This window comes from Oxyura jamaicensis, chromosome Z, assembly GCF_011077185.1.
Source record: "Oxyura jamaicensis isolate SHBP4307 breed ruddy duck chromosome Z, BPBGC_Ojam_1.0, whole genome shotgun sequence".
Taxonomy (NCBI): domain Eukaryota; kingdom Metazoa; phylum Chordata; class Aves; order Anseriformes; family Anatidae; genus Oxyura; species Oxyura jamaicensis.
The window spans coordinates 40,012,164-40,064,975 of NC_048926.1; the positions used below are offsets into that span (position 1 = coordinate 40,012,164).

A 52,812-nucleotide genomic window follows, 5' to 3' on the forward strand; every position below is an offset into this window, starting at 1 on the left:
TAACTGGTTAAATTGCCTTAACCATAACCACACTGCTAGCATGGGTACACTGAAGAGTCTTTTAATAGCTCCTTCAATTGTGGTTACATGAAAGTTGCACTCTTTTGGTTAGAAAACACAGAATGCATACAGAGATACTGGAAGTGTAGAGTTTCACTTAACAATTCTGATCTAAAATAAGTCATTTTTACAAGTAATTTTCACAAGTCTGTTTTAAACTGAATTGAGCTATTGTGATGCTTTAATTTTTTGGTGCCACATCAGATAAATCTTAGCCAGTATCTAATGATCCCAGAAGACAAAATTCATAATATATGTTTAGGAGCAAAATATGGAATTTCTAAATACACTTTGAAAAAGTTAAAAGCCAATCTTCTTCTTTCTTCTGCGACTCTTTATTTTTCTTAATAACTTAGATGACTTTATTTTGATTTTACGTGTTTGTTTTTTTTTTTGGAAACGTTTTTAAAGGAGAAAAATGTCAGGATATATGCAAAGAAGATTAAAGCAGTGGCTTTAATAATAAGCAAATATCACAGAATTTCATGTCTTGTTTACCTTTTCAAGAGTAAGGAGTCCAAGCACTAATGTGGAGAGTAAAGCAGCATTTAAATTAAAGAATCAAAAAGGATGCCACTGGCAAGGTTTTAGAACTGACTGCCAGGTCTTCGGCTGTGATGCTTGTAACTGTTTGAATTGCAGAAGGATTTATTATGAAGCAGTTCTTGCCTTGTATCCTTACCTTGTGTGTCACACGCCCTTCTTTTTTGCTGGACCTTCACCCTCCCCTTTCAGCTCTTAGTTCCTCCAGGCCCAGATCCTGTGATGTTTCTTCCCAGGCTTATATTTACCTGTATGAACAGGCGCATGACATGCACAAACAAGAAATTTGCTGGTAAGGTCAGTTCTGAAGTTTCAGCTGCAACAAGTTACTAGAGTACAGGACATCTAGATAGGACATCATGGAAGAATTCTTCCCTGTAAGGCCAATGCAAAACCAGAACAGGTTGCACGGACAGGTGGTGGAATATCCCATCTGCAGAGGGTTTTGAGTTCTGGCCAGAGAAAGTGATGGCAAACATAGTCTGGTGTGGGTGTTAGTTCCACTTTGAGGCACAGAGGATCCATCTCCAAGTCCGCTCTGCAATGTGAACTAAAGCGCATGGCAGGTAGGGACCATCAGAAGCTGCCCTTCAGAAGCGTACTTCAGAGTCAGACTCAAACATGAATGTAGGCCCACCCTGAGAAACTCACAGTGACCCGCGTGGGTGCCAATATATGCATTCTTGCAAGATGCAGATTTATTGATTAAATTACTGCCCCTTCTCTCAATTCCCCTTTAACTTTACTGGATACCATGGGCCTTTACGACGTTTGTGGGTATAAAAGCTCTATTTGTGTAGAGATGCCCATGTAACCTAACAGCAGACGTCTGCCTGATTGGTTGCAAACAGAGTCTGTAGTGAAGTGGTGATGTTAACGTACTCCTGTAGCACTCACCCTACAGAGCTGTGGGAAATACCTAATTCTGCGTTACTTTGCTATTTTTTTCTAATCCACTTCCATATTTAAAGTTAATTCAGTGGCATCCTACGTTCATTTTAAAAAGTTCTTTTTTTTTCCTTGAGAGAGGTCATATCTTCAGTACTTGTTCTAACTTTAAGAAGTTAAAAACAAAAGGATGCTGAAGTACAGCAAAGAAAAGTGAAATTAGTGTGTGCATGCTTATAAGGTCACTCAGGCAGAGGTCTGCTATTTGAAGAGAGGTCCAAACTGTTCTGCGTGATGCAGAGCAGAGACCAGACCAGCGCGGTTTTTCATTTTAATGAAATACCACTGGAGAATAGTGGCCTTTAAGCCTGGATATCAGAAGAGAAAGACATCCTATTGTAGGAGGGATGATCTGTCCTTGAAAAGGAATAAAAGGGTAACACGGAATAACTTTAAATCCCCGTTTTTGTAGGATTCCTCTTATCCAGGTCTCATGGAGCATTTAAGAGGCCTCTTATTTTTCTCTTTATTATAAAGAGCATAATAAAGAAAAATAATTAGGACTTCCATTTCCAGAAGAGAACTGGTCTTGAGCATCCATTCAATACCTGGCCTTTGCAATTGCTTATAAGGGTAAGTGAAAGGAGCCATTGACTCTCAGACTGTCTGTGAGCAAAATGGAGAAAAAAAGTTAATAGACGGATACCTAAATATTTTAATTACTTCAAGTATTGAATCATTTTAGACTTGTTCCTCCTGTAATCTTACCCATGTGAAATGCGTTTTAGCTTACAGCTACCCTGTTTGGTTGTTGCTTTTTTCTGCTATAATTTCACTGCTTGGCTGTGTAATTATTTTTTAAAGATAAGGTTAATAATCCATAATAAAAATATTTTCAGTGGAATTTATTCTTCTCCTAAAATCTAAGTGTTGCTATATGAAAAGAGAAGACAAAAGTAACCTACTTTTACAAAAATGTGGATCATCTGAAGTTTGTTTTGAAATAATTTTTATTTGGAATGGGGACAAAAGCACTGGGGGGGGGGAGAAAAAATGATTTTAAAAGTAAGACAACCGGCACTCCACCTGTGCTTAGAACATCCCTTATTCGTGTTCTTATTTGCCATATGACTAACACCATATCATTTGTTTCCCATAGTCTGTACGTATGGCTTGACTTGACTTGTTTGCATGGAAATGGAGGGGTAAAAAGCATGTTTGGGTGTTTCCTCTCATTATTCTTTGTTTTATTCTGAACTCTGCGGTGTGCAGTTTGGTTCTGGTAAGCTTGTTTTCCTAGTGGGTAGAGACTGGCAAAAGCTTTGTGTCTCGGATGCAACGCATCTGGTTTTGATTTTCTTGATCTGGCAGTGCCGTGTGATCTGGGTAACTCGATCAGCAGCGGGTACGTGTATGTTTTTCTCCTCCCGATGGGACCCTGCAGCTGCAGGCAGGCTCTGCCCTCCCTCCCGCCCGCCCTGCACCACCTTTGCCCACCAGGCTGAGCCTTTGAGCGAGCTGCAGCTGCAGGAGACGTGGAGAAAAGCCGGCCTTCATTAAGGGTTAATTGTGTCTGAGCTACAGATTTTGCGTGTAGCCGTGTGGTAGCAGCTAGCCCCGCTAATGGGAACATGCAGGTGCTGAAAGCAGGTATTTGGCTGCCCCTTCTCGCATCAGCTCTGGGCAGGAGCATGGGGCTGCCTGCTTCCTCAGTCACTGGGGATGGAGAAATTGTTAAAACATCAGGCTGGGAGAAAAAGACAGCTAGCCTCCTGAAACTCCGGTGTGCGGTGGTACCACGGGGCGCATCCGCGCCGGTGCTTCCCATCAGGAAGGCTGTGAGAGCGGAAGGTCTGCTTGTGGGGCGTCCGGCTTGGCCATTTCTCCCGCACCACTCAGCGCTACGCTGCGGGAGCAGATGTAGGACATCCTTCCACGTGGCTTTGGCGAGGATGACGGGGCTGCCTGTACGGTATAGCTCTGGAACACGGTTGCAGCTCAGTGAGAGGAGGAAAGCGGCAGATGGGTTTTCCCTCAAGTCCTTGGAGCTGGTCTCTGCAGATACGTGGGTTTTATTTGTGTGTGTGTGTTTGGTTTTGGTGGTTTGGTTGTTTTTGTTTTGTTTTGTTTTTTGTCTTTTTTTTAGGCTTGGTTTGGTTTGGGTTGTTCTTTGTTTTAGCGTGGAGTAAATCAGCAGCTTGTCCTTGTAACAGCAGAAATAAAAGGACCTGCAGGTGCGGTGGGAATGTGATGGGTGGAGATGAGAGTGGGCTTGCTCTGAGGGCTAAAGTGATAACAGAAAATACAGTAGAAGAGAAAGTTGTCTGTGTAGGGGAGATAAAAAAAGTTAATTTTAACCTGCTGCAACCTGTATTATGCATCCCCACTTCCTCCTCCTTTGCATCTGTTTTTTTCTCCATAGTATTTGTTTCTTGTGTTGTTGGTTTTTTTTCCTGAGAAAAGTTGTACATATACAAGCTCTAACCTTCCAATGTAGCATTTAATTCCATGAATATTGCTGCTGAAAATCACTGTTTTGTTTTTTGTTTTTGAGAGGAAGGGAAGTAAATTTGGTTTGTTTTTTGGCTGTGACTATAGCTTTAAATGAAATCTGTTTGTTAGGGGGATTTCACATTTCCTCCATAAGGTTTTGGAAGCGTGCAGCTCCTACATGATCTTTCTTATCTAAGTTTGGTGAGTGGAAGCAGATACAGGCTCTGTCACTTGCTGTCACACTAAAAGAAGAGACGAACCGTCTAATACTTAAAAACTGCATCTTAACAACACAGTCTAAACATACATCAAGTCCCTGAAAAGGAGCCTAAGGTATGAAGGCTAGAAAGTGTTCACTTAGTTGTTCTGAAGGTTGAGATTGGGAAGGAAAAGAGCAGATATACCCACCGTAATCAAACAATTGGGAATTTTAGAGGTACTGCATCTCCCCATCTTCCTCACCCTTCCCCAGTCTGAACATTTCTGCATCTCAAGTACTGCACTTTTCGAGCTTTTCTAGAAAAAGTCTGCCAAAAAAGCGTGGGCTTAAGTCTAATTGAAATAGCAATTGAAAAAAGGAGATGATGATTTTTAGTTTTTTTATTTTGGGGGGATGAAAGAGAGGACAGGGGCTGTAAGATCTGGTGCTTTCAATAGCTCGGTGTTACAGGTTCCAGGCAGTGGTACGTTTTTGACTCCCTGTACCACCTTGAAAGGTAAAGCAAGTTCTGTACCCCACCTGTCCACTGGCTTTTCTAGCCTGGCTCAGATACAGCTCCTTTGGCGCTTGTGAAGTAAAATGAGAAATTAAGGAAGAATCAGGTCTCTTATTTGATGTCTGAGCCCTGGTTGATTTCCAAGAGGGTGTATCCTTAACTGGAAGCCCTCGGGTAGTTATGAGCACCTGAGAACAAATCCTTTTACGGATCAAATGAGACTGGCTGCAGGAAGGGTTTGAGCACAATTGCTGTACCTGTTCAGTGCGTTGATCCTGTACACTTGGATTTGGGAAGACAGGAGATGTTGCTCTGTTGTCTTGGTAACTGCTAGATTTGTCACAGATGCCTTTAAGAAGTAGAAGGGGTTTTGCTGAGCTGTCCTAGGGGCTTTTGTCCCTCTGTATGTGCACTATTCTACTACAGCCTTTTTATTTTTTAAGGTATTCCTGAAAACTGTATTCTTCAACACATTTCTGTCTGCAGAAGGACACCAGTTCGACTAAGGTGCTGACGGGTGGACTTCCCTCTCTGTTTCACTTGGTTTTCTGAGCATATGTATGTATGCTCAGGAGCCTTCTCTCACATTCTAACAGGTCCTTCTTTTGCTGAAATAATCTCAACACTGTCCAAATGTTTCTGTGTACCTGCCACAACCCGTGGCTTGTTCACATTAAAGAATTCAAAAATGCAATGTGTAACTCACTTTAAAACTTTGCTTTCCATAACAAAATTGATGAAACTGACTTTCCTCTCATCGTATCATTTCAAGGTATTAAATCTGAAGGACTAAATGACTCGAATTTTTTCATAGATGCAGAGTGTTTTGAATGTTGATTCTTCTGTGGTATGTTTTCTGTCTCAGTTGCATCAAAGAGTAGTTGCTGCATGGTAGCTATTCGTGTCAAGACTGTAACAGTAACCAAGAATACAGCTGAGTAAGATTGCCTCGACCAGAAAGGTAGGATTAAGTCTTCATTTGTGAGCGGAGGAGGAATATCCAAGGATTTATTGGACATACTAGCTTACTCTCTGTGAGTGAAGACTGGGGTATTCTTACTCACCATGAGGACAGTCGTGCCCTGCAGTTTTCCACATCATATTCATGAGCTCTGGTCACAGTAGTTTGTTATTACACTATTAATGCTACCTAAAAGGAGATGGAAAGCTTATTGGGCTTGTTGGCTTAACTTTATTATTTATTTCTATTTCATTTTGTAGCATAGATCTTATCCCCTATTGTTTAGAGAAAAATATGTGTTTTCATTGCTTATAAAAGTGTCTCTAGTGTGAAGATAACGTTATTTGCATTCAGAATGGATCACTGGAGTGTCACTGTTTTCCACTGTGCCCATTCTTTTTTTACACAGAGGAGGAAACATTGTAGATTACAGATAATTATATGCCCAGGTTCAGTAAAGATTCATTTTTAATAACTATAACCTCTAACAGAGACTGAAATTAGTCTCACGGTGTAATACTGATCTTAGATGTTGTGCTTTGACATTGCTTATCTACCGTTTTAATTTCTCTTTCTCACTTGGAAATCGATTTAATTAATAATTTAGATTATCCAGTTGCAAATTAAAGATGCAATCCGTAATACATCCAGAACTAAGAACAGCAATAACCTGTCAGAGAATCCACGTCTCCTTAGCTTAGCTTTTAGAATACCGCTTTTATTTATGATGCTTTGTCATTCTGGTTGGTGAGAGCAATCAGATTTATTCCTCAGCCAATTTCAAACTGGGATTTGTGATTATTTTTTCTTTTAAGCATCTTTGGTCTAGTGAGTGGAAGTGTTCCACTGCACTGCACAGGTTGCCTGTGGGTCCTTGTCAAGATTTTTCTATAGTGCTTTTGGCTTCTCTCTTCTATTTGGGCTACAGTACCAGATCATGTTTCTCTGGCAGCATGCGGATGGCTTCAGATACTCCCAGAGCCCATTGTGTCTGTTTCTTCAGGACTTCAGTGACAAATGTGATAGAAAGGATCTGTTTTTTTTTGCAATCAGGCTTCTGCAGTGCCCTAAAGCTTTATCAGCCCTGTGCTCAAGAGACCTCAGTCTCTTTGTTCTTGCTCATAGGAACTTGGTCTGTCGGCACCGAAGGTTCCTGAGTAGTGTTCCTTGCTCAAGTTTAAAGCTTAGTTTTGAGTTAGATGGGGATTGCAAGAACGTGGATGGCATGGTCGCAGTACTCTGTTACGTATTATCCAGGGAATAATGACATTTTCAGACTACAAGACAGCTGTGTGACTTGTTCAGGTTCTTTAGTTATGATGTCAATTCAAATTGAGATATTTAGGATCTGTTGTAAACAATTTTTAGATTGAAAGCATAAATTTAAATTTATTCCCTGTAATCATGGGCTAGCCTGAGATGACATGGTTTAGAAAGTCTACCGCTGATGCACATTCATCCTTTCCCCCACAGAATTGTATTCCCTGGATAGAGCCAAAGTAGAATCAGAAACAGTGGGAAACGGAAATCTGACATGATTTGCTTCTGAGTCAATTAGGTGCATACTGCAGATTAATCCCATTTACTTCCATCCCAGCGTGGCTGGAATACTGATCGTTCCACGTGGATTTCTTATGTTAAGAATGTTTATTGTGTTAAATATGGGGAAACTTATAGTTACTAATGTCTACATAACACTTGTAATTATGCCTTCCCAAGAATTTGGGGGTTTTACTTATTTTTCTGCCACAGGATTAAACCTCTTGACATTCCTATTCAAGCAGCTCAGTGTTCCTTTGATCATAAATTCATGGTTTTGCCTTTTTTTCCTCCATTATGCCCAAAGTTCTGCTCCTTTTGTGCTTTCAGCTGTGGGCAAACCTGAAGCCAGGAAGCCACTGAGCCTTGTACCACAGCGGCTAACTCTAGTTCTGTTAGGCACTGCGCTTGTGAGTGTACCACACTGATGCTGCAAGCATGGGTCGGTGTGCAGCTCTCTTTAAGTAAGAGTGTTCCCTGACTTTCTGTTAGAAACTTGCAAACTCTCTTAGGCCGGTTGTGATCAGAAGAAACTTCTGCAGTTAGAAGGTAGCTCCTCTTGAAATTTACATACCTTGTTCTAATTAGTAAACGTGTCAACAAAGAGAAAATTCTGTATTCAGCCTCCCCACTCCTAGGAAGAACAACTTACCTACTTATTTGTTGGCTTAGACTAAGGCATATGAGTAACAAGCACATTTACATGCACGTGTAGTGCAAGTGCCTCTGCATATGGATAATAAACACACCTGCAGTTTTAATTTTGTTCAGTTCAGTGAAATAGTTGATGTTTGGAGGTGGGTGTTTTTTTAGTGCCTTTTCTTGAGCTGGAGATATCCATTCTTAACCGCCTGAACATTCTTGCAGAAAAGGAGCTTGGAAGTCATGAACAACTGATGCAGTCCTTGGAACAGCTGACTTGAGAAACCTGGAATACAAAATAGGTTAAATAACATAACTTTGGAATATTTTGCTTAGTTTATGAGTACTGTGGTGAAAACATTTTTGATTATGGCATTGTGACTAAGTGCAGACGACTCTCTTATACTTTTTTTCCCCCAAAGTTACCCCTGCCGAGAAACATACACATGCTACCAAATAATACAGTTCTTAGAGCTCTGAAGGAATCATGCTGCATTTAAAAATGTTACTTGACTTTCTTTTGAGCCATTCTATGTTCTTGCAAGTTGTTTTTTTTTTTTTTTAAACGACTACTAAATTTTATTTTTCCTTCTCCAAATAATCTGCAATGTTTATGGTTTCCCTTTCCCCTTCCTTTCCCAACACCAAGTAGTGCAAGTTTTAAACTGTGCTCTTTCTGAGTTCATCAGCAGACCTTGTACTTAGAAATGGAAGCATCCAAGATTATTATGAATGAAATTGGACTAAAAGACTTCCCAGCAAATATTCAAGTCATGCTATAGTGATAAAACTAACGTGATTAACTCGTTTAGAATATTGCAGCGTTACTGCAAGGATTCCGTGAGGGCTCGTAGAAAATTTTGTGTGCTGGGTAGGTTAGCATGTGTGGTGTTCCTGCTTTACAGTTACAGTATGGTGAGTGTTGTGGGGTACTACAGCTGTCCATCCTTGTCAGTATGAGACTGTGTGTGTATTCGTGTGCCTGTGATGTGGTGTTAATGACACTTTCCAGGTGCTGCTTTCACTGACTGGCAGGAAACACACATTTCACAACTTCTGTTTGGAGATGTTTTGGGTGTGCTTGCTTAGCATGCGGCAGGGAAAGCAGTCAGGTTTCCCAGGCAGGTTTCAGTTCAGAAAAGAGAGAGTCATCTGTTACGGGAGAGGTGGGGAGTTCTCTCTAAAGAGGCATTGCTTGTGCCATTCAGTCCTCAGCCATTTCATACCAAAGCGTCCCTTAGAAACTGAAAAGACAACGTTTCCTAAAAGAACATACTGGATTTTTTAGAGGTAGCTTTTATCCACGTCTTTTCTAGGTACCTGTACCATACAGGTACACTGGCACATTGCTGAGTCTGGCAAATCTCAGGCGCTTTGTGAAATCCCTTGGAGGGCGTGCCAAGACAATGTGTAGTCGGAGCCTGTGGCCCTTGCAAATTCAGCCTGAGGTTTCTCTGCCTCGAGTGCGGCTTGGAGTTGTGGCTAAACACACCCAAAGAGTACCTGAGACAAAACTATTTTTGCTTAGAAGCTCAGCTGGCACACTAACTTTTCTCTTTTGAAAGTGGTGCGAAATGAGAGGAAATGTTTAGGGCTCTCACACCTGAAAAGACCAATTAAAACGCGTGGGCATGAAGGTCCCCCACAGTGACAGTGGCCAGGAGCTGAGCCCGGGCTGCATGCCCGGTGGTGGCAGGGCAGGGTCTGGCCCCGCTGTGCAGCAGACACCCCCGTAAACCAAGTGATTATACATCTGGACGTGGGGAACGGATAATAAACCAAGCTGGGAGCTCTCACATTTTCACCTTTTCTTACTGCATGCTTTCCTGAGCAATAGTATTGTGGTCTTGCTCCCTGTCGATAGTATGCCCTTGAGTAGTATTTTAAGAACTTCATTTTCAGCATAAAGTAGTGGAGAAAAATCCTCAGACTTGAGCTGTTTCTTACTGTTGCTTGAAACATATGTGGAGAGGTTGTTTTTGTTTTGTTTTTCTTCTTTTTTACAGGCAGAAGCTAGCTTAACCTTCAGCAAACAGCTGGCTGTTCGAGTAATCAGCCTCTGATTTCTCTGTTTTAAAGACAGGCTCATCCATCAAGTCCTGAGTGCAGTGCTAGGAGTGCTTAGAGAGCACTTTCCCATGTATGTGTGATTACTGGAGCACAGCTGCTGTTCTGGGTAATTAATGTGAGAGTATGATGTATTTCAGATGGGTGCTGCGTCTCTATTTCCAAGGTCAGATGACCTTTTTTTGCTTATATTCTCTTCTGTCTATGGCATTTTATTTAGGATATTGATTTTTGTTTCCTTGCTGGAGATAAAGTGCTCTTGGAAGGCCTGGTGAGAAAAACCAGGAAGACCTTGTGTCTGCATGAGGAAAATGCTACTAAGAGTAAATATATATATATATATATAAGTTTTTTAGTAGTCTTCAGTTGCCACATGTGAAAAGGGATATAGTTATTCTAATTCCCTGCCTTAATACATGGTTCTTCAAATTACTGTTTTAAAGACTGGCTGTTAAATAGTCAAATGGATGTACCTGACTTAGATGCTTACTTTTCTTTGAAGGTTATTGGGGCTTAGGTGAGTTAGGGGTGTTTATTCAGATGCCCAGTTCTATATGTAAACTCTGTTGAAAAAAAAACACATTTGTAAATGATAATTTATTATTTGTAAAGTTAAAAAGTTAAATTTAAATGAAATTATTTGACTTCAGTTGTAGGCAGTTTTCATGCAGTTGAGTCTTACCATCTTTTTTAACTTAACATCGTTTGGTTAAAGATGTGCCAGGGTACATGTGGTAAAGATTTCAGAAAGTTGGTCGTCATCCTGTGTTTATTTGTGGCTTCGTTTCTTCCATCTAGTGCCGCCTTTCCGCTGTGAATGACACTTAGATGCAGGCCAGGGGCTGCTTTGAGTGTGACAAATTTAATGCAGAATTTTAAGCAATCCTCCGTTTCAGCCTAATTCTGTTTCCGTGCAAGTTGTTGAAGAGTTTCTAACTGACTTCAGGGAATCTTGTTTGGGATGGACTTTTCAAAGGGCTGTTATGCATTAACATCTTTACTCTTCCCTTTGTGGGATTAAAATTGAAAGCTTTGCAGTGCTGCTTTTCTTGTTGCCTAAAATATTATGTTTCTTGTCACATGCGGGAGGGAGGGGAGTGTTTGGTTGGTTGGTTTTGGCACACACCTGTCCGTTCTTTCCAGATTTCTTGCAAATCTTAGCTGGAAAGGACCTTAGCTTGTCATGGAAATTTTCTTACTTGCATACCTTCTTTAGGGGGAAAAGGCAAACTGTCTTTGCTGGATCTAGCTGTCGTATGCTTCCCTAAGGAGAAGAAACAGCTTACTTCTGATGCACCCTGGGAATCCCTATTTATCTCTGCTGATTTTAAAAGTGCAGAGGGTGACTGCCTCAGCTGAAGCTGCCGTACTGAAGGAGTGCAGTATGCACAGGACCGTGTATCTCAGCGATTGCAGACTGCAGTGTTGGAACCGTCTGTCATTTTACATTACTACATCCTTCCTTTGTGCTGAGGTAGTGAGGTGTAGGGAGGGTGGTGGAATATTTCTGTTATACCTCTATAATGTTTGAGCCTATGGCAAAGTTAATTTTTCTAATGCATACCCGCAAACATCACCTAAGTGCTGCAGCTGTCCGTAGGAGTACATCCAAGGAGCTGCTTGGAAATGTTTTTTTCGATAAATAAAAGTGGGAAGTGCCATCCGCAAGGGATTCATGGTTGGTGCTGTTGGAGGTCATTTGCACAGGTCATGCTGCTGTCCTGGCTGTCCTCTGACTTCAGGGCTGATGAAGTCAAAAGGTTGTCAGCTGGGGAAGGAAGGGTACCTTTTGTTGCTTCTGTTCATTGATTCCACTTTTTCTAAGAGTAACTTCAGAGGTGTTTTTGTTTTTTTCTTCCCAGGTGTGATTGACAAAATGTCAACAGAGTAAGTGGCTTACCCACCAGAACTTGCCATGAACCATTTGGTTGGACCACCTGATGGGGAGGTAAGCGAAGAGCCAGCAAATGGATCAGTGAACGAGTCGGTTGAGGCTGACCTGGAGCATGCGGAGGTGGAAGAGGAGCAGCGGTATGCAAGTCACTACCCAAGGCGTACAAACAGCAGCCAAGGGGGCCTGTCTGGGCAGGAGGAGGAAGGGATGTTAGCTCGGTCAGCCAGCACTGAGAGTGGCTTCCACAATCACACAGATACTGCAGAAGGGGATGTCATAGCCACGGTGGAGGACAGCTACGACACAGAGAGAGTTCAGGAAAATGAGGATGAGAGCGCCTACGCAGTGCAGTACAGGCCTGAGTCTGAGGAGTACACGGAGAATGCAGAGGCTGAGCATGGCGAGGCCGTTCATAACCGAACGCTGCCCAACCACCTTCATTTCCATTCCATCGAACACGAGGAAGCCATGAACGCAGCCTACTCAGGTTACGTCTACACACATCGCCTCTTCCACCGAGGTGAGGATGAGCAGTATGCCGAGCCTTACGCTGACTATGGACTGCAGGAGCATGTGTATGAGGAGATAGGAGATACACCAGACCTGGATGCTAGGGAGGGGATCCAGCTGTATGAGCGGGAGAGGGAGGAAGCTGACAATTACCGCAAGGAGGCACTCGGTGCCCGCCTTCACCACTACGATGAGCGGTCTGATGGAGAGTCTGACAGCCCAGAAAAGGAGGCAGAGTTTGCGCCCTACCCAAGAATGGATAGTTATGAACAAGAGGAGGACATTGATCAGATTGTGGCGGAGGTGAAGCAGAGCATGAGCTCCCAGAGCCTGGACAAGGCAGCTGAAGACATGCCAGAAGCTGAGCAGAGTTTGGAGCAGGCTCATACTCTTGCCGGTGGGGGGCATGAAAGCAATGGCCAGCTTCCGCCTGGCTCTCGCGTTACGTCCGGCTCAGGAGAAACTGTGCAGAGGTACAGCAAGGAAAAGAGAGATGCAATTTCACTGGCCATCAAGGATATTAAAGAGGCTATCGAGGAAGTGAAGACAAGGACCATCCGTTCTCCTTATACCCCTGATGAACCTAAGGAGCCGATCTGGGTGATGCGGCAGGACATCAGCCCAACCAGGGACTCTGACGACCAGAGGCCACTAGATGGAGATGTGAGTATACAAAGCTTCCAGCTCTCCGTTATGTACGTCCTGTTCCTTTAACTGTGACATACATTGCAGTGAGAGAGGGTGGATTTTGTTCTTCTTCTGTGACTCATTCTTCTTAAATTATGTAGTGCTTTGCCTATTTTAAATTTGTACTCTAGAGGGCATGTAAGGGGTAAACATGTACATCACCAGTGGACCAAAATCTTCCTTTGAAGCACTGACTGTTAACCTATACAAGAGTTTGACACTCAAAATTCTTCACTTTTGTTTTTTCTGAAACAAATCCCATGGGATACTTAGAGTAGCTACTGAGCAGAACACTTTGTCCTCTATTATATAGCTTTATGTGTTTCTGTTAATTCTAGGTTTCTAAATCTCAGTTTTTGTCACATAGCAATACCAGCGGTTCCATCAGAAATCTGTTAATATTATTAATAGTGGTGTCACATATCCAGAGTCAGATTCCAGAAAACCTGTGTGGGCTTTGTCCACCTCCGGGGTCTAGAGATGTGCTATGAAATTCAGTATATTATCATTGTAAAACATGTTTGATCTCCAGCAGTGTAAGTATCAAAAACCCTTGTTCAGGTTTACAGCATTAGCATTTCTCAAATTCTGTACTTTTGGCATGAGGCTTAACTTGGATCAGAATCAGTTCACAGTTTGTGGTTCCAGCTGTCTATATGATAATCTTTCCTTGAAGTTTTACAGGTTTTCTGAATTTCTAATAAAACAAACTCATAAACAACTAAGTTAAATTTATGCCTGATGTGAAAATGGCTGGTATACTAGAAGTATTCTCTCTAATACGGAATCATGCCATTACTTCAAGGGTAACTGCACTACAAACATCTGCTCCATCCTTTTTATTGATGTGGAATGTTTTTTGTGGTGACCTTTTTTTTTAAAAAAAATAAAATGATAGAACTGTGGGGTCTGGGGCCTTTTACACTGAATTACTGAAATCTTAAGGAATGCATCAGAACTATCCAAAACACCTCAACCTTTTCAAAGGGAATTGAGACACTGAAAAAAGATCACATGCAAGGCAGATCTGTGACATGCTTCTGCATTTCTCATCTGTCTTCAAAGCTATGAAGGCTAATATTCTGCAAGTAGAAAGAGATTTTTGGAGTATCGGGTTTGAGTTGTTGACAAACATGCAAGTTAGCTGTGGGAACTAGCTTTCAGATTTTATTTTTGCCTGAAAACAGAAACACATAGAGATGAGTGTGTTTAGGTTTGTTTTTTGTTTCGTTATAGTTTCATTGAAACTTCTAATTTAAAAAAATACTGCAAAAACTATTCCTCTTAATATTATTAAAAAATAAATCTGTTACAGAGTGGATTAGCAGTGTTGTGGAGGCCTAAAACAACATTTCCAGATTATGCCGTAAAAGAAAACAATTACCTTTAGCGTAACTAATTCAGAAATTTCCAGAAGCTTTCATTAAATCTCTCCTTCTGTGCGAATATGGGTGACATTACTCTTTTGCTGTACATTTTGGTCACCATATTGTCTTTGCATCTAAGTACTGTCTTTTTCTGGGAGGACCAAAGAACTTGCTGTTGCTTCCTTATTTGCTGGTCATAACACCCAGTACCAGCAATGGCCTTGCCAGCATTAGGCTGGGGATCCGTGGAGCACCGAGTCTTTCTGCAGGTGTTCCAGCTGCTTTCCAAAACAGTGTGCTGCACCTTGCAGGATTCGACTTTCTGAGTGTGCTGGTAGGGCTCGCCCTGCTGTGTTCGTACAGTAATCAAAACAGATGTTTCCATCAGTCTGTATCAATAGCAATACCCACAGTGAAGTGTACTGGGGCTTTGGTTTTGTTGCAAAAGGTAATTATTCATTCAGCATTTTTCATTGCCGGGCAGACAAGAGCCTGACTGAGATTTTCAGTGCTGGCTGCAATCAAAGCAGTGATGTGTAATGACAGTAAGTATAGCGCAGTGGAAGGCGAAGTGGTGATTGTAGATGTATAGACGGTCTCTGTTCTTGGAAAGGGAAAGTTAGTTGAGTGGTAGTTTAGCAGACCTGGCGCGGATTGAAGGGAGTACATATTGCAGAAGAAGAACATAATACAAGATTTGGGATTGTGTAGGGTTTTTGTTTTTCACTGAAGACTACATCTGTGTCTTACTGTACGCTTTCAATCTGATTTCACGACATACTGTTTGGAACAGTCTGCTTTCTTAAACAGAGCATTGCTACAATTGCTTAGCAGTAAATTGGGCAAAATTCGATTTTGCTGTCTAAGTGGCCAAGAGTGATCAGTTACACTGAAAATATAGTTAGAGCCTGTTTATCTGAATGTAGATTTTCCTTCTTTCTCCCTTCAGAAAGAAAAAGGATCTCAGACACAGGCCTTTCAGTGTAACCAGTCTATGCCAGAGAATTAATTCAATCTAATTAGTGGTATTGGTCTTGAAATAAGAAGGAACTACATGGACAGTGTTTTACCTTCAGGCAAACAGCCTTTTCTTTCCCTAGAAGTATTGTTGCCTGATGTAAATTGGGTCTTTTACTACCTTCAGTATTTTTGCAGGTCTAATTTGGAAATTGTACCCACTTTTTTTTTTTTTAATCAAAACCATTTTGATTTTAAAAATAATACTTGTCTGGAAATATTTGTAATCATTCTGTGTAATTAATTATAAGATACTGAAACTGGTAAGGCCTCTCTAGGTCTAAGTAGCAGTCACTTTTCATTTAGCTAGCTGCTCTGCAAAAGGGAGTGATGAATCCGAGGAGCCAGAAGGATGATTTGCAGTTGAGAGTCATTAAATATGACAACCTCTTTTCTCTTTTTCATAAGAAAGTGACTGTCACTCCTCAGCGCTGAGCATTTAGATGATACGTTCACGGTGGAACATTTGGAAGAGGATGAGTGTGAAGTATCCAGAGACAATTTTGAGAAGCTAGCAACCAAGAAGTGTTTGGCTAGCCTACCGCTGGGTGTAGTTTGGGACTTAGGAAAGACTTACGCAACGAGCACGACAGAAAGATACAGATCACTCCAGCAGAAGTCTGCTTGTTTTTAGGAAGGCCTGTTCCCAGGTTTATTCGAGGTTTAGTTTACAGGAATTTCAGCCACTCCTATTTATTTCTCCCCAGAAGAGATGTTTTGAAAAGTACACAACGAAAGAAAGCTTACTCACAGACATGGACAGTTCTATTGTAATAAACAATAGCAGTATCATGATGTAGGCCGCAGACTTCTGTGAATAAGTGAACAGTATACCCAAGTATCTGCTTAATAGTTAACAGTGGAGAGTATTTGCTGTCATGGGCCTTGTACACCTTCGTTAGTGATGCTTTCACGGGGGTAAGAAATGTTCTGGACCATTTGTGAGAAGTTATAAAACTGTTGTGTATTTGATAAATGCTGAAAAATTATCTCAATGTCTTTGTAGTAAATGCAGTACGATTTTTTGTAGTTTGACACCTACGTGAGATAAGAGCAATTGATATATATTTCTAAAATCTGTTTTTCTGAATATTTTTTTTTAAACCAAAGCAGAAAATCACTTGGATTTAGCTTCACGTGTTTATCTTCTTTCAGCAGTTAGAGCTGCACAACTGTGAAATGTGACATCGGGAAACTGACCCGTGATGGAAAAAGACTGTGGAGCTGCAGTTAGGTTTTGTTTTCTGAGTGTGAAACTGGAGATGGTCTATTCACATCCTACTAAATCATGTTCATAGCTTGAGACAGCCGTGAAGCTTGTGGTATGCACGTTTCTGGGAGTGGTGGACAGGGATATCCTTCAGACAATACTGGTCTTCTGAATGCCTGTGGTTATCTCCCTGGATGGGAAGGCCCATACTCTGTTTATATAGTTCATGCCTATTACTTTTTTTCAGTCAGATTGTGCATCAGAAGTATGTTGTGAGTGTGCCTAGCCAAGCACAGGAACAGTGGTGTTTACAGGTCTAAATAGAAGATACCTGCAGTGCATGGGTACAGAGAGGATAAGGGGATAGTTCCACGTAGTCGGTATCTCAGAATACGGTGGAATATTCTGGTATATAAATCGTACAAAAAGTCTAAAAAGCATCTTTAAAATGTCATAGAGCTTTGAGAATAGTGGCTATTTCAGTTGTGGAAATACAGGGAACCTGCTGAGAAAAGCAGCAAAAGGCACAAACACAATTAGATCATTTTTTGGCAAGTATTTAAGGAGCAATTCTGTCCCCTCAAGACCAGAGAAGAGAAGCAGGCTGCCTACTTCACTTCTGCCATAATCAGGAGAAAACAGTGGTTTCGAGGGAAAAATTCCCTGCTGCCAGAACTAAATACCTTGACTTTGTATTGAGGTCCATTCAGTTATTAATGGAATTACAGATCTCAAAGCTAGATCTCACATTTTGTTGACCTGCAAGGCATGTTTTGTTGCTGTGTTCCAAGACTTCGGTTTAGTAAATTTCTCTCATCGGCGGCCACAGTCTCTGTTCCTCTGCAGACACTTGAGGTGGCGGAACATAAAATAAAACCTAACACAAATTTGAAGTACATACATGGGTGGTTTGGATTTGTGAAGCGGAAATTCACAGCTGAAGACAAGCCTTTCAGGTCGAACAGAAACGAGCCGTGTTGTTTTGCTTCTCTGTTCTTTTTGGTTATCTATATTTAATTTCAACCCTTGGCTTCTCAGTTGTAGGGTTTTCTCCGTTGTGACGACACTCCAAAAATGGAGTGTCTTCATGGAGATGAATTTGCTTCACTTTTTCCGGAGCAGGATTAATGTATTATTAACAAAGGAATAAAGAAGTCTGCTTTAAATAATTAAGCAGGTTTCACTAATAGATGAACTGGGGGAGAGGAAAATGGGAGGGGGAGAAAATAAATGAAATAAAGATGAGTTTGTATTAATAAGATACCGTGTGTTTTCTCTGAACGGACCCTTTAAAACTGTTTTCTGAGCAGAAAGAATAGACAGAGGTCATCTTTCTGTCAAGACCACAGTCTTAAAATTAAAGAGTAAGCCCAGTTAAAAAACAAAAAGCATTTTAATCCCCAGGGCAGAAAGTTTTATCGTGATTCATCAATCACACAGAAGAAAGCGTATGTTTATCAATTAGTGTGCTGGATAACAGGCACTCACCCGATGACTTACTGGCTTTAAAATTACAGTGAGCATTGCATTCATAACTCCTTGCTTAGTTTCTTTCTGGTGGTGGGGGTGATTTTTGTTTCGTTGTTGTTACGTTTTCTGAATTATTGAAAGGTGAAGGCAATTCCAAGTGATTTTTTCCTGTGCTGTTGGAAACTGGAACAGCACTTGCTACGGTATTGCAGTCTTTTGAAAACACAGGAGGGATCTGCGCTATTTTTTTTGGACTGACCCGTGAAGCTGCACGCAAACTGCAAGTTCAAGTGAAAGTACAGCTGGGGAAGTCCATCACTGAGAAAGAAGCAGCCAGCATTGAACCATCCTCCAGGAGACCCGCTGTGCTGGCAGCCTTCCATCCCGCGTGCGTTGGGCAGGACAGACCCCACCCTCTTAACATCTGCGTGATCTGATGGACAGCCAGAGTCCGTACGGCCTGAGACTTTATTCAGAGAGAAGTTACAGCTCACAAAGTGTGGCTGTGGTACTGCATGCTTACTGCTACTGACCCCTGTGTCTGTGGGCTTCTCTGAAAGGGACAAAGCAAAGGCCCAGCTTCCCTTAGCAGGCTCAGTTACTTTTATTACTAGCTCACTCGGAATTTTCTGTGTCAAATCTAAACCCCTTCTTATTTGTACACATATTTTTATTTTGCATCTGGGATTCAGTAACATAAGCAGTAGTGGATAGGGATCTTAAAGGCTTTGGCATAGGTACACAGTTATGGCTTAGGTTAAAATCTCCATTTCTGTAACTTCTGTGAATCTTACTGCAGAATTACATACAACACGGTGTTGCTGTGCAGATGCTCATGGACAGCATTTTAGAAAGCGAGTTTATTCAGAGCTTTGTAGGACTATGATGGACATTCGGATCTCTCGGGTGGGCTTGTCCAGTCACTGTCCAGGCAGTGGGAAGTGGTGGGAGGCACTCATGTTGCAGGGCACCCTCAGCTGAACTGGGGGACTCCTCAAACCACTGCACCCCAAAATGCTGATGTTCTCAGCAGGTGGCACGTGCACAGCAGGAGTTACCGGGGGAATGCCTGCCATTCCTGTAAGGAGAGGTGCTACAGCAGCTACCCAAGTGCTGCTGTGTTCTGAGCTGAGCAGCTCAGTCAGTTACCTTGTCTCAAGTCAACCTGTCGTTATCATCTGTGCATAAATTAGCTGTGTTGAGGGGGGTCCTGGGCCACACAAAGAAACTGATGGGTGAGTGAGCTGACTACACACGGGGCTGCAGTCGGGCCATAGGTTTAACTACAGGACAAACTGCAGTTTCATCCTCATGCCACGGGTATAAAATAAATTCCACAGATTGTGTCACAGTATGCAAGTATGTGTATAATAGTTTAGTTTTTTTTTGTTTTGTTTGTTTGTTTGTTTGTTTCCAAAACCTTTATTTTAACACTAGAATTACTGCAAATTGATACAAAGTAGGACAGTAGTGATGATTAGTTATATTGTAAGGAAATTTGGCTTTCAGCTCTGTTCTTTACAGGTACTTGATGTCATCTAAAAGCTATGAACATTTGTCGATGGTCTCAGTTTATCACAGTAGATATTTTGCAGTGATGCCTTCCACGTGATAGACTTGTGATCAGGTCCTGAAATAGGACAGCTGTGGTGGATTGCTTATTAAAGATCTTGGCTGTGGGATTCAGGTGCATTTTGTTTCCTCTTCTCCTGAAGGAAAGAAAAACAGCTTTAACAGTAGCTCATAACAATAGATAATGCGTAATGCATGATAAGGCTATATACAGTGTAAAAGGAACATAGTCACAGTCTGAAAGTAGCTTCTATATCAATAGCAAGAACTATTTTGGTAAACCACAGTGGGTAGACAACTTCAGCAGCTAGGCTACAGCTGCTTTTGAAATTATGGGTCTAGCTATAGTTACATGCTGGACCTGAAAACGTCATAGACATTTTGATATCTGCCTAGTATATGAGAGTACCTCTGAGAAGACTTTTTATCACTGAGGTCAATTAAATTAAAAACCCTAGCTTTATCTAGTTGTCTCCTATGAGCTAATGTAGAGGACGAGTACATTTCCCATTCCTCTGCCAAGACACCTTTACGTGGACATGACTGTTGTGTAAGTAATGGTCTTTTGTTTGAGGCCATCTTGCTTTGCTGAAGTATTTGTTGATTTCATCCTTCTGTCCCAGCTTTGTATGTGACCCAAAGTTATGCTGTTTTCAGATACTCTGCTGCCATAAGCAGGTAAAACAGCATTGCTTTTATGAAGCAAAAGCAGGTGGTTGCATCTGAAGATGTTTCAGGGTCAGTTATGCTTGTCTTCACAATTTATTCAGCAGGCAGGTGGGTTGACCTGGATAGGTTAGATGCAACACAATACTCCTTCCTCTCCAGTTACCAGTTCTGTTACTGAATTCCAACGCACAAGAGCAGGGAAGGTGTCTCAGGTGGAGGGAGCTGTGTGTTGGACAGAGGCAAACAACACCAAAATTGACATGGAAAACTTTTGGATGTACCAGGCTGAATATCGTAAGAAAAATGTAAGTAGAAGTTCATGACAGCAACTGCTACTTTTTTATTACTGCACATCAGAGAACACCTTGCAGTTCTGCTGCTGGGCCTCTCCATGTAACAACAGCATGCTTCACATGCGTTTACTTTGTTCTGAGAGCATTTTCTTGAGGATTTTAGAATTTGTTTTGTTAGGAGACAATTAAGCTGTTACTAAGCATTTATCTTCAGTTTGTCGTGCTTTGAGAAGCCGTGGAAGTTGTCTATCAAAGTATTTCTTGATACTGGTATGAAGGCTACTTACAGACTGTGACTGCATTCTTTCCTTGTGCGCTGTAAGTGAACGCACATTTTGATGTGGAAGAAAGCCTGGTGTTATTCTTCAAAGGCTGAACTTTCTTGCACAGAATTTCTCAGGGAGAGCTCTCACTTCTTATTATGTAGCAAAGTTGGTAGCCAGTTTGGTGTTGGATGTTAGTATTTTTGGTCAGGGCAGAGGATTTGCCCAGGGAAGTGGTGGAGTCACCATCCCTGGAGGTCTTCAAAAGACGTTTAGATGTAGAGCTTAGGGATATGGTTTAGTGGGGACTGTTAGTGTTAGGTCAGAGGTTGGACTTGATGATCTTGAGGTCTCTTCCGACCTAGAAAATTCTGGGAGTCTGTGAGTCTGTGATTTTCTTTTTTTCAGGAAAAATGAGTGAACTTTGAAACAGCACATGGGAGGGAGGCTGTGTAGTTATTTTGGTGTTTGCTTAATGCTGATGTTTCATAGATGAAGATAGGCCAGTGAAGATATTTGCAGTGCAACTGCAGTAACTGTTAATACGTTTTAAATGGTGCAAAGTTCCTAAATGTCAGCAACCAACTGGTTTAAAAATGAGGCAATTGGTTGTAGTTACTAGTTTAGCGTGTCAGTAAGAAAGCTTTCTGGCATTTTAACTAATATTTTGTGTGGAAACAGTTGATGCCAAAAGATTATGTGCTCTACTTTGTTTGTTTACCGTTTGAAGTTCAGTCCTGCAATACACTGATGCCATTATTAGGCTGATAGTGGTGCGCATCCTTTATATTTAATCCTAGTGCAGAAATACGAGCTAGCTAGTGGGAATGGGAACACTTTGGGGGTACATCCCTAAGGAAACAGAAGTTGCCACTTGCACAGTTGAGTTAGTATGGTGCTGTAACTCTTAGGTGGTTAAACAGCAAGTCAGGGAGCCCGTACCTCTCCCACAGTGTCTGTGAAATGCCAGCAGTACGAGGAGAAACCGGACAGTCCGACAGTGCAAGTACATGCAGCAGCCTAGGGACCCTTTCACAACCACCTCTGGTCTGTTCGGTAACCATCAGTCTCATTTTTGCCCTCCGGTTATGAATCAAAATGTAGGGAGATCAAGGACCGATGTTTTTCCCTGGAGACATACCTAAAAGCTATTGCTTCCTAACTGGGGGAGCCTTCACGAGGTGACTGCACTTCCAACATTTGCTAAGTATCCAATATATTTCTTTCAGAGGAATCGGGGTAAGAAGAAAGAGGGGGAGTATAAGGAGGGAATTATATTTTCTTGTTTTCTCTCTGAAAATAAACTTGCAAAACTTTGATTTTTTGCACTCTGTTTCATAGAACTCAATGCTTGAGCGAGAGCAGAGGCATAGCAAGAGGGAACTTCTGGACTGGAGCTGCTGCCAGCTCAGAGCTCTTTTCTGATATGACTGATAGGTCACGTAATTGTTTATGAAAACAGAAGAATAGCGTTTGGCTGGTTTGCTGTCAGTGATGTACTGCTGTGTTGGCAAAGCTGGGGCCAAACTCCTTATGTCAAAGGAGGCTGTAGAACTCCAGTGCTGCTGGGTTAAAAAGCCAGCTTGCATAACTAAATGCTAAAGCTTCCTTAGTGGGTTCACCTTTTGTCCCGGACATATTTTACAAGTACCTTCTTAAAATCTGCCTTCAAAATGCGTGCCGGGTTGAAGCTTTATTCTCTCTTACAAGTTGGTCACCCTCATTAATTCCAGCTCAGTGTTCCTGTGTCATACTTGCGTTCCAGTCTGCCCTGCTCGGGACCTCGGGTACCTCGCTATGGCTTTTTAGTGTTACCAGCATCCATCGAGAGCTGCCTGTGATGAGAATAGCCTTTCCAACAGCAGCTTACCAAGATACTTGTTGGCTGATCACACAGAGCTAGAAATTCCATGCTGCTGTTCTTGTATGCTGTTCCCATCGGTTTTTATACTATGATGTTTGTTAGGATACTGACTGAATTGCTAGGAAATGATATGAGAGACAGCTTCTCCGCTAAATTGTGTACGGGTGAAAGAAGAAAAGTGAGGACATTTGATCTGGAGAGCGTGTATGATATTAAGATGAACTGCATGAACTGTGAAATTTTTTCACAGTTTGTTCCGTATCTAGGTTGAGGAATCATAGTTCTTGGTTACACTGGTACTGAATTGCTCTTGAACACCTTGAGAAGTCCTTGAATGTGTTAATACTACTCTGTACAATTTATTAAAGGTGTTTTTATAGATGGGTAACATACACGAACAACCACTGAAGCCCATCTCTGCTTAGATGAGATTAGTTTACCACTTTAGGTTAATCGTACCTGAAAGCCTATATGCTTGTAGAGGAAACCACAGGCATTTCTTCCATCTTCCCACTGTGACAGTTAAGAATAAGTAATCTTTACAGAATCCCTTTTCCGTTCATGGTCAATTCACCTATCTGCCATCACAGCTTACTTCTTAATGACATTACCTTTTCTTTCCTAGAATGCCAGAATTCTAGGCTGTGGGTCTCTGCTGCTTACAGCTTTCAGCAAACTCAGAATCATTTGCCTCAGAATCATGCCACAGGCATGTACTCATGCAGCTGCAAGTCCTGTAACCGTGGCTTAGTTGAGTGCTGACAATAAATGGAAGCAGTTGGCCCACAGACAATCTTCCATTTATGCCATAAAAGTGTGGTGTTATGACATACTTTTTGGCTCAGTCTTGTTTGCCACTGAGTACATTTTTTTTTAAGTTTTCCACTTGTTTCATTTCATACATACACATTTTTAAAAAAGATTTAGATATTCAGGTTGAGTCCAGCGAGATACTGCTTTTAGTTACATCTGATCAGTGTGATAAAATCAAGGGTTACAACATTTCAAAAAGTGTTTGTCTTGTTTTGCTTTGTTGTTTTTTTTTCTTCTTCTTTTTCACTTTCATCTCTTATTTCCTCTACCAAGTTAGAGGAAAATATGAAAGAAGAACTTCTACATTGGTCACTCAGATTATTATTTAATTTTATTTCCTTGCCATGTCTAGTCTCCATCTCCAGATTCCTCTTCACCTCGGGGTGCTGAGTCGTCAAGTAGGCAACATCACCAGGATGTCTGCAGTACAGCAGAGCCCTCCACTAATAAAGAGGTAGAGTGAAATCTTTTTAAAAGCCACAGTCTTTTTCATGATGCTCGTGCCTTTTTATTTTCCTTGCCCCCTTATACCTGTGCAGTCCCTTCTCTTTTACCGAAATGGGAACAAACTTGCATAGCTGATTTGCTGCTCCTTTCCCTTATGCTTTTCAGGCTGTCTGACTGAATTTCGAACATTCTTAAGTCTGTTTGTCATGGCATTTCTGACGCTGTGTTTGGCTGCCACAAAATTTACTTAGCAGGCTGGGAGAAGAACAGCCAACATCACTTCTGTAGTAGAGGCAAATTAAGCCCTTTTCCTTTTTCTGTGCAGAATGTCCTCCAACAAAGAAAGTAATGCATGTCAGCAAGATGAATAATCCTCCTTAAATAAAATTACTTAGGTAGTAATTTATGCTGCTTACTACATTAGCATTGTACAACCTGAGCTGTTGGAAGAACTGAATGATTTAGTGATAACTTGTCAGCGATTTACAGTCTGAATGTAGGAGTTCCTGACCCCGTGCTCCTCAAAATAAAGCTTTTTACTTATTTATTTATTATTTCACCCTGAAGCTTTTTACAGTAATCTAGCTCTACCAACACAAAAAGAGAGTTGTGAGTAGAACTTCTCACAGTGCAAGAAGACAATAATTCAATATAAAAAGTATTTAGATTAGAGTAGACTGTCTGGCTTTGTAAACAGAAAGATGTGCAAATACTTTGTTTATTTGCCTTTTTTTTTAAAAAAAAAAAAAGAATTTCAAAAAATGTGGAAACTGTAGGCACGGTAGCAAACAAAGGACTACAGAAGACCACGTTGCTACTGATAACAATGCATTGAGCTATCTGCCATACTGAAAGAAATTGACCTACTGTGACTGGAAGTACTGATTAAAATTGAAACACTAATTAATAAATCTTTTTTTTTTCTGTTTTTATTATCAAGGGTGTAATAAAGCTTGTATCATGTATGTATTTCTTCTAACTGGTATGTGCATTTAGAAGAAAATGGAAGGATTCAAAAGGCTTAAGAAACTCATAATTTCTCATGGGCTAAAGCCTTCAATAGTGGATTGCACTTTTGCCTGCAATATTGTTAGCTTATTCAAGCCTCTGGCTTTCTTCAGCTTACAGATTTTATCACTTCGTGTACCTTCTGACTGTTAACAGCTTTTAGGCATTATTATATGTGCTCACGTGTAGCTTCAGAGTTAATCTTGGTAAACCAGGATTCACAGTAGGATGTATCAGGCTGTTTTGTTTCCCTCAAATGAGCGAAAATGCCTGTTTTAGTACTTCCATGCAAGAACAATAGTCATAAAGAAACTTCATAAATTGGGGAAATTACTTTAAGGTCGTAATAAAACCTTTTTTAGAATACGAATTTTATAATAGTAGGCTGAAAGGCAACAAGATTATTAACAAGAGTAATCAAATATTAATACCTCAATATTTCATTATTCATGGGTATCTAAAATTAAAAGGTGTAGATTTCCTCCTATCAGCAACTCTATCTGTTTCTTTAGTATTCTTGTGGTCTTAGCTGAATGTCCTTTGACCTGGGTTAAGGACAAAAAAAAAAATAGTGTGCAAGATTTTATAGCAAGAGCATATATGATGACAGTCTACAGTGTTTTATGCTGAGAAGTTGCATCAGTCTGTCAGATTGCTGAATGATTGCTAAATCTGTATTTATAAACTTTTGGTACTCTGTTTTACATAAAAGTGCTTTGGAAAATGCATGTATATGCATAAGCTGTCGCAGGCATGCATTGGATTTGCCCTCTGTCTCCTGTCAGAGTCCAGCAGTTAAATATCCCTCTTAGGTCCACACCAGCAGCAACTGCAAACCATTGTTGAGTCTGTATAGGTAGGTGGTCTGGTAAAAAACATTAATCTGAAGAGATGAAAGAGCCACAGATCTGAAAAGGAGTATCTGTACCCTCACAGGAACTGATATGCTTTGGCAGCAGGAGATGATAGTTTATTTATGCTAGTACTATCTCTGATGGAGAGCCTTCCTGGTTTTGCAGTACAGCTTGGTCATTTTCATAAGAAACAAGTACTTAAAGACTGCACAGGCTCTGCTGTCTGTCATGCAACTTTTGTTTTTCTTCCATTAGTTGTTTTATTTTATAGCAAGACTAGCATCGTTCCTTGAAAGATATTACTTATGTTACATCTGTTTGCCATTCATTGCAATGGAAAAAATTCCTTGTGGTTAGTCACTCAGCCTGTCACTTAACCTTCCTAGTTTGCCTGTTTGTTTTATTTTTTCCTACTAACATACCAAATCTATGTTGCTTGCCATAAAGGAAAATTTGTAAGTGTAATGTTTGTATAAAAGCAGATACTATTAAGATACTAAAAAGATACTATACATTATTCTGATCACACACATCTTCTTTTAATACAATTGTATTGAGCAGTCATTGGAGGAGTTTCTGCTGATCCAATCAGTTGTAGATTCATTAAAGTTTTGTAATCCTTGGGCTATCCAAAATTGTTACCTATGACATGTATGATACCAGCATCTGTTTCAATATCATCTATTACCACCTGTTACCATCTATATGTTGACACACTAGATTTTGTTTTGTATATTTTCCTGTGTGAGGATGTTACCGAATATAACAAAATGGTGAGTCTTGCTGAATTTGTAGCTTTCAGGTGTTTGAAGTGTTAGCCAGAGTGTCTTTTGTGGAAAGATGCAATTGAAGGGTCTTACTTTACAGCGAGTATTGACATATACAAGGCAGAACTTTTTTGATTCATTTATCTTTTATGAATTTGACACAAACAGATGCTTTTGTGGTTGATACCGTATAAACATAGCTGGTGGTGAAGTGTTAGAGAATTCCGTTACACTGTAGAACATAGGTTGCTACCTGCCTTGTAAAAATTTGGAAAGTTTCTCATAGGCTGTATTAACATGAGGATACATCTAAAGAACAGTCCTAATGAATAACAAAATGTAGGTAATGAACACTAACAGCTGATAGTTTCAGTCATGAGTAATAACAGTAAGGGGTAATTTTGTATATTGCTACATATACTTACTTGTGTGGGAAATTCAGTGTCTTTGAGATACCACGTTTTCCTGCATACCTGTTGATCAAGAGAAGGAGAGCACTGACTGATAGACAGTTAATATACTACCACACAACAGCAAGTAACTGAAAACTGAGCTTAGCATGTTGCCTGATAGATAAACACACAGATGGAACACACCAAACTTACCTTAGGTGGTTAGAATTTGAAACTCCTGGATAGAATAATAAATCTTAATAAGCAATTATCTTCCTTGGTAATAACTGATTTATTTATTTTTTCTATTTGGCACGGGGAAATTTTTAATTGCATATATGCACATGCCTTGTTTTGTTTGAAATCCTTTTTGTCTTAATTACAGTCCAGAAAAAGCTTGGCTTCATTTCCAACCTATGTTGAAGGTAAGATGGTTCTATGATTTCTAAATATTTTTATATACACAAAGAACTCCAGCTTTTATAAAGTTTTATTTTTTATTTTAATTTGCTGAATAGAAAAACTGCTAGGGTTGCATATACTGATTTAGATAAGATTGTGTTCAGTCTGGAGCCTGAATTAAATTGTAATACGCTCATTCTGAAATTCAGAAACATGCATTTTTTTTTTTATTTTTTTTTAGCGTTCTATTCATGGTTTCTGTCTCAGGTCCTTTTTTTGTGGTGGATGTAGAAGAGAGGTTAGGCAAGATGACCAGTGCTCTCTCTAGCTCTGATTTCAACTGGCATCCTCAATCCAGTCTCATTTGTGTTAATTGGCAGGACTGAATTAATAAGATTACTTGGCAGGTCTGCCAGAGGAAATCTGCACTGTTTTACAGCTACTCCTCTAATTAACTAGCACTCTCTGTGTTAGAGTTAAGGTTGCACTTGTATTTGTGCTGACTTTATTTAGAGCAGTGTCAACAAACAAGTTACCTGCTACCTGAACTGCCTTTGTATGAGTCTGCATTATGTGCATACAGAAAGACTGCATGCTGTAAAATTCACTTATTTTGTTATGAGAGCATGACAGAAGCATTAAATTGTAATTTGCATTTGCTCTTTTGCCCCAGCAGTGGTTGTGCTATTTGCTTTATGAAATGCCAGAAATACGATTGATGTGATGCTCCATTTGGACTGTCTTGGAACTCCTTGGATTGCTTTATAGTGTGCTGTGTTTAAACAATTACATGGTCATTCTCCTTAGACTACAAATTGGTCACTCGTTTAGTCTTCAGTATATGTGCTACATATTTTGGAATCTATAGCCAGATCATCAACTAGTGTAAACCTCATATATTGTTTCTAAACTAGTTGAACTTTGGAATTTCGTGGCAATGAATGATCTGTCTTAAACTGAAATGAGTCTGCTGGTTGTAGCCCTCTCTGTCAAGGGCTATCTAAAAGAATCCTCCTCTCCTAAAAAGAAAGAAAGTAAAAAAAGACACTAGTAAACTAAAATTTTTTTAAATCTTTGTCCACTGGGAAATTCCTTTCTTAAAAAAAAAAAAAAAAAAAAAAAGTCCTTTGTGCACTGGTAGTCCAAAAAAGCTTGTTAGCAGTTATGCTGCACTTCCACTCAATGGATAGTAATGTGATAATATCTGTTGTCAGAGATAATAAATGGAGGAAGGGGTCTTTAAAAAGGCAGTGTTGTATTTATGTTCACCTCTAACAAAAATAGAGCACGTGCCTTTTTTTATGCTTTCTGGGAATCTTATCTACACCTTTACAGAATGTCAGACTAAAATTGTGTGGGTTTTTTTGTTTGTTTGTTTTAATCAGGAATAGTACTATAAATAGTTTGCTAATAGAAGTTGTGATGAGGCCTTTACCATATAGAGTAACAAAAAGCAGCACTTTAAAATGCTGTGTGGTTTCATGACTGGAAGAGTTTATAAATATGTAGCACTTCCAGATGCATAAATGTTCCTAAGGGAGAAATTACATTTTTTTGGTTGTGTGTCCTTGAAAATGACTTGTTCATTTTGAGGGTCTTCCAGACACTTAGTATCTGAACAGCACGCAAGATGAGCATCTTAAAATGACTAGTCCTCAATTCTCATATTTAAAGAAACCATAAAAGAGACTAGCTTCCTTACAAGGATTATGCATCTACTTAAGTCTGTGTGTATAATTTGAGTGTGATATTTATCTTCAGCTCTTGCATTTGTTATCTTATTCTTAAAAATGACTTTCATTTCTTCAGAGCTGAAGTTTCTCATGGTTGTTTTAAGTGGTTGTTAACCTCTTCCTTTAAACTAGAGTTGGCATTCTGAGTAATGTTAAACTTTGAGCCGCATCACTTCATGTCTCAAGATAAGCCCTGAACTAATGAAAACTGCATTCTGATACTGTAAGATTTTTTTGCTTTCTTCCCAGAATAATGAGAAAAAAAGGGGGTATTTTTTTGTTGTTATTTGGTTGGTTGGCTTTTTTGTTGTTTTTTTTTGTTTTTGATGACAAAATGTGGGCACTTTTACCAATAGAATTCTTTAGGATGATTTGCATTCTCAAAAAGTCTTCAGCATCAGTTGTTTTTTGTCACTTGTACAAAACCAGGAAGCTGAGCTGAACCAACCACCCTATTGGATCATGACAATTTTAGCATATAGCAAGGTGCTAAAATACAACTTTTTAGCTATACAATTTTTAGATATAATTGCCAAACACTGAAAATACTGCCATAAATGTTGCTTTATAATGATTAAAATTGCTAGGCATTGGAAACTTCATCACCCTCTAACTTTCCACAGAAGCTAATGGGAATCAGATCATCAAGAATTTCTGGGGAACAAAAGTCGCTTTTTCCAGTGGGACATCCTGTGCTCTGCATATTTAACCACACTTTTACTGAATTCTGAAAGTACTGAATACTCCCCTTCAACATCCTTGTTGAGGCTAATAATGATTTTTAAAGGCCCGTGGGATAACAGCAATTTGTTTAATTGGGCTCTCAGTCTCAGTAAGGAGAGCAGTGTTGACCTGTAAAGCATTGCCAGGGAGTTTCCTCTGCCTGTGTACTAACTGTGGCCGACACCAAGTGAGAAAGTGGCTGATGGCTGTTGGTAAATTGCACCCTTTCTCTTACTGTTTAGGACTGTTTGCCTCAGAATTGCAAGGCTGGTTTTGGTGGGTGAGGGAAGAGCTGAGTCCCCATGTCTCTTCATAACAGCAAAACCTCGGAGATACTGTTTTGCCCTGGGGTGATACTTGCTCACAAAAGGCTGAGCGATTGCAAGAGGCAGGCTGGATTAACAATTACAGCTTCTGTTGGAGAGATGTTGAGAGCATTTTCTTGATGTTTTGTACCTTTGAAAGTACTGGTTACCATGTCATCATGGTAAACTGTAGTATTTCAAAGGAGCATCTACAGCCATCAGGTGCAGGCTCAAGTTGTTAGTGCTGCTGTTCTTCCATCGTTCAGTATGATTTTCTGCAGTGATTTATTTCCTGTGTTACAGTTCCTGGACCTTGCGATCCTGAAGACTTAATCGATGGAATCATTTTTGCAGCCAACTACCTTGGCTCAACTCAGCTCCTTTCTGATAAAACTCCCTCCAAGAATGTGAGAATGATGCAGGCTCAGGAAGCTGTCAGCAGGATCAAGGTGAGAAGTGATTCCTCTTGTGATTCCTCTTGATTCCTCTTCTCATACCGGTACCTTAAAATTGCAGATATGAACTTCTTATGTATGTAGTAGTACTCTCGTGTTGTGTTATCTGTGGTTTCAGGAATGTAAGTGCCTCATCTTTGTTTCTGCAAGATAAATCTCTTGCATAATGCTTCTTTTGGAACAAGGGTGGTAGGCTAAAGTTACCAGATCATTATAATTCCCTGTAGAAATACTTGTGCTGTGTTCTCTAAGCCAGAATCTGAAGTGAGTGGTGGTCTTCAGTTTTATTTTACTGGGTGTTGAGAAAAAACAGGTTTAGAGGATAACTAGTAGGTATTACAGCTGCTTCTGGCTTGGTGCATGAAGGGAACCTGTACTGTGGTAATGTCTGCAGTTATTTTTGACCACGCTGTGGATACTATTTTCTCTACCTAGTAATAGCTGTGAACTGATTTAAAAAGAGAAAGAAAAGCCCGAGACAGTATAGGGATGTATAGAAAAAACAGTTTATCCTGGAACATGGTATGTTCATGTCATTTGTTTGTTTTGTCACAGCATGACGGGCATGCGGCTGTATTTTGAGTTACAATGATGACGTTGTCAACTGAAGTGAAGGTGTATGGATGAAGAGTTGTAGTTGTAGAAGATGCTATAACATTCCCCCTACCCATACATCACCGTGTGTTAGGAACACAGCTTCATCTTCTGCTAATTCAGCTAACCAAGACAATCTCATCTCAACATTTTCTTTACTTTAACATTTATGCATTTTTCCTTTGTACAGTTTATTTTGAATTCCAGCTCAGACTCTGTCTGTACAATCATTTAAAAGAGAGAGGAAGAGATACAGCATGTTATCAGGAAGGCCAATAACATTGTCTATTAAAATCAACTTATGCTTCCTAATATTACTGCTCCTTTCAATGTTTCCATGCCAAGTGCTCAGTTCAGTTTGTGCATGGAATTCTCAGATGAATGCTCCCAATAGAAATATTGAGACGCTTCCAAAAATTTTAATTTTGCTGGTGTTCAAGTACAGAAATTTTTGTAACATTGTCTATAAAAATCTCTAGCATGCTAGCATTTTAGAGAAGGCACTATTTGGCAGGGAGGTAGCATTCCTGTCATCTTCTGCCATCTCTACAGGAAGTCTCCACAAACTTAAGACGCTTTCGAAAAGCATTGTTTTGTCTGCATTCAGTGGAGACTCTAGATTCAGTGGAATTTTTGTAAAAGATATTCACTCGGCTTTCTCAACCCTCACAGGTCATAGTCTTCGTGGCTTCTTCCCAAAGCTGCAGTGGAGACTTATCTTTCCACTGTCTTTTCCTTTCCTGCTTTGGGTGTGAGTAAAGCTGTGCCTTGTCTGCATGGTAGAAAAGTTGTCTGATTTGAATGCGCAGGAAACAAAAGGTAAGCTACAGGAAGGAAGGGAATAAGGACTTCAGTGAGGGTGGATCTAGGAGGGACACATCACTGTAAGCTGAAAAGAAAGATTAGCATCAGCTATGATAGGAAACGGGCATCAGGAGTTTAACTTGAGCCTGGGTCTGGACAGAGGAGGCCTGCCTTAGTAGAGGCAAAAATTGGACAGATGTATTAGAGAAAACTGAAATAGAAACAGATTGATTCAAAGTGGGTTTATGTAGTAGAAAAGAGTAGAATCTTTCTCTGAAACTAAATATATTTCTAGGAAATAATTAGGAAAATAAAGTTCTTTCTGAGGTTTCTGTTAAGCCTCAGCACTGCTGTGCCTCAGCACAGGAGGAATCTGTTTAGCTCATTTCACTCATCAAGCCTGAAATTTACACATCTGTGTAAAAGAGCAGGCATGCATATTCTTTGTTACAGATTTTTTTTTTTTCGGCATGTAGGTCCAAGCAGTTGCACGGTTGACCTGGTAAAACCCTAGCTTGCACACGTAATTTTCTGAAACTGTAAATTAATTTCAGAAAATGGTTTGCCTACTGCATGGCACACGGTACCATGGTACACTTCCTTGACAGTACTCTCCTGCTTCTAGGTGAAGTTTGGGAAATTTAAGTATGCTTCCCTGCACTGTAGGGTCATTGTTGTTGATTTTGGCTGTTTGTTTTGTTTTTTTTTGGTGATTCCCATAAAAAGCAAACTTTTTTATTGAGAACTTCATTATGACAGAGTTCTGTCTGCTAGATTCATCACTGCTCAAGGCAGCCTTTAGGCCAAATGTGTAAAATATTGCTCACGCAATGCTGGTGATACCTGTGCCCTACTCGTCCTTGTTTATGCAGTAAGTTAGGTGCTGCATATGAAATATTTCTCTAGAGATGAAGAAAACAAAGGTTATAAATTAAGACTGAGCTTTTAAAAATCTACAAATCTGAAGTTAAAAGTATTGGAAGTGGGAAGGACTTTGCTTAAGGCCTGCTGCGTACACATACCTCCCATGTGAACGTGTTACTTTCAAATTTAATAATCCGTTTAATGCTTACTTGTAGCAGAGACTTTAGACCATGCACTTATTCGTTCAGAATATGAACTGATTTTGAAAACAATTCTCCGTCCTTCTTCTGTAAACACGTATCTCTACAGTTAAAAGTGGAAGAATTGAGGATTTTCTTGCTTTGGCAGTTATCTCTGTGAAGTCAAGCTAAATTACAACAGAAAGAATGCTTTGAAGACATTCATCAAACTTAGTTGATTGCATATTTCCATGAAGAGGTACTTTTAGAGTTATGGAAGGTATTTCACTATTTTCTGACCGTAGTCTTATTTTTCCAAATAGTGTGGGGAAAAAAAAAAATCTTTCCATAGTTTACTTGAAAAAAACAATTTAATATTTGTAGCAGCATAGAAAAGTTAATGGTCATGATTACAATTCAAAGCTGATCTGTGGAGAATTGCTGCTACATTTCACCTATAGAATAACAGCTTTCATTTTTTATTTTTCACCAGCAGATTTGAGCTGTGTGGCAGGTTTGAACATTTTTAGATAACAACTGATTTAATTGCGGATTGTAATTTCAGAAGCCATATGTGAAAATAGCTTAATATTCTGCATATTTCATCTACCAAGTGTCATCTGGGTGTTTACTGAGTTGCAGTACATTTTTTGTGGAAGTCAAATGGGTTGACTGTATTTAAGCCATCCATGGAGCAGAAGCGAGTGTACTGATTTTTAAAAATCTGAGATTTTGGAAATCGCAACTAGCCACATAATTAAATCTCACTTAGGTTAAATGAAAATTCCAGAATCTGCATACTTTAAGAAATAGTATTTTGTGTAGAGGAGGTAGTTGCTGTTCTAAGAATTCTGAATTGATCTTCTGATCTAAATCACCAAAATAACTCTGTGATGATGAGGATTGGAATAATACAGTCACTTGTATAGAATTATCCTAATTTGGGGAGGCATTGGTGCTGTTTTTCTTTCTTTATTTCCTTTTCCTTTTTTTTTTTTTTTGTGGACTATATTTTCTTTCATGCCATTTCTGTGTAGTGGCAAATCACTTCTTAAAATTGTTTGTTCCATGTCATCACCTTAGTTCTATGAAACATTTTGGAGAGCAGTTTAAATGCTTTATCTCACGAGTGTCTCCCCTTTGCCCATTTTATGCCAGGCAGCTGTTACTCAAAATAAATATAGTATTTCTGAGTACCAGTGAACGTTAATATTAATATAATGCACAGCCTGCAGCACAAAGCAGTTCTAATTGCTTTTGCAATAGCTTGTTATCACCAGGCTATCAAATATTAATCAGTTTGAAAAAGGTGCCTAAAAGCTGGTGTGAGAATATATTCATATTTGTAAATAAGCAGCATGGTCTAAAGCTTCAGTTGCTGCTTTCAGATTTGTTTACATTAAAACTGGCAGATTTTAAGTTGTGAGCATCAGGATAAAATATTTTGCATTTTATGATTCTATGAAGCTTGAGATAGTAAGCCTCCTTCCCTCCACAAAAACACTTGTCAATTTAATTAGCTAACACTAACTGTTGGAAGTGAAAAGATATCTGCCAGCCCGGTGAGTATTGAATTTCTTTAGTAAGCAGGTCCGTAAGTTCAGTTCACTTTGGCTTGAATAATGATTGCAAGACTGTAGGAGTGATGATGCTTATTTATGTTGTTATTGTTATCACAGTAATAGCACATAAAATATCAATTTGTTGCAATGGGGTGGGTGATATGTCTCTGGATGTAAGTCATTTAAACTAGTGGCAATTAAATCAGTGACAAGAGACTGTTTTCAGAGGGGCTGTGGACATGAAGTATGTGCTCCACTGCCTTTCTTGAAAAAATATGGTGGTATGCAGGTGTCACAGGAAAACCTGTTGTTCAGAAATGCAATGTGAACGTTGGCGTGGACATATCTGCATAGAAGGAGGAGAAAATGGAGGTGACAATTAGCTTCTGTCACTTTGTATTTCCAAGAAAAACTAGTGCAGTTTTAGTGTGTTTTTTTTTTTTTTTTTTAAAGATGGTTCATGTGTGAGAGCATTAGGCAATTTGAATTTAAATTCTTTAATTCCTAAAAAAGTGGGAATAAAAATAGTTAAAATTCTTCTCATGCTTTTTACGCTGGTGTTGCTTTAAAGAAAGTAACCTCATGGGTTGTGCATGGTTAACCTGCTGCAGATGAGAGGAAGCTCTTTTTTTTTCTTTCCTTAAAAACAAAGAAATAAAGCCTGTTGTTTGAGAGTAGCATTTTACATGGAAAAAAAATCCTTTTGTATTTTTCCAGTCTCTTCTGGTGTGGTTTCTTTTCATTTTTTTACACCGGTTATGCTAAACGTGAAACTTTAAAAAAAAAAAAAAAAAGAAAGAAAAGGAAATAAATTAATCTAAGCAGGGACTAATTTAGAATGGCTAGTAGTCTGTGAGCCCTGGCATTAGCATGCAGATTCCTTCTTGGCTTGGAGTCTCTGTAAAGTCTTCTCTAACTATTCTCCTGTCTCTGTTTATTCCATGCTAAGCAGATGGCCCAGAAATTAGCCAAAAGCAGGAAGAAGGTGCAGTACAAACTCCATCAGCTTGATGTTATGCCTGTTCTTTTGTTTTCTGGGAGTTTTTTTTGTTTGTTTGCTTTTTGATTTTGCCTTTATTTTGAGTTATTTTCTGCATCCAGCAAGTTTTCTTTAGATTTATTTCTGAGCCACCATACAAGTTGACATTTCTCAGAAATCAGTTGCCTGGTTGGCCATTTTTTGTTGCTTATCATTAGCCATTTCATGTTACAAATAGAGTAAAGATTGGAATTATCAAATGGTTACAGGCAGTACCCAAAATCCATGCTAAAGAAACAGGACTGACGTGGCAAAGGTTCTAACTTTGTAAAATGACAGATTAAAAATAAGTCTGTTTTTTATTTTATCTTTTATCAGTAAGAACGGTCTGTTTGATTCACAAATGTGTCAAATTGCTGGATGCAAAAAAGAAAAAAAAATATGTCTATATACACAGTAATATGCTGAGTGACTTCTTTTAGTGATAAGTTTTGTTTTTGGAGGTTGTGAGTACCCTTTAACACCTCTAATTTTCTTTTAAAAATTACAAGCATTGGTTTTCTGTTGGCAAAGATATGACTTCTAAAGTGGGTTAGTGCTTGAATGGTATGTCTGACTGTGAAGGCCTTTTGACCAGAACTGTGTTATGAATTGCTTAAACCGTACCTACCTGTGGTACAGGTTTTTCCATTGGTCTGAGCAGTCATTGTAAGCCCATATAGAAATTACTCAAGCAAGAGATACTGTTAGGCCTTTCTATGGCATGTGTGTAAAACTTCTTTAAAGTAGGTTTCCTAATGTGGTGAGAATGAGAGAATCATTCTGATTTTCATTAAATCTTAAACAGCTCATGTCACAGTCATGTATAACTTTACTGGATCAGTAAATATATCAGGGAAGCTTTTATGGGGTTAGAAATTGCTCAAATACTATCCAGGTCACTTTCATATATCTGTATATAGTTTCCATATCTTTGTGTTTAGCTTTTGCAGTCTAATACTCTACCTTGCATCGCTGGTCTGGTGACTGTGTTTTAGTATGCCCCTGTTTGTGCGCTAACATCATTAGTAAGGATGCTACCTTATGTTTGTGTTTGACTCTAACTCATTTATTTGCAGGCTCCCGAAGGTGAATCTCAACCCATGACTGAAGTGGACCTGTTCATTTCTACACAGAGAATTAAAGTACTGAATGCAGACACGCAGGTATAGACAAGGATGCCTTTGTCAGTATCGTGATAGTAGGCGGCTGAAACAGAGTTTCACCAACCCGCCAAATTTTATCCTACAAAAAGTGCTGGGTCTTGTACTTCTCCCCAGGATTTCCTAGGTCGAAATCCGCATTCAAGAGCCATGTCAATTAGTCTGCCATGTCTGTAGAACGTGATTAGAATTTGTCAGTAAACTAACTGCATTCAGCTGACTTCTTACAAGCTGTGAAGTGACAAGTATTGATTGTGCCTAGAGCAGCCCAGAATGTTTGGTTTTGATAATCTGAAGTTTATAGTCCTTTGCCCGTTGGTCCCATGCCTGCCCAGCATATTCAGGCTCTGATATTGAGGTCTTTGTACTTTTCAACAGAAAATAAAACTATAATTTGTAAAACATGTTCTTTGCTTTACTTGGAAAGCATAACTCTTGTTTTCTATTGGCAACTCCCTTAGTGCATGACTCTTTATGTGGACTTAACAAAGGTCTTATGTTACCATTTGTGTGTTTTCATAAGACCAGGAGTACAATAAGAAGAAGTACCTGCTCATATTATTTTTTTTTTTATTCCACAGGAAACCATGATGGATCATCCCCTACGGACCATTTCATACATCGCAGATATAGGCAATATAGTTGTTCTGATGGCTCGTAGGAGAATGCCACGATCCAACTCCCAGGATAATGTGGAAGCATCTCACCCTTCCCAGGATGGAAAGAGACAGTACAAAATGATTTGCCATGTCTTTGAGTCTGAAGATGTAAGGAATTACTCTGTCTCATAATTTTCTAGGGGTGGAAATGTAAGCACATTTTGGTAGTCTTGAAGTCCACGGCAGGTGGTCCTGTTTGTTCATTAACCGCAACAAGGTATTTCATCTTGCTTTTTGTTGGCATGTTCAGACCTGACATTTCACTCTCAAAACTGTTGTATAAAAACTTCCCTTTTTTGAGCACATAGAGTACCTTTCAGTAGCAATGAGAAGAAGGTTCAGCTGCCACAGTTTACATATACCAGCTCATAGTCTGCCCTTGAGAGTGAATGTCTATCAAAGAAGCTTGTTTCCTAGGGAAACTGTAATCCTAAATACTACATCAAGGATCACTGATACAAATCAGAAATGTGACTTTTGTTGTTGTTGAGGAGGTCTGAGTTGGAGAGTAGTTGGTGACATTGTATTAAAAGCCAGCAAGGAAAACTGATAGTTCCAGTAATCCTGAAGTACCCTGAACAGAGACAGCTGAGTGAATGTCTATGGTGTAGGTTGACTAAGTTACCTGTTACCAAACTTGATAGCCTGTCTTCATGGTCAGTGTACAAAACATGCTGATTTTACACACTTTTTAAAGGTCTATAAATGAAAGGTAAAATCAAACACCCACACATCAGACGGAAGTGGCCAGATATATAATTGTCAGTCTCATAATCAGGTTAGCCCTAGGTGAAGTGATACCACACAGTGTTTCTAATAATTTGGGAAGGCAAAAATTCCCCATTCTAAACCCTCCACATAACTGTGTCTGTGGCAACTGTCATATTAATACTAGTCAAGTCAGACGGTTCCTGTAGCAGGAGGTGGAATAAGGGGAATCACTCCCATGTGTAAATTATGTACACATTACAGGGGCGATGCCAGTTAGGGAAGGCATCCTGCACAAATCAGGGAGGATGAGGTAAGGACTTACTTCCTATCCTTGTGGCTTGCATATCACTTAGTCTGAAGAAAGTCTTTGTAGTGCAACGTCAGATATGCTGAACTAGTTAACAGAAGTAAAGTGAAAATACCAGGTTCTTTTAATATCCTCATATGCCTTGTACTCCATCGTGTATCAGCAAGATGGGAAGGTTTCCTTGAATAAGCAGCCAATTTTATGTAACGGTGAACCTAGTCTGAACCCATGATCAGGTATATTATGTGGCTGCAGATGCATGTGCATGCTATCACACCCTGCTGAGGTTAAAAAGTAAAGACAAAAGCGCTGATATAAGTAATCCTCTACAAAAATTTTAGCAAAGAACATAAAAAACTGCAGATTTTTTTTTTCCAGAACAGCATGTCAGCCCGTTTTGCAGAGGTTTTCAAGCAGCTGATGCAAAAACAATGAAAATAGCCATTGTTTTTTTCACTTAATACCACTTGATATGTTGTCTGTTTTAAGACTCTGTTCCTGTATTTCCAGTTCCAAGTTTGTACAGTGGTAGCTCTCTTACTGTCCAGTTGGAAAAGCAAAAAAAAAAAAAAAGGGGGGGGGGCAAAAAAAAAAACAACAAAAAACAGATGCTAGAGGCTGTGGCTTGCTTTCCTTCAGCACGTGGTAGTTTGACTGTGATCTAGATCTCCTGGATCTGTTTCCTAGGCTGCTCTTAATACCTTGACTAGCTGGAATCTGTGCTTCTTCCTTCTGATCACTGGCATTACTTTCTGTGGTTTGTTTGGTTCAGGGCACATTTGTGTTGGATATGATCATCCCTGTGCCACCTGATACTGGCTTAGAAAGGACCTGTCCGTAGTCCCAGTAAAAGTGTTGTTCAGTGACACAAAAATAAGCTGAGAAATTGCAAGAGATCATTTCAGCTTTCCTTAGTCAAGGTGTAGTTCACAAATAGTATACAAATTTACCTCAAATATCCAAGTGACTAAGAAAGAGAATGGAAACATCATAGTACTTGTTAGCAGGAAGGAGACAGTATCTTTAAAGATCTTGTACACCTAACAGAATAGTACAGCCTGTTTATATTTTAAATCTCATACGTGTCTCATTGTCACCTTTTCTTCTGGGACAGCTGGGTATTCAGAAGAATTTACATAGAAACTGTCACAGAAACTCTTAAGTCCTCAGGTAGATTTTAGCCAAAATGTGTACCTGCTTGGAAATGTCCTTATCTAAGGAGTCTGGTAACAGATTTTTAATTCTGTCTAGCTCTAACTCTTCAAAAGAGCTGAACCTTAGTAATGTGTCCGAATGCTGGGTGTCTAATAGGATTTGATCTTTTCTTGGAGACAAGATGTATCTGTATGAACATAAAGTCCACTGTTGTCTCCTCTGTTGGTTTGTGGAGCTAAGGAGATGTAGTTTTCCTGTTATCTTGCTGTCTTGTTCTTGCCATCATTAAGCTGGATTGATCTGAGCATTGGCAAAGTAATGCTTGTCTGGATGTTGACCTTTTCAGCACCAGCAATCATGCTGTTCTCATCAGCAGGTTTAGTGCTACCTTGAGGTGTTTTAAAATGCAATCAACAACTTATTTCATGGTTCGGAACCTTTCCTTTATTAAGGACCAGACTGGACCTTAAAATACAACTGTTAGGCTGTATAAAAATATACCATAGCACTGTTCATTCATCACCAGCCCCCCCAAGGCCTAGACTGTTAGCTGTGGAGCTCTGACCTTCCCTTCCCTTCCCTTCCCTTCCCTTCCCTTCCCTTCCCTTCCCCTAGCCAGTACTGCACTCCAAGGGACTGTTTCAGTGCACATCAAAGCCAGCTCCTGTGTGCTGCGCAGTGCTGCCTGCACAAAGCAGTTACGCACAGCAGCACCGCACCGTGCTGCGCTGCTTTCCCCTCCCGTCCCGTACCCAGGTCATTCTAACCTCACCTTGATCACCTCCACAAAGGGAGACATCCCTGTTGTCTGCTGTTTCCAGCTCCACCCGCTACCTTGCGTGGCACAGTGCTTTACCTGTGTTGGCCTTTGTGCCTTATTTCTCTCCCGCAGCTGTTGAACGGCTCGTGGTCAGTCAGTGAAGTTTGGGGACTGCTGCATTTGGTGGCTTGAGGTGCAGAGGCTACGGGAAACTGCATGTGCAAGAGAGTGCGTATGTAGGACAGGCTGAGAAGGAAAGGGGTAGAAAAGTGGAGGGAGACGGAGGGAAACAAGAAATGTACTGGGGAGAGGTTGAAAGAGGCATTGGGGTGGAGAAGGAGCTGCATGTGGCCATTTCTCAAAACTTCAAGGTTACTTCAGTGAGTCAGTAGGTGCTGCCCTTTTCCTCCTTCATCTGGGATGAGGTAGGAGCTGCCAATACAGACGTGATGATTTTAAAAGAGGGGGAGAAAATGGGGAGGAAATATCCTTCTCAATATAGTTGTGTTTTCTAGCAGACATTTTCATTTTCTCTGCTGGCCTGTCAGAGAATGGCATTGCCTCTACCAGAAGGGAGAGCCACACGGGAGCTGCATGTATGAGAAGAGTTGTAGGTGAGAGGTAGAGTTCTCTTTTGCCGTCTCTGCTTCAGTCACTGCAGCAGGCATATTCGCATATGAAGGTGTTGACATTTTTTGAGCCTTTTAAATTAAGATTTAATGCAGAAATATTTTTAAACCCTAACTTGACTTGTAGGGATAAGCCATTTTACAGTGTGATTGTAACAGCAAAAGTGGCAGTTCACAAGACCATCAGAATGTTTGACTTTTTTTCTTTTATCTTCTTTGGAACGGCTGCAGGCACAGCTGATTGCACAGTCCATAGGTCAAGCATTCAGTGTGGCCTACCAGGAGTTTCTGAGGGCAAATGGGATCAATCCAGAAGACCTTAGCCAGAAGGAATATAGCGACTTGCTCAATACCCAGGACATGTACAATGACGACCTCATTCACTTCTCCAAATCTGAAAACTGCAAAGATGTATGTCTCTTATTTTTCTCCTTAACAGCATTAAGATTGTCTGTACCAGCTGCAGGCCCATGCTGGCAGAAATCAGAAAACCATTAATGCTTCCTATAAATGACCCAAGTGAGTCTAGAATATCTCTCCCAGTAAGTCAGCCTGTCATCAGTTCTGTATCAAAGGCAAACGGTGAACCCAAAGTCTATCAGCAGTGAAATGATTTTCCATCCGTGTTTGTTTTATTAAACAGATTTCAAATGTTTCACATTGTATTTTAATGAAATGAATGTAAAACAGATTAACAATTGATACAATTTACAGATTACAGTAAATAACGTAACATTTATGGAAGAACTAGTGTCAGTGAAAGTGGCTGATTCCAGATTTTAAAGGATTGTATTTGGTGAAAGGATTTGCTGCTTGGTTCTTTTAATAATGATGAACCTGCGCACCACTGCAACGTACAGCTAGTGGTCTTCCAATGTGCAGTCATAAGCTCTTACAAAGTCCTCCTGTTTAGCTGTGTCCACTGAACCCCTGTCATACAAGGGCTTCTTCCCTTCTGGTTCCCTCTGCTCATAAGCAGAAACAACTTGTGTGAGGGCACGTTCAGCCCTAAGCAAAGCCTGTATATTTGGTGTTGATTATTTCATGTTTGAATACAACCGAAACGTAGTACCCTATTCGTTTTGCACTAGGAAGTCAGGTTGCAAATAATGAGGGTATGTGTTTCTTGATTGATAAGGTATGTGTTTTTGTGGGAGGGGGGAGGAAGGATTGCAGGGGGAAGGGGGCCAGTTCCGTAGTTGAGAAAAAGCTTTTGTTTGAAACACTTTTTCTTATGATACAGGTTTACATCGAAAAGCAAAAAGGAGAAATCCTAGGTGTAGTGATTGTGGAGTCTGGTTGGGGATCCATTTTACCTACAGTTATCATAGCCAATATGATGCATGGAGGACCAGCAGAGAAGTCTGGGAAGCTGAATATAGGGGATCAGATCATGTCGATCAACGGGACCAGTCTAGTTGGCTTACCACTCTCAACATGTCAGAGCATTATAAAGGTATGGAGAATGTTTCTGGATGTTTTCAAAGGGTTACATGATAGGAGAGGATTATAAGTACAGAACTATTAAGTAATAATTCTTATCAAATGTTTGTATAGCACTACCCATTTAGTGATGTTCAGAGTATGTTGCAAATTATGCTCCGCTAAGTTTTCTGACTCCCAGAAAGTGATCTATGTATCTACTTGTGTGATGGTTTTACTCGAGTGGGCAGCCGAGCTCCACCACAACCGCTCTCTCACTCCTCCCCTCCTCAAAGAGGAAGGGGGAGAAAAGACAACACAAAGAGCTCGAGGTTTGAGATGAGAATGATTTAATTAAGGAAAGGGGAATGGGGAGAAAGAGAAACAAAAGAAACAACAAGGCCGCGCGGAAGCACAGAGAGAAAGAAAAAAAAGTTATTCTCTACTTCCCATCAACGAGCGATGTTCGGCCACGTCCCGGGAAGCAGGGCCTCAAAACGCGTACCGGTTGTTCAGGAGAGACCCTCCCCCATGAGAGGCCCCCTTTTATTGCTCAGTGTGACATCAGGTGTTATGGAATATCCCTTTGGTTGGTTTAGGTCAGCTGCCCTGGTGATGTCCCCTCCCCATCAATTGCCCACCCCCAGCCTGCTGGCTCTTGGGGGCCTGGAAGGAGTTCTGATGTTGTGCCAGCACTATGCAGCAATAGACATAACACTGGAGTGATACCAGTGCTGTTCCAGCTATGAGTGCAGAGCACAGCACTGTGTGGGCTGCTGCAGGGAAAGGTGACTCCATCCCAGACAGACCCAACACAACTTGTATAGCCAAGGATTCTGTGCAGAACCTCACACCATGAGAATATTTTGTTGAAAAGGAAGATATTACCAGATGCACATCTGAAGGACCTTAACATTTTACATGACATATGGAGACACAGGTGCCTAATATTGTCCTCATCCATGATAGCTGTTTAAGTGACTCCTAGGGTCTGGCAGAAATGGATCTGAGGCTTTCTTTGTTTGTTTTATTTTTACATATTTTTACCTTTGAACTAGAGACAAAGGAACATGCTTATCCTTTGTAGAAACTCTGCCTGAGTTATTTGAAAGTGCAATGCTTCTATTGACTTGGCTAAATGGGGTATTTTAATTAAAAGAACTTTCTTCTAGTTGTCAGAGAAGTACGTAACTGCAGAAAGCATGCAGGTCAACTGGAACTGTCAGGGTTAGCTGTAGGGAACAGGTATTTTAAACATCAGAGTTTCAAGAGCAGGAAAGGTACATCACAGGGGAATACTGGAGATGAAGTGAAATGGACTTGGTTATTTAGCAACGTACCTCACAGCGCTCCATGCAGACATGTAAAACTGGCATCATAGTGTAACAGAAATCCTTCTCTGATTCCTGCGTACATGGCTGTTAAAGTTGCCTTGCTATACAACTTTCTGGTGACTGTTTGTTTCATGTAATGTGTTTCTTTGCATTTTGTACTTCTGTATTTCACAAAGTACATTTTTATTTTTTGTCCTTGAATTAGTTTTGTAATACTTGAACTCAGATTTTTGCTCTAAGGACTTCCTTCCTCTTCTGGTTTCCAAAAACATGAATTCCGTGCTGTAAGGAGTAATAGGTGCACAGATCCCTGAGCCAGCCAGTTTAGATTCAGAGTGGAAATAATAGCCTGGAACTGTATTATACTAAAAATGTGGCAAAAACAGTCGCACATTTGTGAAGCATGAAAAAAATAAAATCACATTAAAAATCTCTCTGCCAACTTCAGTGGAACTAAACCCACCATGAATTCAGACTTTTCATGTTAGCCTTACTTGTTTCCTATCTCACATCAATTTTATCTCTAAAACAGTGATGAGTTGTGCTTCTCTGATTCAGAGCCTTTTTAGGTAGAGTTTCATTATGATGAACCTTATCTGTACTTTCTCAAAACAGAAACAGTCAGCTTTGCAATCTCCAGCTTCTGCAGACATTCGCCTTCCTCAGTGGTACTTATGGAAGTTGCTATAGGAACTGGTAGCCATTTATTTTGTCTTCCTAGACAAAAGCAAAGCCTGCATATTTTCATGTCTTCATAACCATGCATGTAAACCTGTTCATATAGCACTTCTCGTATCAAGTAGAGGAACCACTGAATGATCTAAGCACAAGTTTAAATGTGGCAGAAATATCTGAGATTTCAGGTTTATTTAGCATGTGCTAAGAACTCCTATTAAAAGATGTGTTACATAGGTTAGAAGATACCTTGCAAGCACTTAAATAAGGCAGTTTTAGTATTAGAGATGTAAGCTCTGCTACTAATTGACTGAAAACCACAGAGCTAGAAAGAAATGTTCCACATGTGGTGGCTATTCCCTGATTGTATTGCACTACTTGTCTCTTTTTTGGAAGCCTCTGATGATGGCTATTACCCGAAACAAACTCAAGGACTACATAAGCAACTGGATTGTTCAAATGATACAGTTGCTTTTTTTCTAATAAGCACATGCTACCATTCTGCGTAATACTAGGAGCTAGCTGTTATTGCAATAATTGTACTTTCTGTAAAGTTACAAATTTTTTGTTGGGGGCCACATTAGTTCTTTTCGAAGGAATAGATTTAAATAACTCGTGCGTACTTCAGGGGCAGTAAGAGAGCATTGTTTTCAACTCTGTTGAAGACATGCAGCATGAATGTACTCGGAGGACCCTAGTTAGACACCTAAATTCCCCGTAGATAGAGTCGACTCTGCAAGACTCCTGCCCTCCTGGATTTAGAAAATTAAGGCAGAATCCCTTCAGACTTTTGTCCAAACATTACAGCCACAGCTTAGAACGGTTTAGTTGCTCCTGTCTTTTATTCAGTATGTTCATTTGAAGACCTGCAGGTGAATGGCCCTTGAGCACTGCAGCTAACTCCACTGAGGTAAACATAGTCACAGAAGAGGTGGAGTTTGGACCTTCTTTGTGCTGAGAGTGGAGCTGAGGCACTCCCCACAGGCATGTGCTTTGCCACTTCGTGTTCGCATGCTCTTTCTCTTGGAGCAACCTTGAATAATGAGCCAAGCTGAGCCCAGGACTGCGTGGAAGTGCGGCCAGCTGTTGCCCATGTGATGATTGCATCCAGACAGTTCAAGGCATTGACAAGAAAAAAGATTCTAAGGCAGTTAACCCTGGCTGGATGCCATTTCAGTTATTCAAGTCACTGCTGAGTCCAGAGTCAGCAGAATCATTAGCAGTAAATGGGATGTAGAATCTTCACTGTGTTACCTTAGTTGTGGTGGAAATTAACCTCTCAAAGTCAATGTTGGACATCCATTAGTTTCAGTGGGACCCAGATTTCAATTGTACATATAAAAAGAATTCAGAAATAGGTTTGGGAATTGATATGTGTTGTATAAGGTAAGGTGGAAGATGCTGTATTTTTTATAAAGCATTTCTTTCTTGATGTGGATTTATTTATTTGTTGAAGGCTAATCCTTTGTGTGAATTAAGCATTAAAGGATAGAAAAATCTGTGTCCCGTTCTGTGTTGGACAGAAAAAGGATCGTAACAGTCTACAAGGAAGAAATCTGAACGCTTGAAATTGTACAAGGGGTCAGATTGCAGTTATCTGCATTTTAACATCTGATTTTTCATGGAGCCATACAATGACAGAGTCTCCGAGACTAGCAAGCACCCTGGTTCAAAGCAGCGTCAGCTAGAGAAGGTTGCTTAGGGCTGTGCCCGCTGGGGTTTAAATAACTCCAAGGATGGACACTACACAGCTCTCTGGGCAATCTGTTTTAGTGTTTCACCACCCTCACAATAATATATATATATTATTTATTTATATATATATATTTCTTCAGTTTTCTTTTGGTAACAAGAAGTCCATGATGATATGTCTAGGTAATATATCTAGAGAGAAGAAGGAATGGGAATGCTGTGATCTTCGTATGAGTAGAACTCCCCATTTGTGTGGCAGAATGCAATATATCCCATTAGAGAAGCCACGTACTTGTTACTGTCTTAGCTACCTATTTAAAATTTCATTTCCCAACCACAGTCAGCTTTTTCGGTGGGCTGCATAAACCAGTTTCATATTTTTTTTGGATGTTACTTGTGTTATGAAATGAAGAAATTGCCAACAGGAAGCTATACTTCTTAAAACAACAGTGCCAACTTCTTGGCAAGAAACATTTGATGCTGCATTGCTGATTTGACTGAATATTCACGTACGTATGTCTGGTGTTCAGTGATTTGGTTCTGTTTTAAAGCATACAAAGAACTGTTTATTCAGGACTGTTCCCATGTCAATGTTTTAACACTTACTTTTTTTACTCAGTGTTTGTGTTAGATGTTTCACCCTATCTCTGCCAGCATATTTCATGGTGATTTCTTTTTTGCAGGGTTTGAAAAACCAGGCCCGGGTTAAGCTGAACATAGTTAGGTGTCCTCCAGTAACAACAGTCTTGATCAGGAGACCGGACCTCAGATACCAGTTGGGCTTCAGTGTGCAAAACGGGATTGTAAGTAGCTTCCAGACTCCCTGGTGAAGCTTTAATATACATGAAACTTCACGTCTATTTGTGACAGTGTGGGAAGAGGGAAGCTGCCATTTTCTTCTTCACAGCAAGCAACACTTTGCACACGTGCGAAGTCTTAGATGTAAACGTTATTTTTGTATTTGGCTCTACTTAGTCCACAACTTCAGAGTTAGTCAGGGGAACAGAAAAGCACTTTCAGGTCAGAGAAAGAAAACCATGTACCTGAAACTTTTCTCATCTGTTTGTCTAAGCAAGCTGTTGTATGTTCTCAAAAGAAAAAGACTATTCTTAATCCTCTTCTGCAGTAAAGCATTTGCATCCTGAACATTATTGAACTGTGGTCCTTTTAAACTGCCAAACCGTAGCGTATCTGACATAAACACAAATAGCCTTTTCTGACAGTTAGTTTTGTTCTTGGAAGAGAATACACTGCAATTATTTGCCAGTAACAAATTTTACTTTGAATCTGTGATGGACTACAATTTAGAATTTGTTGCAATTCTATATTGAGTTACAACTTAGAGCAAAAATGGGTAATCTAAACCCTCTCTTCCATATCTAGACCCTGCTAAATTTCTCCTTTCTCTTCCAGATCTGTAGCCTTATGAGAGGTGGTATAGCGGAGCGAGGAGGTGTGCGTGTTGGCCATCGGATCATTGAAATCAATGGGCAGAGTGTTGTGGCAACACCCCATGAGAAAATTGTGCACATCCTGTCAAACGCTGTTGGTGAGGTAAGAGCAGTGCCTCTAGGCACAACATATTTCGTCATTGTTACTTCTTTTGGCCTGTTGCTACTCAAATTTGAACAATGGAAGCCAGGGTAAAGACAGTCCACCATTTCTTTTTTTATTTACTGATAGTTCTCAAGTGTTTTAGATGAACCCTAAGCAGAAAATATTTGTGTCCACAAGTGCGTTAGATGTTGGTTGATTCTAATCACACAGTTCCATAAAATCACCACCTGCAATACTTTAGTAAGAGTATGAAAACTCACAGGCTTTGCTTTTTGTTTCTGTCCTGTATTCTTTTAGCTTGTTCGTTCCCAAAGTTTGGTACATGCTAGGAATATTGATTAATTTCTTTTATTTTTTCTAGATTCATATGAAGACTATGCCAGCTGCCATGTACAGACTGTTGACTGCACAAGAGCAACCAGTTTACATCTAAAGCCGACACCTCACTGTCACAATGTGCATGGAGGATGTTTTTCCTCGTTAGTGCTTGTCTCTCTAGTGCTGCATTTCTGTGTCCGCAGAGACATTTCTTTCTTTGTCTCACAAAAAAAGAGACTTTATATCTCTTTTCCCTCCCTTTCTCCCCTTCTCCGTAACATTTTTCTGCATTTTGGGAAGGGGCAAAATATATGGGACTGCTTTGGTTGCATCTCTTTACAAGTGGAACTAAACACAGTTCCACATGCAAAACAGGAAAATAGCAGCAGCATTGTTCGCAGCAGGATTCACAAAAAGGATCGACTCTGGTTCATTCTAATAACCAGTTTTATTTTTGTGACTATTATTTGGTAAACTAAATAAATTAAATGTTGCTAAATGAAAGATGTCTTTTACCAAACAGACAGAAGTGTAGGGTACAAAGTGTTCTCGTGGACATCCTGCACGTGGCTTTCCTTTTCTTCCCCTATCTTCCCACAGGCACTGAGCTCTGTTTTAAAGGTTTATGTCTGTAAGGAAAGGTAGAATACCAAAAAGACATTTTTTTGCCCTCAGGAAGAATACCTGCTTATGAAGAATGAGTAAATGCTGCTGTGGTAAAATGGACTGTCCAAATACCTTTTAATTACCTTCTGTTACCAGTTTTTCATGATCTTAGGACCCTAAAAGGTACTCTGAGAGTTGCTGAAACACATTACAATTGCATTAATTACACCAAGTAATTGGGGAGGCATATTTTACAACTGCCTCTCCCTCTCTACCCCCAGTTTTTGAACCCTTTTGTTCTACTTTGTTTTTAAATGCAACTTCTCTTCTATAGTCCCTTGCCTATTTTAGAAGTTAAAGGAAAGGGGAGAGAGGGAGGGGAGAACAAGAGAAACAATATGGGGATTTGCTGAATAGCTACACGTTTTCTAGGCTCTTAATTCTGCATTTGATGCACACAGCAATGTGTGCCAGTGTATATAGATGTTTTTAAAATTGTGCTTGCTATTTATGAAGTTTGAATATAAGAGATCTGCATACTATTCTAAGTAATTTTGTTCTCTGAGCCAGTTCTAACATATATTTTTGTCCAAAGACCTTGTCTAATTTTATCCTCTTTAGTTCATGACATAGATAACAATGGGAGGGATAAGGTGGGAATAAACGTATTTATTTTGTTATATAAGTTAAGTTGTTATATTTTTTTCCATTTGTATGGCACTTAACGGATATATGTGTGTACTATATGCACTTGTATGAAAAAGACATAGGAAATGTAGGATTAGATTGGCCTGTAACTTGCATGCTAGCAACAAAAGGGGAAGGGGAAAAATGGGTTGGTGGTTGGTTTTTTTGTTGGTGTTTTTTTTTTTTTTTTCTTTTTTTCCCTGTTTGTTTTTAATTTAAAAAAAAAAATGACTTTCTTTGTAGTGAGAGGGCAATTCTCCATTCTTTGTTGTATACTGGTGTTTACACTGAAATTGAACCATGCATTCAGTCCAGGCTGATATGCTGATTTTCTTTTAAAGAAACAGTTTCTGCTCTGTCTTGCTGCGATAGGAAGACCCAGTGAGATGAAGACAAGAACAGGTCACACACACGCACGGACGTGTCCCTTCTGTTCTGAGAAGGCGTTCATGGTCACAGTCACTTGTTTGGCTATTGCTGCGTGGCAGGCCGTGCAAACTGGGCATCGTTTGCAGTCCAGTAGCGACACCTAGAAATGGCCCCAGGGTCTCATGGAAGTGGATGTGTCTGTGTGTGCTCACACGCGTGTGCATGGGCACACCTGCTGCACACGCTGCCGAGAGCCACCCAGTGCCCCCAGCAGAGGGGTACTTCAGAAATAATGGCCGGCTGTGGGGATGAGTAAACTTTGTGTTCCAGTGGGTAGTAAATATTTAAGGGAGGTCATGAAGTGGTGCATAAACTGTTGTAGTAAATGAATATGTTTTAGTGTTGAGGTTAATGTACGATGACTTGATTTTACTGCAGTTCTTGTTGTTCTATCAGTTAATCCCAGTCTCTGGAATAGCAGACCGCACGAGAGCGTGGTGTTGGTATTCCAGTTAGTGACTTACCTCTGCTACCAGACTGATGCAAGTAGATAGTGAATGACTTCTGAGTATATTGTTTAACTGTAGACATCTAGTTTATGACGATCATTTGAACTTTTTTTTCAGAACTTTGCATATATAGAGTAATATATGTAAATATGATATATAACCATGTACAATTTAGATTATATACAGCGCAGCCTTTCCATAAGTTGCCTGAGGAAACTCGGTGAACTCTTGTAGACACAGTTACCATGCTTCTGGTTCCTGCTATGTTTACACTCTCAGCTTCACTTGTTTATGTGGCTCTGTAAAACTTACGTGGTAGGGTCTTTAACTGACTTCACTGGGAAAAGAGGAGGACCTGAACACCCAGGGGTATTGACGGATGAAACAACTGTGGCTTTTTTAAAAAAATCTTCCAGCCAAGATTCTGCCAAGTGTTTGGCTCTCGAATGCTTTCATGGTAAATAGCCACTTAACATTAAGCAAGTGAATGTTAGCAGGATCAGGGTCTAGTACAGAATCTGTTGTTGCAGTTAGGATGTGTGTGGAAGGCCCGTGAGCTGGGAGGCCCATGGTGTGGCACACGCTGCAGGTAACTGCCTTCTAAGCAATCCCTTTTAAATTCGTAGAGTGAAAGACTTCCAAAAAATGTGCTCAGAAAGGAGAGCTGACAGTTCTCTAGACTGTTGCAGCAGTTTGTTAGATGATGTGAAATTGTAACAAAAATGGTGGAACAAACGGCTGGTTTACATTCCTTCTTCAGTGACGGACCTGATTTTTTTCTCTTCCTCACTGCTTTGTGCAGTCTGATTCTTCGATTCTTCAGTGTTTACATTAGGATGAAACATCCATTCTGTTTGTTTTGTTTTGTTTTACTGGAAAGTTTCACGCATTTGTTTTGAGTTTTTCAAATTCGAGGTTCAGTTGGGGTTTCCAGGTTTGCTTGCTTTCCTTGTTTTTGTTTTTGTTTTTTTAATAAAATGAATTTCTGAAGACAGCAATGTGGTTGAGATCTCTTGTACATATTTAGCGCAGTACCTAGACTATGAAGTTATATTATTGTTCTGTAAAGAGGGTGAATAGAAATTATTGTAAAGCGTTGGGAGAAGTATAGTATTGTATTTGTAACAATATTGTTCTTTGTAAACATTTAATGATCTCTATATAAAAATATAAATATATATATATAAATACATGTGAGCCTGGAATGTTGATACTGCACATCTACTGAATGTAATTCCTCTGATGTTTTTGCCACAGGTCTCTGACCTCTGTAATGAAGCTGCTGTGGTCTGATTTGGGGGGTGGGGGGCGCGGAGGAGGAATGGGCTTTTACTTTGGGGGGCGGGGGGGTGGGGGAAGGAGTTCTGGGCAGCTGTTTTGTTGTGACGTGTTTACTGTGCTACATTCCTTTATTTAACAGAGCGCTAATGTCTGTAAGATTTGCAACAATAAAATACAAAACAAAAATACCTCAGACAAGGCTGAGAGTTTGCTCATACTAATTTAGGGGTTGGCTTGCCAGTAATGAATGCATGAATGCTTGGAAGGTAACTGAATTTCTTTGTTGTCACATAGTTTGGAGTATGAGTACCTGTATTTCTGCAGATGTGAACCAGTGCTGTTAGCTTTGTTGTTCAAACAGCATTATGTTCAGGTTACAAATGACGCTAGTGCTCCTAAATGGAAATGATTTCTTACCTAGTGTTGCATCCCAGTTTTTACCATATGAACAGTCACCATGTTTGAACCTCCCAAAAATACATTATTTCAAGATGCTTTCTACATGACAGAAATACCATTTTAATGTCTGAATATATTTAAATGTTGCGGGGTGTTTTCCATAAATGAGATTTTCAAAAAACCAGCCAAACAACAACAACAAAGACCTCACTTATTACCATTTCTGAAACCACTGTTTTTCTTCAAAGGTCATCAGCATGGTTAATTCCTAAAGACCTCACTGATTTGAATAAACAAACTAAAATTAAAATATGTCAGTCCTTAGAATAAATCCTGGAACTGCCTGTGACAAATTCAAAAAAAAAAAAAAAAAAAACAAAAAAAAAAAAGACAAGGAAATACTCGTATAACCAGAGATTGATTATGAAGGGCATCTGAAAGTCAACCAGCAAAGGCCAACAAAGGAGTATTTCTTCAAGTAAGGCTTCATAGGATTTTCTGTGCTCTGTAGGTTGCCATAAATACTTTGAGAGTACAGAAATGAAAATACATGCCACAGCTGATTCAGTAGAAAAACTAAATGGACGCCTTCAGCCACTGAGCGGCTCTCCATAGCATGGAGACAAATAACAAATGTTGCCAGCATGGGAGAGTGAAGCACTTAACTTTTCCCATTATTTGCTTAAAGGGTAGATTGGAGACATTCTGAACCGTTTGGTAAATGGTGGAGCAGACAGGCTGATCCTGCTTCCTTTGTGTCCCTGCCCACTGCCCTCCTTCCTCCCCCTGCTTGTTATCCTTTCTGTTAGAACTTGTAATGCAGAAACCGGAGCGTACTCTTCTACATTTGACTGGACAACCCTAAGTATGACTTTTCCTTTAGCAGAACAGACACAGATCTCACAAAATCTCCGAAGGAGTCGGTGACCCAGGT

General features: G+C 40.0%; 1 protein-coding gene across 3 annotated transcripts; it reads left to right on the plus strand.

Annotated features, from left to right (window-relative positions):
- Positions 1-11,744: 11,744 nt before the first annotated feature.
- On the plus strand, positions 11,745-49,459 carry APBA1 (amyloid beta precursor protein binding family A member 1). 3 transcript variants are annotated; one of them, XM_035309583.1, is made up of 12 exons: positions 11,746-12,976; positions 23,891-23,992; positions 27,392-27,431; positions 30,473-30,618; positions 35,580-35,612; positions 36,725-36,811; positions 37,390-37,575; positions 41,261-41,440; positions 42,273-42,485; positions 46,836-46,955; positions 47,566-47,706; positions 48,071-49,459. In XM_035309583.1, exons 1-12 carry the CDS (start codon positions 11,825-11,827, stop codon positions 48,140-48,142), a joined length of 2,472 nt encoding a protein of 823 aa, XP_035165474.1. In that variant the 5' UTR covers positions 11,746-11,824; the 3' UTR covers positions 48,143-49,459. The 3 variants fall into 3 exon arrangements, with proteins under 3 accessions (XP_035165475.1, XP_035165474.1, XP_035165476.1); XM_035309584.1 differs by lacking the exon at positions 35,580-35,612 and having other exon boundaries at positions 11,745-12,976; XM_035309585.1 differs by lacking the exon at positions 23,891-23,992.
- Positions 49,460-52,812: the final 3,353 nt, after the last annotated feature.

Coding starts and splice junctions, on each gene's coding strand:
- APBA1 (XM_035309583.1), top strand. CDS start 11,825: ATGAACCATTTGGTTGGACCACCTGATGGGGAGGTAAGCGAAGAGCCA. Junction 36,812..37,389: donor TACTGAATGCAGACACGCAG/GTATAGACAAGG, acceptor TTTATTCCACAG/GAAACCATGATGGATCATCC. Junction 42,486..46,835: donor CATGTCAGAGCATTATAAAG/GTATGGAGAATG, acceptor TCTTTTTTGCAG/GGTTTGAAAAACCAGGCCCG.